Source organism: Mercenaria mercenaria, chromosome 1, assembly GCF_021730395.1.
Source record: "Mercenaria mercenaria strain notata chromosome 1, MADL_Memer_1, whole genome shotgun sequence".
NCBI lineage: Eukaryota > Metazoa > Mollusca > Bivalvia > Venerida > Veneridae > Mercenaria > Mercenaria mercenaria.
In genome coordinates, this window is record NC_069361.1 from 80,820,445 (window position 1) to 80,892,533 (window position 72,089).

At 34.8% G+C, this 72,089-nt stretch overlaps 2 protein-coding genes across 2 annotated transcripts; one reads left to right on the forward strand and one right to left on the reverse strand.

Moving 5' to 3' along the window:
• Window positions 1-1,830: 1,830 nt before the first annotated feature.
• On the reverse strand, window positions 1,831-40,286 carry LOC128559781 (ATP-binding cassette sub-family C member 10-like). The gene is made up of 20 exons (XM_053552312.1): window positions 40,173-40,286; window positions 35,231-36,710; window positions 34,772-34,897; window positions 31,995-32,105; window positions 31,564-31,680; window positions 30,776-30,938; window positions 29,938-30,275; window positions 29,032-29,283; window positions 28,518-28,616; window positions 27,842-28,031; window positions 22,751-22,984; window positions 18,155-18,296; window positions 17,281-17,455; window positions 16,413-16,628; window positions 16,069-16,196; window positions 14,843-15,012; window positions 11,917-12,077; window positions 10,924-11,177; window positions 9,294-9,537; window positions 1,831-2,737 (listed from the first exon to the last, which is right to left on the reverse strand). The coding sequence occupies exons 2-20, from the start codon at window positions 36,695-36,697 to the stop codon at window positions 2,489-2,491; spliced, it is 4,836 nt and encodes a 1,611-aa protein (XP_053408287.1). The 5' UTR covers window positions 36,698-36,710; window positions 40,173-40,286; the 3' UTR covers window positions 1,831-2,488.
• A 15,698-nt stretch (window positions 40,287-55,984) lies between these two features.
• LOC123532521 (26S proteasome regulatory subunit 6B) lies at window positions 55,985-64,421 on the forward strand. Its single transcript, XM_045313981.2, has 9 exons — window positions 55,985-56,131; window positions 57,826-57,927; window positions 59,062-59,248; window positions 60,476-60,622; window positions 61,277-61,480; window positions 61,854-62,021; window positions 62,441-62,517; window positions 62,825-63,049; window positions 64,076-64,421. The coding sequence occupies exons 1-9, from the start codon at window positions 56,099-56,101 to the stop codon at window positions 64,187-64,189; spliced, it is 1,257 nt and encodes a 418-aa protein (XP_045169916.1). The 5' UTR covers window positions 55,985-56,098; the 3' UTR covers window positions 64,190-64,421.
• Window positions 64,422-72,089: the final 7,668 nt, after the last annotated feature.

Here is a 72,089-nt window from a genome sequence, read left to right on the forward strand (position 1 = left end):
CCGCCCTTAATCATATTCTGATTTCAATTCATTAAAAAAAGATATGGTCTTTCCTGAAGTCCTAATGTGGGTTTAAACTCTATAAATGCACAAGATACAACATTCAATAAGGTTGGAATGTATGTACGGGTGTAAACTAATTTCGGACTTTAACTGAATTAATACTCCTTGTGCCTTTATACGGGTATAAACCAAACTTTGCACTTCTAGCAACTGAATCCACCAATCTCACTAGCGATTCTTTGGTGATTTGCCAGAAGTCACAATGTGGTTTATAATCATATAAACGCACAAGGACTAATATTCATGTTTTTAAATTTATATTTCAACAGTAGTTATTTACATTTCTACAGTAGTTTACTCTAAAGCACGAGTTTGTTTTCGTTAAATACAATAATGTCATATAATATATAAATCTTCGACTATCTGTCTTCACAATAAGAAGATAGAAATGCCAAAAAGAACCGCCAACGTCCAGTTATAATTCGCCTTCCGATTAAAACACACTTAGAAAAAAAAACATTAAATCCAAGGAACATAGTAATGTCTATTCAGTTTTGACCTTTACTGTGGTAAAAAGGAGTTTTAGCTATTACTGAATATTCATTTGAAATGTTGATTGCCAACTCTCAAAGATATTTTTGAACGATCATGTTCAACTTGTTTATATAGCCGTTTGTAAATATTCCTCAATAACCAATGCCAAACACAACTACATGTAGTTTCAGTGAATATGCGGAAAAACATTGCCTTTAATAATTATGTTTTTTTTATCAGTTTTGAAAATGAAAGGTTGTCCACTTTTTTAAAAGACCACTCTCTGATCATTAAGGTGACGTATTTATATGAGACGTGCCATGGGAAAACCAACATAGTGGCTTTGCGACCAGCATGGATCCAGACCAGCCTGCGCATCCGCGCAGTCTGGTCAGGATCCATGCTGTTCGCTAACAGTTTCTCCAATTCCAATAGGCTTTAAAAGCGAACAGCATGGAGCCTGACCAGACTGCGCGGATGCGCAGGCTGGTCTGGATCCATGCTGGTCGCAAAGCCACTATGTTGGTTTTCCCATGGCACGACTCATATCAAAATTTATTACCAGTACATGTGCTCATTAAATAAATCCTCAATAAACATGTGAAAATGAGAATCCGTTCTGACTAACAACAACATCTAGATGGCTCTCATTAGTGTTTTCATTGAAACAATAGGAATTCTTACGGAAAATGACAGTAGTCTAGATTAACACTGTTTTAGCCTTTCTGAGAAAATCTAATTGAAAGGTAGAAAGAACAGCACATTTTAATTAGGTAAAGAATCATCTTCCATGTTTTAATTAGGTAAAGTCATCCTCCACCCGTCAAATTTTATTAGTTTTCACGATCTGTCAAATTCGTATTATCTCTCAATTCTTCATATTTTTGGCCCCAGATCACAACTTGAATTCTGTAGAAATGTGACCTCCGGAATGTTAAAAACGTTACGTTTTATCTGAGCTTTAAGTTATGATCTTAGCGAAGATTTCATGAAAACTGACATCCTTATCAAGTTTCATGGGAATCAGGTAGGAAATGTGACATCTGGAATGTTATTGTTTTTCTAAACCCAATGACCCTAGTTTCTTTACACTAGATGATCAAGTATCGAATATTTTATTGAGGCAAAGCTCATGTTATTTTCATATTGGAAGTTTCTTGTAAAATGCAATAATGTACACATACACCTCTTTGTACTGAAATATGAACATCTCAAAATGAAACTTCAGGTTTTCCAGAACACACACATCTATACATACACTTGTATTTCTTTTACATATAAAAGAAAAGAATGCTTCTGCAAGAGTCATTTTATTGCACAACCCAAGCTATTATCACAGAGAAAAAAGGTTAAAAAATAAGAAATATATTAAACAATAAAAGTAATTAACAAAACATATACATGACTTCAACAAGAAGGCTAATACAAAACATTGTGTTTGAATGAAGACAAAAAATAATAACAACAAAGAAATCTGGAGCAACCTAATGGCTTTGTGCCTTATAAATGCAAATGGACAAAATTACAGAAAACATAATCTGACTTAATACAGAGAATTACCATTACTGATACAGCGGCGATTTTAAAAACACAAGAGATAATAAAATTTCAAGGACTATCAATGTTTTACAACTATCGACTCTTTTACAACTATTGACTCTTTCAAACTATTGACAATATTTTCTTTAAAAAGCATTATTGGCGCAAAGTAGCACTTGTCACACACACAAAAAAAACATTTATTCCTAAAAATAAATGTTTTCAACACTTAAGATTATGGGTTAAGCCTTTCCTTCAACAAACATCACTTTAAGACATTGTACTCGACGTGTGCAGTATGCAACGAATAGAAAATTCTGCTTACATCACTGGACAGAATAGCCTAGCATTTGGTTATACGTATTCAATCCTTTTTTTCTGTTTTTTTTTTATTATTATAAGGGCATTATGATCAAATACTCTGTCCGTGAACTAATTTATAGAATAGCGAGTCGTGACTCTGCAGCAAACGTCCAGGTGCGGCGAATTCTGCCACCTTCCCCTCACTCATCACAAGGACTCTATCGCTGTCCATTATCGTGTTTATTCTGTGTGCTATTGTAAGAACTGTACTATCAACAAACTCTGAATGAATCGTCTGCTGTATGAGCATATCTGTTTCCATGTCCACACTCGCTGTCGCTTCATCTATACACAATATCTGCCGATAGAAATCAATAATTCACTTTCAAAACTGGTGGAATGAAGTCATGATGACATGTTAGGGCAAAACTGGCACAATCACTAAAAGGTGATTCATACTCCCACTCAAAGGTTACAGTGGTAATAAATGATAGTCGTTATATCATTTTAAATATTGCTCACAGTATCTTTTATGTTCAGTCTGGTAGAAACAAATTTTGGCTCTTGGCTCTTCAGTTTATTTCATTTTTATTTACCACTGGGTTAAGTTAAAATGAATTCCCGCTAGTGGATTTAAATTTCAAAATATGTGAAAAAGCAAGTACACTAAACTTTTTTAAGCAATATCTTTCATAACGGTAAATTCTTCAAGCTCGTTTTTAAACTTCCTCATACATCTGATTTCTTATCAATGATATGTCTTTGTTGGACACAAATAAGGCATCCCTTTGTATTTATGTGACTTTCTAAACATCGGTAGAGGCCACAAAATGAATGAACTATTCCATTCTGTTCCAACTTTTAATGCATTTCTAATAAGATATTTATCTAAATGTGTAAGAAATTTCATAAATGTACTGATAGATAATGCTAACAATACAAGGACAAATATTTTGTACATATGAATCGTCAATACTTTAGTTCTAGTTATTGAAGTTTTACATAGGGTAAATTTACATTAAATTTCCTTCCATGAAGTCAAAATTATTGCCTGTTAAAACTGAAGAAAATGAGCTGTAACTAAATGAGATTAAAACGTCTGAACACCGCTTTGTCAAAAGAAAGAAGTCACACTTTGGGTATGGTTGCCCCCACCTTCATTTGCCCCAAGTAAAGTAAAACTGTTGAAGTTTAGACAAAAACTAGTGATGGATGGGTTAATGGGTGCTACAATCTCCTCGATTTTGTCTACCTCAGGAAACATTGTGCCATGAACATCTTCACTTCATGGAGATCATGTGTGCGAGGTTTCTAAACAGAAATACCATTTAGGGGATTTGGTCATGGATGCCCCCACAACTCTGCCCATCCCCAGGAAAAATGTCATGCACGTCTACACTTCATAGAGGCCATATATATAAAGTTTCCTTATACTCCATTTAAAACTGCGGAAGTAGTTTTCTCCTCAAGATTTATTGCAATGGATCTGCTGGCCACCTACCATAAGATGACTCCTACATATCGCCTTAGGCTTCGTATTCGGGAGTATAATAAGACCAACAAGAGATGTTACAGAAGTAACGCTCGGATATCAAAAGCCATGCCACGAAATAATTAAATGCATGAATACCGAGTCGAAAAATAGGCATACATTTGTGAGAAAGCTCGATGGCTTTATTATATGATATACTGAGTGGGGCTAAAGCCAACACAGGTAAAAAATAGAGTTGCCTTGCACGTGACTGGAAGTCTGCAATCTTATAGTCATCAAGCATAGGAAGCCTCTGGATAAAGGTCGATGTTTAACTGTGAAAACTGGAAATTGTGTACTGACAACAAATTGTTATTTGGGTAATAGATATCACAATTGCCTATCAATTTTATAGTGAATGGACCATCACATTTTATGAGCACATTAGCACAACATGATAAGTAGCAGTTAAATGTACTATGAAACCAAAATCTCATTCACAGTTTCTGTACACAATAAACAACATCAATATCATGACTTGTCTGATACAAGAGACTGTTAGGAAGCGGACCTCTAACACTTGACAACATTTTGTATCAGGACAATAAAGTGATAACGATAAACTGAAAGGATCCATATGTCCGGTAAATCAGGTGAGAGTTTTCGAAAACACAGAAAATTCCATTTAGCATTTAACCTAACTACTGATTCCCAATTGTGTGCCAGTATTAACCTGTTCACATCATATAACCGACAACATGGATGAACCTGAATTAATACAGATGCATTCTCGTCTGCTAAACTAGAGCTGCTTTTGAGAAAAGCGCATGTCTCCCACAACTGCCCAATCATCTAAATAGTAAGTCAGTCTTTATATACTGTTTACTCACTACAAATATACCTTTGAAGAGTAAAAAGGCTGATTTTGAGTAATTCAAGGGCCATAATTCTGAAGTGCCTCGTACGATTTGGCTAGTTAATGAACTTGGCCGAGGAGTTATGGTCAAAAACATATGGTTCAAGTTTGGTGAAGATCGGATGAGAACTGTTCGACTTAAAGCGCGGACAAGAATAAAAAGGCCGATTTTCGGTAATTCAAGGGCCATAATTCTTAAGTGCCTTGGCCGATTTGGCTAGTTATCAAAGTTGGTCGAGGATTTATGGTCAAACACATTTTGTTCCAGTTTGGTGAAGATCGGATGAGAAATGTTCGACTTCGAGTGTGGACATGATTTGTGACAGACACACAGACGGACACACACAGACAGGAGTAAATCCAATATATCTCCCTCACCACTGTGTAGTGGTAGACATAATAACTAATATGCCTTGTCCCAGGATTAACCTTGCAGTCTCTTCATTGTAAAAATGTGCACAGCTTATTGACAGGCCGGCTCGTGCATAACCTACTGTGCTATTCGGTTGAGCTAATACAAATGTTTTCATGTAAAAAAAAACAAGAAAGATAAAACAACATAGTTTCCTCATCATTTTTTATCAATTCAGGTTTAAACTAACTATTCAAATGGAAGATTTTTAGTCCTGACACAAGACCTTTTTTTTCATTTTTATATATAAAAGCACAAGTTTGATCTTTTCCGAGCACAATTGTTTTTTCGTCATACTGATATGTCTTACTCTGCAATGTGTGTATTTCAACATTATCTCAATAACAGATTAAATGAATTACAGTTATAAACCTGGTTATTCCAAGACATTTTTTCAATATGACAATATAAAGACCAAACTACAAAACCTGACTTCCCACTAAACGATATCATAGGCTATCACAAAAATTTACATACATTTTTTCATCTTCCATCAATGTCGCCTCTTTCAACAGTGATACTTGTTTGTGTCTATACACAGAGAAACCATGAATAATTGCTTTCATTTCGTTTTTTTACCTAGCAAATTATATTGTCAGTAGGTATAGCGTATGTTTTGATGACGCAGTAGAAGTCAGACAGTTGTGAATGTAAACATTTTTGTAAACATATCAACTAGATCTAATAGGAAGTTGACTTTAACCACTTGTTTGATCCACCTTTACCAAAACAAGCGTTGCCCTTGATTTCTTATTAAGTATTACACATTTCCAAAGAACTACAAGGGTGGTAATAGGAGCCTTTTTAAGTTTTAAAACATCTTGATTAGTTTTTAAATTTATTGTAAAAAATGACTTTGATAGGAGCATTTTCCATTGTAAATTTCAGCCATTTCTGAAACCATTTTTAAATCCAATTTTGACTTTATTTGTGAAGGATTATTTAAAAAAACACATCATACCTTATTTAACATAAAAGCATCATTTCTATGCAAAAATTTTGAAGAACTGCCATAAGAAACTTTTTTCAAGGAAAGCAGGTTAAAAAATATGTTTTTGCAACATATACTAATTTGGTGGCAGTTTTTTGTTTGTTTCATTTTTCTTTTGTTTTTTGTTTTTGCTTGAAATACTTCAAAGCTCTCAAAATCTATTGTTTTAATAAAAATTACTTTTTTTGTTTGGGTTTAACACCGATTTCAACAGTATTTCAACAGTGTCCCGATTTCTGTACCAGTAAAAACCTGTTCTCCTCAAGTAACTGCAAACTTCGCCGCATGAATCAGAGGTGGAGGACAAATGATTTCAGACACCATGCTTTTTCAGGTATAATTATTTATGGAGAAATTGTATGCAGTTCATAATATGATCATTCAACACTGCAAACCTTTATTTTTCAAAAACGAGATACAAGTCCTCTGCCTTTCTACAGGTCACTGGGAAAACCATGCTGGCCAAAAAGCCAGTTCTATCATAAATTCTCGTCCGAGAGACCTTGATCTTTGCGGTACCTTTAACAATAACATGTGGTACCTTTAGCAATAAGATGTCTTCCTAAACCTTATGCAAAAGTTGACAATTACAGGGACAGCTGTTAAAAAGCTATCCATCTGACTATATTATGAGAGCATGGTGGACATCGGAACCAATGCTGGGGAGAATACAAAGGCCCTCCTTATTCTCTTTGTGTAGTCAAGTTAAAATCTGAGTCAAATTCCAATTTCAAACATGTCACAGTGATACAATTTTAGGTGTTTAAATGGCAATTTTAAACATTTTGAAGATGGAGGAAGACCTGAGTTGCCCACTGGGAGATGCCTGCAAAGAAGCACCACAAGCCTGCTATATGTTTCTTTACATGAAATAGTTGTACTCCCTAACAAGGTCTGCAACCCACAGTAGTAAGAAGCAAGGGATTCCAAATCAGTCTTGACCATACTACTAAATCTTTAAAGAATTTTCGTACAAAACAGCAAACATTTAGTCTGGAAAATATCATATTATAACAGATTTTGAAGATTAATTCCAATTAAAGCAATCAAAACCTAAAAAATACTGTTACAAACTTTTGTCTTCCTTTAGTGCAATATTACATGTACTAGGTTATTAAAACAAAAATTTAATTATTTGGGTTTTACGGCGCAGCAACACAGTATAGGTTATATGGCGCCAAACAGGACTACAAATTTTGGTTCCACATCTCATTTACATCGAAATAAAAACATGAGGTATGGAATCAAAATTTGAATACCTGCTGGAATCACAGAGATACTGCAAAACCAAGTGTTAAGACCCTATTAGTCGCCTCTTACGATCATGCAAGGGTAAGGCAGTGGTTCCATTCTTTTCATACACAGCTCGTCCTAGAACCACATGGGGCTATTAAAACAAGGCAGTCTAAAAGACAGCTATATCCCGCGCTGCTTTTATGGACAGTGAATGGGTTGATAATATTGGGTAGAAGCACTGACGTTGTTAAGTATATTTTATATTACAGCCAAGTCATATTAAAATCCTTCAAGGGGTTAAGGAGATACACAGCGGACAAAAAATGGAAGACTCAAACCTTTGGCCTTGAGTTATGACCTTATCCTTGAGCCAACATGGCTGACTCATGAGTTCTGCACATCGTCTAAGTGAGGTGATCATTTGACCAGAGTTTCATGAAAATTCTTCAAGGGGTCTAGGAGACACAGAGCGGACACAAAATGGATGACTCAAACCTTTGACATTGAGTTGTGACCTTGACATTGAGTCTACATAGCTGACTCATGAGTTCTGCACACTGCCTTGATGAGGTGATCATTTGACATAAGTTTCATGAAAATCTTTCAAGGGGTTTAGGAGATACAGAGCAGACACAAAATGGAAGGCTCAAACCTTTGACCTTGAGTTGCGACCTTGACCTTGAGCTGACATAGCTGACTCATGAGTTCTGCACATTGTCTTGATCAGGTGGTCATTTGACTCAAGTTTCATGAAAATCCTGCAAGGGTTTAAGTTAAATGGAGCGGACACAATTGTTACGGACGGAAGGAAGGATGGACTGACAGAGACCATTCCTATAACCCCACCACTCGTGGAAGGGGATTAATAAACTTGGGACAGGACCTTATAATTATGCTACAGACCAAGTTTGATGAAGATCCATCAAGTAGTTCATGAGAAGAAATCATTTAAAGGTATTTCTAATTATAGTTCTAACAGTCCTTAAAAGGGCCAAGTGCCCCCATTTGAATAAAATTGGGAGAAGACCTTATAATGATGCTACAGACCAAGTTTGAAGAAGATCAATCGAGCAGTTAATGAGAAGAAAATTCTTTAAAGGTTTTTCTTTTTTTCTATTATTTTTCTTTCTATTATTTCTATTTCTATTTTCTAAAAGGGGCCAAAGTGAACCATTTGAACACACCTGATAGAGGTCCTTGCCAGGATGCTAGCGACCAAGTTTGGTGTAATTCTGACCAGTAGTTTCAGAGGAAAAGATGTTTAAGTAAAAATCCACCTATACTAACACCTCACCCTGAACAAATCACCTTGAAATATATGGTTCTTTTTATTCAGGGGCAAACATCTCAGAAACAAGCACACAGACCTGTATATGTATTTGATTTCAACATATAATAGTAAATATGTTGATTTACAACATTTGGAAGTTGTATTAAAAATCATAATGTAGAGTGAAAAAATATTCGCCAAAATGTGATCAAAAACTGTGATTTTTCCAATAGACTCCCATTATGAAAACTTGGGTAAGGTCTAAATTTTTCAAATCAGTCTTGCAAGAAATCAAGCACACAACCCTATCTTTGTTATTTTACCAAACTGACAAGTATATTCTGAAGTTTGGAAAAAACAGTTTGATGAAAATCTACATTGCACAAAAAAATTGATTCAAACATGCAGAACTATTTTTGTCATGAATAGCATGATTATGGGCTTTTCAATGCACAATGTTTTAGATCAATTTTAATGAGACATATTATCAAAATATTAATACCGTAAGTTTATAATACAGGCCAATTAAAAATACTGCAAATTTTCATTTTTACGAAAACTGTTTAACCAGATAGAATTAGGGTATAAAAATTTAGTACAAAAGGACAATATCATTACCTTTGCTCTTGTTAACAAAGCTCTGGCCAGGCACACTAACTGCCTCTGTCCAACTGAGAAATGACGACCTCTCTCTGCAACATCACCATGGAGACCTTCGAGTCTCTGTACAACATCTTTCAAGTGGCACTTCTCAAGTACCGACCATAATTCACTGTCTGTGTAAGCATGTGTTGGGTCAAGATTTTCTCTAACTGTACCACTAAACAGGAATGGATCTTGTGGAATGATTGCTATTCTGGACCTGTGTAAGTAATAGATGTTTTATTTATATTTCTTAAACATCTAAATCTGTTCAACTGTTAAAACCAAAAACTGATTTAAAAGTATGTACATTTTGTTTTGTTGGTCAGGCACTTGGACATGAGCACTGACATTCCATAAGTCTCCTGGAAGGCAGCCCCACACAAAAGAATTCTATACTCCAAGCAGTGTCAAACCAAATGTGGTTATCTGTTATTTGTTAGGTATAGAGTCACACAGGCACAATTTAGGTCACATGGTGATGTTTCTTTCCTCACATGACAAATTCTGCAACACAAGGGAGGCTCTGTACCTACATTGGTAAGAAGCCAGTGATTCCAAGTCAGCTATATTAACTACTTGGCCACAGAGGCCCCCTCAAACTGCTTTGAAGCTCAACACAAGTCTCTATAAACATTACTACACAGCCATGTCCTTAAAGTGACAAGTAAGTACATTTGGAAATTCAAAAGTAAAGGCATGTCATAATATAACAGATGAGAGCACTGTCACAGGAAAGCTTTTACAAAGATTTAAAGACTTTTTTCTGTTGCTACAGCAACCATATATTTACAAAGACTACTTTTTTTCAACACAGTATTGTAAAATGTGTAACAAGAGCTGTCTCCATAGGATGACACATGCCCCCGATGGCACTTTGAATGAATAGTTATGGCCGATGTTAGAGTTTAGGACCTTTGACCTACGGACCTGGGTCTTGCGCGCGACACGTCGTCTTACTGTGGTACACATTCATGCCCAATAATTTTAAAATCCATGCATGAATGACAAAGATATGGACCGGACATGCCCATCAATGCAATATCATGAAATATGACCTTTAACGACTAAGTGTGACCTTGACCTTTGAGCTACGGACCTGGGTCTTGCACGCAACACATCGTCTTACTGTGGTACACATTCATGCCAAGTTATTTGAAAATCCATCCATGGATGACAAAGATATGGACCGGACACGAATGCACATCATGAAAAATGACCTTTAACGTCTAAGTGTGACCTTGACCTTTGAGCTACAGACCTGGGTCTTGCGCGCGACACGTCATCTTACTGTGGTACACATTCATGCCAAGTTATTTGAAAATCCATTCATCGATGACAAAGATATGGACCGGACACGAAAATTGCGGACAGACCGACAGACTGACCGACCGACAGACGGTTCAAAAACTATATGCCTCCCTTTGGGGGCATAAAAATGGCCTAAAAACTAAATGGTATACATTCCAACTAAATTGTGCATGTTTATTAAATAAACGAACTACATATATTCTATTTGACTGCAGAGTAAATTAATTTTGTAAATCGGATTAACTAACCCTTGAGGATCATGGAAATTATACTGCTACAAAATAGCTAACCTTACCTTATATCTTTCAAGTCCAAGTGGATTAAATCTATCCCATCTACAAAAATATTTCCTTTATAGATTTCAACCATTCTGAACAGAGCCAGAAATAAACTGGATTTCCCTGAACCAGTTCGCCCAACGATTCCCACTTTCTCTGCCGGCTCCACCTCAAATGAGACTTTGTTGAGAGCATCAGTGAGATTACTTCTGTACTTTAATCTCACATGACGAAAAACAATTGATCCCTGCAGAGGCCAATATGGTGGTGGCTAAAAAGAGAAGGAGTTGTTTAGATAACTAGATAAATGAAGATGATACATTCATTATACAAACGTAGCAGCAGTTCTACAACATTACAGATTTATATATTGTTAGCTCTAGTCTTGAATGGTTTATAGTAATAAAAAGTGACTTATAAAAAAAAAAAAAAAGAGAAAAAAAAACTCATTATACAAATAGTAAGTCTGATTATCTGAATTTAAAAGAGGAAGATTTACATAAAATCTGGTTAAATATAATTGGGTTAATGCGCTTAAGTCTGCACAAATGTAGTGCATAAAGAGAACCGCTAGTGCAATTATAAAAGTGAAACAAAACTAAAATACAAAATTGGACTTTGTGCAGTACATATTACTGCCTTCATGCCGAGTTAAAACCAGCAAGTGACTTTGTGAAAACACTGTAAATGATGGACTGAAAATAAGGAGAGACAGGACAAAATATTAATACCAAATCATGCACGACTCTTCCTAGTACATAAAACTCAAAATAACATAACTACTGTAAAAGCAGAAATTTTCGTGTGGGTTTGATTTTCGCTATATTCACGAGGCCCTACATCTCACGAACAATAAATCCTCGCATAAATATTCACCTTTAGTATAATTCAAATTCAAGTAGTGACCATTTTTACAATTTTGCGAATATTAAACCTAGCGAATATACTCAAAATTTCGAATTCGTGAAATTTTGACCCAGCAAAAATTTGTGCTTTTACAGTATTCTTACCAGTAGAGAACCATCTAGTCTTTCATTAGGTACATCATCTATATATTGTTGTGCTCTCTCTACACTGACCATCTGTTTCTCTGTCTCAGCAAAGGAGGTCACCACACCACTCAGCAGGTTGGTTACAGACAAGGCATAGGAAATTGCTAGGCCAACCAGACCTGGTGATAGATAAGATCGTACAAAAGCACAGATGTCTAATCTGTGAAAATTACATATCTTCAAGGTAAATAAAAACTATTTCCCCCCACTGTTTTACAATGTACAACAGAAATAGAGAACATAAACAGCCAATACAGATTAAGGAGGGAGGGCTGGTGGGGGTATGGCACTTTGAACTAACTCCCAAATTTAGGGAGAATCTGTGTATGCGACAAAGTAGCTCAGTCAGAAAAGCATCGAAACAGTATTCTGAGGCACAAGATTCAAGCCCTGGTCTGACTGCACATTTTTTCACCCTGTAACATTACAGTGAATTTAACTGATATATAACTTCAATCAAAATATAGGTTTATATTCAACACTTTTAAAAAACTAGAAAATGCTTTTGTAAAAAAGCGCATGTTTCCCCAAATGCAAAATCCTATAGGCAAGAAGTCAATAGGGGTCAGGAGCGAAAGTCAAAGAGACACTGATGGTTGGCTGCAATAGGGATCATCTACTTGGCATGTCCAGTCATCCCGCTAAATTTCAACACTCTGGGCCTAGTGGTTCTCAAGTCACTGTTCAGGCTCCTGTGACCATGACCTTTGATCAAGTGACCTCAAAATAAATAGGGGTCATCTACTCTGAATGTCCAATCATCCTATTAAGTTTCAACATTGTAGGTCAAGTGGTTCTCAAGTTATTTCCAAAAAATGATTTTACATAAACAGGCCACTGTGACCTTGACCTTTAATTGACTGACTCCAAAATCAATAGGGGTCATCTACTCTGCATGTTCAATCATCCTATTAAGTTTCAACATCCTGGGTCAAATGGTTCTCCAGTTATTGATCGGAACTGGTTATCAATGTTCAGGCCCCTGTGACCTTGACCTTTGACGGAGTGACCCCAAAAACAATAGGGGTCATTTACTCTGTATGAACAATCATCCTATGAAGTTTCAACATTCTGGGTTGAGAGGTTCTCAAGTTATTGATTGGAAATGGTTTTCCATGTTCAGGCCCCTGTGGCCTTGACCTTTAATAGAGTGACCCCAAAATCGTTAGAGGTCATCTACTCTGCATGACCAATCATCCTATTAAGTTTCAACATTCTGGGTCAAGTGGTTCTCAAGTTACTGACCGGAAATGGTTTTCAATGTTCAGTCCCCTGTGACCTTGATCTTTAATGGAGTGACCCCAAAATCGATAGGGGTCATCTACTTTGCATGTACAATCATCCTATGAAGTTTCAACATTCTGGGTGAAGTGGTTCTCCAGTTATTGATCCGAAATGGTTTTCCATGTTCAGGCCCCTGTGACCTTGACCTTTGATGGAGTGACCCCAAAATCAATAGGGTCATCTACTCTTCATGATCAATCATCCTATGAAGTTTCAACATTCTGGGTCAAGTGGTTCTCTAGTTATTGATCGGAAATGGTTTTCAATGTTCAGGCCCCTGTGCCCTTGACCTTTGACGGAGTGACCCCAAAATCATTTGGGGTCATCTACTCTTCATGACCAATCATCCTATGAAGTTTCAACATTCTGGGTTGAGAGGTTCTCAAGTTATTGATTGGAAATGGTTTTCCATGTTCAGGCCCCTGTGGCCTTGACCTTTAATAGAGTGACCACAAAATCGTTAGAGGTCATCTACTCTGCATGACCAATCATCCTAGTAAGTTTCAACATTCTGGGTCAAGTGGTTCTCAAGTTACTGACCGGAAATGGTTTTCAATGTTCAGGCCCCTGTGGCCTTGACCTTTAATGGAGTGACCCCAAAAGCGATATGGGTCATCTTCTTTGCATGTACAATCATCCTATGAAGTTTCAACATTCTGGGTCAAGTGGTTCTCCAGTTATTGATCGGAAATGGTTTTCCATGTTCAAGCCCCTGTGACCTTGACGTTTGATGGAGTGACCCCAAAATCATTTGGGGTCATCTACCCTTCATGACCAATCATCCTATGAAGTTTCAACATTCTGGGTCAAGTGGTTCTCTAGTTATTGATCGGAAATGGTTTTCAATGTTCAGGCCCCTGTGACCTTGACCTTTGACGGAGTGACCCCAAGATCAATAGGGGTCATCTACTCTTCATGACCAATCATCCTATGAAGTTTCAACATTCTGGGTCAAGTGGTTCTCTAGTTATTGATCGGAAATGGTTTTCAATGTTCAGGCCCCTGTGACCTTGACCTTTGACGGAGTGACCTCAAAATCAATAGGGGTCATCTACTCTTCATGACCAATCATCCTATGAAGTTTCAACATTCTGGGTCAAGTGGTTCTCTAGTTATTGATCGGAAATGGTTTTCATTGTTCAGGCCCCTGTGACCTTGACCTTTGACAGAGTGACCCCAAAAACAATAGGGGTCGTCTACTACAGCAGCCCTACAACCCTATAAAGTTTGAAGGTTCTAGGTCAAATGGTTCTCCAGTTATTGCTCGGAAATGAAGTGTGACGTACGGACGGACGGACGGAAGGACGGACGGACAGGGCAAAAACAATATGTCTCCTGGGGGAGACATAATAACTTCTAAAATTCTGACCTAGCACTTGCATGGCCTTACTTGATTCAAGCCAACTATCATCTGATTTAAAATCAAGTCAAGTGTAGGAAGAATTCTTCTACCATGCCCGTAAATGTGGTGACCAAGTTTTGGTGAACACTGGATAAAAACTGCTCAAGGTTAAAGACGCTGCCTGCATGCCTTCCACCACAGATAATCCCATAATACATCCTGTGTAGCAGATATATAAAATGTACCAAGTTTTCATACCTGGATTAACCGACTGGAAATGATGTTCTAGAACTGCAATAAAAGCTATCCCTGTAACCATGGCAACACCTAACATCTGAAGATGGAATGACAACCAGCTAGCAACAGCCTGGGCAGAAAACTGGGCTCTCTGGTTTATATCCAGCTTATCGAGGTTTTCTTTTTGAAACCTGCAAAAGAATCAAATTCTTTCCTGCTTCTGTTCGATAAAATTCTGAAATAAACTGTAAAGCTCCAAATGTATCTTGTCCTCACAAATGTTATCTAAATATGTTGAATCTCTGGCACAAATTGCTGGTACTTTTTAGTTTGTTTACATTACAGGTGAAAGGGTTCAGCCAATCAGCGGAATTTAATGATAAATCATTGCCAACCAATAAGATCAGTCAGTGAAAAGCATGACCATGTCCATTTATATACTGACATCAATAGTCATAACCTCTATTCCGTCTAAACAGCTGATCGCATGTACTGACATGCTGCTGTTTGATTGAGGCCCGATAGGGGTAGCCGAATTCAGAGCTCTATGTATAGATCTATGACATCAAATTAAAAACAATACTTCATTTGACAAGGTAAATTTCTAAATATCCAGTTAGAGAGGTAAAGTTTAAATCACTGTCATTTTTATTGTCTTTATTCATTGTTAGCAAGTATTTTTCTTAGATGATGCTTCAATTTTCAAGACTACCATGAACCACTGACGGATAAAAATTGTGAAGTTTAGATGATGAATTCTTGTCTAAGGCACCATAATACTAAAGCTTACAATCAGCACTATTAACACTCTTTCAAACAAAACTTTGAACTGGCATAACATGTGAAAGAGCTTTAAGCTTGGCACAAAAATAAACAATGATCACAAGTTAAACTTTGATGTGATCCTGCATAAAAATGAGGGAAACGTTCGACACTCAAGATTTTAGGACCAAAAAAATTAAAATAAACTTTAAAAGACATTTAAAAAAATATTTATTTCCAGACATAAAAGTGGCCTACCTGTCTTGTTCTTAAACTTTGATGTGATCCTGCATAAAAATGCAGGAAACGTTTAACACTTAAGATTTTAGGACCAATAAATTTTAAATAAACTTTAACCATTAGCCTGCTGGCGGCAAGTGATTCTGCCTTTGCGACCAGTGCAGACCAAGATCAGCCTGCAAGTCTGTTCAGGTTGATCATGGTCTGCACTGTTCGCTGTATTTCCAGACATAAAAGTGGCCTACCTGTCTTGTTCTCTCATAGCTCTGATAGTTGTCATGCCAGAAATAGTCTCTGAAAAGTGAGCATATATAGGAGATAGCGTCACACTTGAGATTCTTTTAATTTCCCGGGATGTATGTCTGTAGTAATTCTGAAATTATATAAACAGTCAGTCAGTAAAAATGATATATACGTAACAAAATCATTACAATTTCAAACTCATGTCACAAAAAACACCTTTGAAATGATAGCAAACAGTTTAAGCACCTTTTAATCTATTTTATACATATTGTATAGGCATTACCCAGTATTCTGAATTGTTCAAAATAAGCATAGAAATTTATAAAAAAAAAAGTTGCATTATTACCTGTATCTTATAATACAACAATCCTAAAGGTAGTAGAAGGACAGCAAACCAGGGTAAACCATAGCAAGTTATCACAATGGTCCCAAGAATGCCATAGATTTGAGCAAGAAATATGTTCATGATAAACGGCAGTGAGTCGTCAATAGAGAACACATCTGATGAAAATCTGTTCACAATGCGACCAATTGGTGTTACGTCAAAGAATGATACCGGAGCCTGGAAAAAAATGCATTAATTAAGAACTGTCCTCTAACAAAGCTTCCTCTCTAAACCTGAAAATGATTTCAAACAAACTACATTTATTTACTTATATATATATGTTTAATTTTATCAGGAATAAACAGTAGATCTATTAGGGAAGTCAGAAAACTCCAAAAAATGTGTGTTTATATATGACATTCTACAATACAGAAAGTTTGTATATGGCATTCTACTATACAGAAACCGAATATTTCTACACAGGAACTATTTTTAGGTGTAAATATGATCCATTATATTAAGATCTCAACCTCGGTCTTATTTTTGCTTCAAAGCATTGTTGTTTCTTTAAATTTTTATTAGATAAAATTAAATGTTTTTGTTGGTGTCCAAACATACAATGACATGCATATTCCCTTAATAAAATAGAGTCTCATATTATTTGCTTGATGGCTTGGTTCTTCGCCTCAAATATACCATTTATTTCCTGAGCCATCCCAAACATATTCATAAAAGTGGCTATAAATTTTTTTTAAAAAGCCTATTTGCTCGTGTTCAGTTCTAACTTTACATCTGCACTGGATGTGGCTCAAAAAAGACTCTGAAATAGATTTTTATAGTACATAAAGTACATAATGTTCTCAAAATTATTTACCTCAAAATTATTTACCTTTAGTATATTGCTCAGTAATTTCCTATGTATTGTCTGGGCTGCACATATTCCACCATAGGCAAACAGGAAAGCCCGGAACAATGTGAAGATAGAGTTTGCACCAGCCAGACACCCGTATATTGTCAAGTAGTACATTATGTTATCCCTAGCAGTTGTCATATTGTGAACACTGCTGTTGGAGGAATATAACTTAAAATATGAGGTAAAAATATAAAACAATGCTGTCAGTTATTACTGGAATTTCGTTAGGTATCAAGACTGCTATACATGAATTATCATGTGGGGAAGTTATCAGTCTCTAGGGGAACTTTGTTTGGTAACTGGACAGCTATTTTATCATGTTTGGAAGTTTTGTTGCTAGTAGAATTTTGTTAACTGGAACCATAGAGTGAAACCAACAATCACTGTACGTACTGGATATTCATTATTTGAGCCGCACCATGAGAAAACCAACATAGTGTGTTTGCGACCAGCCTGCGCATCCGCGCAGTCTGGTTAGGATCCATGCTGTTCGCTTTCAAAGCCTATTGCAATTAGAGAAACCATTAGCGAACACTATGGATCCTGACCAGACTGCGCGGATGTGCAGGCTGGTCTGGATCCATGCTGGTCGCAAATGCTCTATGTTGGTTTTCTCATGGTGCGGCTCATTTTTCTTTTTCACAGTTATTTCAAATGAAGAAATGGTCGTTTCACTGACTACTTCTATATAACAGTAACTTATCATCTGTTCTTTGCGAAAGATTAAAATAGTTATTTATCTTATTTACAGCTATTCATAGTATTACCTTACTGGTTTCCTTCAACATAAATTCATGGTTATAAAATGAATACAACTTGAAATTAACAGCAAGTAGTGGCAAAAAGTTACCTTGATATGTAAGAATGTTGGTTTTCAAAATGGTCTTCATACATTAGGAATGCACTCTTGGAATGGTTAGATACAAGTTGGCCAGGTTTCTCGGAGTGTGATACCCAGTACGATAACCACCAGTCATTGATGTTTCTCGACGCTGCAATAAAAGTCATTGTAAATTCTGTGAGAAAATATCTTTTTAAGATGTTCAGATGCAATTGAAAAAAATAAGCTGAACATAGACTGTTTTATATGACCAAAATGACATACACTAAATCTTACAAACTACAGTCAACATTGTATTAAGAGACCACCCGAGGGACTGCTAAAAAGTGGTCTCTTAATGGAATGGTCTCTTAATGAATTTCAGTTAGGTGAAGAGAAGTTATTTTTACTGTTAATGTAACTGTATTTATTATGAACATACATATATGTATATATATATTTCAAAATGTATACATGTACATTGTGTATTGTCTCTATTCTATACCATCGCCATCATCCTCATCAATCATCATCAGCATCAAAACGTTCTCACTAATTACACAGGTGAAGTAATGCCTGGCAGGACTTTGGTACCTGGTTGCTTAATAGATACTTTTGTCGAATATTTTATCTGTCGGGACTACATTAATGGCAGGCCCTTCCCCAGCCGCATAAGGCGCCGCGCTTCCGCGGTACTTAAAACACGAAATATAGCTTCCCGCAGCGCTTAAATATCCTGCGTGGTGCTTCAATCATTAGCGCAGCGTCTTAAATCAGTAAGCGATTTCATCCCCGTGAGATACCTCAGGTAAAAGTTTATGAATACACAGTGTTGCTAGCTGTTTACCGTGTACTGATAAGGGTTTAAATACGACACGTATTGATGAAAGTCTGTGTTTTCACAAGTTTGGGAACAGGAGTGATTGGAATATAGTTTATAATTAAAATTAGTCTATGCAAAGAAATGGGATAACAGTTGGTGGCGGCATGCATGGGTAAGTTAATTGTTATCGAGTAATAATTAGCAGAGAAAGGCAACTGTATTAAAATGACCAGTGATTCTTTGACTGTTTGAAGTTTGAAATCATTGTTCCCGATGAACTGAAGCAAACTTTTTCGAGGATGTTTAATTACTATTGTTTAAGGTGCTATTAATTTCTAAATATTAAACTTTATCTAGATCTACTATGATATTTTTGTTTCACTTTGCTTTTGTATCTCTCAAAGTAAACATGAAAAGACCAAATGATACAAGTTTCGGCCGAAGTTTCAGTGGAATAACAAAATTTAGGGCAGGTTACCTAACCATCGTTCCTGGGAAAGACCAGTTCCAAATAAACTGCCTACTTTCTCACGTAAAGAACCGGGTAGTCGGTAAAAGGGATGAATGAATTCTTCTCTGCTGTATTTCAAGGAAGTCAATAGTCTAATTTCTATGCTAAATAAACATTGATTTATTTAGAATCTCTATTTACTGAATGTATATTTACAGCATCATGTATGGTCCAAAGAATTTTAGAAGAAGAAAAAACAAGAAACTTATCAACAATAAAAAAGTTATGATTCATTTTGTCAAGTCATTGAAACATGTCATTGTAACTTATGTTTCATTTCAGGCTCTTTCATCACACTTCTCCCTTGAAGAAGACTGGGCGGTTATTGAATGGGCACAGGCAAATTTTAAAAGCCACCCTTACCACAGATGAACACTTTGAGCACAATGGAGTGGATTATTAGTAATCTGTCCAAGTCTCACCCAAACCTGTGCAAAGTCGCTACAGTGGGACTGCTTCTACCAACCTCCGCAGCTGGTGTGTATACATGTAATGATGTTCTTTCTGAAACTTGCTGCTTGCAGTAAAATACATAGTTAAACTTGAAATACAGAATCTGCTTCTGTGTGTAAAAAAGCTGCAATGGTGTTGTTAACACCCACAAATATTTAACAGAAATACTGTTGCAATTCATTGTGCAGAAGAACACAAGATAAATCATTAAATGTCAAATCTTAGGAACTTTTACAATATAAACCCATCCTTGGTTATCCTTGCTCTGGGAAAATAACAAATACTTTTTTTTTGTACTTTCAGTTTGTGAGAGAGGTTTCAGCAGTTGAATGTGTAAAGACCACCCACCATTCACCAGTGAGCATGAAAGTGCTTAATGCCTTACTCATGGTGTCCATGCAGGGACAACTAGAGCTATCACTAAAGGTGATGAATGTACCCCCCGCATGCACTGACACAGTACACTGCAATTTGACGCACACAAGATTGCATAATTATGTGGACTGTATGTATATAGACTGTATGTATACAGTATAGTAACAAAAACCAAAGTCCCATAACTATGCAGAATATTTATCTAAAAGAATGTAACATGCACCATGCACAACTAGGGTTGGTACTGATCACTTGTGTGAAGTTTCATTAAATTGTGTGTAAGGGTTTGGTAGATTAGGCATGCACAAGATTGCATATGCAGACTGTATCAGTCAGGGGTGTAACTGTTTCAAGTTATCGCAGTTTATAACCAATTTGAGTTATTGGTTAAACTTTTGTAACTTGTTTCAGTTATCATAAAATATTACAAAGCCCTCCTGTGCCAATTCCTCATTTTGAATGAGACTACTGCAATTATTTCCTGAATCCTTGAATTTTTATCTTTCCAGCTTTGCAGTGAAATATTTTACGCAAGGCTGATAAAGTTTTACGCAAAAGCTTTAAAGCTATAAAACTCTTATTATCTCATTATTATCCCATTATGCTTATCAGGTCATGCTCAGACTAAAAGAGAATTTGATTAACCTCAGTTTGCTACTAATTTCACTTTAAAGGTCACTTTGTGAGAACAGCAAAAAGACTTTTTTTGAATAACTTACCTGAGTTAACTATATTTTATTACTAATACAGGTTATAAAATGCTTGAAAAAGTAACTGAAATAGGTTACATAACTTAAAACAGTTACACCCCTGACTGTGTATGTACATAGTATGTTAACAAGAAACAAAGTCCCATAACTCTGCAATTTTTGTCGCTGAAAGAACCTAACAAGCCCCATGCACAACTACTGTTGTTACTGATCACTTGTGTGAAGTTTCATTAAATTGTGTCAAGGGGATGAGGAGAGATGGTGCGCACAAGATTGTGTCTATGTATATAGTATAGTAACAAAAAAACAAAGTCCCATAACTCTGCAATTTTTTTTTCTGAAAGAACCTAACATGCCCCATGCACAACTACTGTTGTTACTGATCACTTGTGTGAAGTTTCATTAAATTGTGTCAAGGGGATGAGGAGAGATGGTGCGCACAAGATTGTGTCTATGTATATAGTATAGTAACAAAAAAACAAAGTCCCATAACTCTGCAAATTTTTTTTCTAAAAGAACCTAACATGCCCCATGCACAACTACTGCTGGTACTGATCACTTGTGTGAAGTTTCTTTAAATTGTGTCAAGGGGATGAGGAGAGATGGTGCGCACAAGATTGTGTCTATGTATATAGTATAGTAACAAAAAAACAAAGTCCCATAACTCTGCAAAAAATTTTTCTAAAAGAACCTAACATGCCCCATGCACAACTACTGTTGGTACTGATCACTTGTGTGAAGTTTCATTAAATTCTGTCAAGGGGATAAGGAGAGATGGTGCGCACAAGATTGCGTCTACGGACAGACGGACAGACGGCCAGACAGACAGACAACCTGGAACCAGTATACCCCCCCTTACAACTTTGTTGTCGGGGGGTACAAAAAATGAATGACTTTAATTTCTGTCAGACAGTGGTGCAGTAAAGGAATGGCACAGTGCCAAAGACAGACACTTATATGAAAAAAAAAATGCCTTTGTGTTGTTAGTGTTAGTACAGAAGAAATGGAAGGACATATGTGTTGTTCGAAAATACTTATAAAAGAAGTGGACATCTGTGTAGTGTATATGATATATTAATGGTTATATGATTATGTGAAAATGCAGAAGTATGAAATAAATGTTGTTGTGTTTTTTGCATATGGTATACTTAAAAAAGCACCATTTGGGTTCGATTTTTAAAAAAAAAATCGAACACGGGAGGGGAAACCCCTCCCGCACCCACCCCTTTTTCCGCCACGCAAACTTTACCCCAGCGCCTTAAAAAATTTCTGGGGAAGGGCCTGAATGGAATGAATTTATGTACTGAAAATGTTCGCCAGGGATTTTGACCGGTCGTTTAATTAAAAAATCGCTTAATAGAGGTGGTCGCAAGTATAATGTCGACTGTATTTTTTAAAAACCTTGCCAGCTTTGAACAAGATGCTAATGCTGACCTATTCATATGAATTCAATATATACTGTGATACTAATTTGAAGGAATGCTATTTAAAATTTGTGGTTTTGATCAGAAAGGTAATTTTGTAGGGATGTAGATTTCTGGAATTCATCTTTAAGACACAAAATGAAAATGAACTGCATTTATTTGCTGGGATTTTATTTTGTGGACTGATACCACCACCAAATCCAGAAAAAACAAATTCTTCAGGAATATAAATGATTGCACAGTATTAGAAAAACTGTTGAATGCATTTTTTATTATGCACCATAGCTACTTAAATCAATTATGTTAGCTTTGAAATACATGTAACAATACCTTGCATGAAAAAGAGAGCCGTGAGAACACTGGGAGCCAGACAGCCACCAACAGCCTTCCAGTAAGACTTATAGATTCCTAGCTTTACTACACCAGTCTCTTTTTCCTCCTCCTCAACAAGGGTACCAGCATCAGTTGCCAACGGTGATTCCTGGTCTTGTGACTTACAATCCTGTTCCTCTATAGTGCCAAGAGAAGTAAGTTCTACTGTATCTAGAATTTCTGAAGGCAATCCTGAAAGATAATAAACCAGCTTCATTTTTTTCTATTTCTTCATGGCTCTTAAGTTAAGTTTTACTGATGAAGGAAAATTTGTTTTAACACAGTTATGCAGCTCTGATTCATTTTCAACCATGTAGAATTTTATTAAACTCTTATTTTTAAAACTCAAAATATACTAAGAAAATTCAGCAAATAAAAAAGAAAAGGTTGTGTTGACTTCTTGGTAGACAGATATGAAAAGTTTAGACTTCAAGCAAGTTTTGGAAAACCACAAGTTTGATGACATTTTCTAAAACAGAAAATTTTCTACAATGTAGATTTTAATGAAACTTTCCCCAGTCATGAATAATTATGTTGTTTCCAGTATAATCATATAAAATGTATAGGTCTGTTACTATATTTCTGAGATATTTGCATGATAATTTTTCAGGTAAACTGGACATTTTCATGTGTTAAGATCTTTATTATTGTATTTTATTTCAGGAATTTTGTAAAGTTGCTGTTTTATCAATTTACACACAGACTACCATTAATTTTGTAACTTAAAGATGATTTCTGTTTCTGTATGCAGAGTCCAGGATTTATTCAATGTTTTCTAAATAAATTACGCTACGTCATTACTTCAGGTTTAAGAAACATGCAGAAATACCCCCATATATCTACATTTTTTGTACTTCAAATAAACCACACAAACTATGAATGCCTATGCCAAAACTTCCAACCTAAACTGATACAAGATTAAATACCATACTTTTATCAATTAAATTTAATAAAGCTCTAGAGCTGACCTACTTTTTTAATACTGGATGGAAATAAAATGTCCAGTGACCTCAGTATCTTCATAGTGTTACTGCAATAATATCATGAATTCAGGACACGAAATTGCAAAAAGCTTGAAAAACAGTTTTGCATGTTTTGTTGTGTTTTAGGCCACACCAAATTGATTAGTAGTTCTTCGTAAAATTTTCAAAAAAAATAGGAGCGAGCGAGCGAGCAAAATTTATTTTTTTTTTTTCTCAATTTTGATTTTTTCAGAGGCGGGTTGCTTTTACATGGAGCGAGTGGGTATTTTTTTTTTTTTTGCAGTTATGATTATACATGAAGTTAACATTTCTTTAAGAATAACACAGAACTTTAACATTTACAGTGTGACTAAGACAGTAGATAGCTTTTCTGTATGTTTTGAAGACTACATGAATGGTTTTGCAAATAAATTCTTGCTAAAACTCACTGAATCACTTTGTTTTTATTTTGTATTTATAATTACTGAGGGACGAGTGTCTTATTTTTAATTTTGATTGTTCTACATTAATCTGAAGGCGTGCCCATTTAACGGCAGAGGATGAGGAATATTTAAGACAAAACAGGCACCCAAGTGGAATAACATATCTTCTGAAACCCAGTTAGATGGCTTCGACACATGAGCAACTTTGTGCCCCTAGTGAAACTCCAAACGGTAGAGGTGAGGGGAAAGTAATAAATCACTTGACCAATGAGACCAAACGGAGTTGGGCACACAAATGCTCCGACATTGCTCGAATCCATTGGAATAATTTCTTAACAGATAAGCTTAGCTTAAGTTTTTGTGGTAGAGGTTCATTTCAGTCAAAAATGATAACAGACGGACAAAAAATGATCCCAATATGGCCACTCTTTAAAAGTGTTATTTGTTGTGCTTTGATTGACCAAGAAATTTTGAGTTGGGAAGGTCTGTTTTTCAGATTTTTTCTTTCAATCAATTCACAGCCAATTAATATACAAACAGGGAAAATTGGGGTTACAATACGACAGAAAATATTTTTTATATCTACACAACTTATTTGAAAAGCTAAACATTTTTTAAAAATGAATATATGCATTTTGATAGAATATCTGACTGCCGTACTAAAGAAGTTACGTTCAAAACGATTTGGGCCCGAGACAATTAATGTGATGGATCAGTCAGGATAGTTCTGGCTACCATAACTTAACTGACACTGTTTTTATTTTCTGATGGTCGCGTCCATTAAGTTATGGCGAAACCCCATTTGGTTAACTAACCAGTATTAAACCGCAACATCTCGCACACTTCTCTCGTGAGAAACGGATGACGTCATGCAACAGTTCAGAGCATGTGGTTATTTTTGAAAATCAAGTTCAAAATTTCACTTATAAATCATTTATTTTAATCATAAACATAACCAATTTCGATAAAAATTCATTAAAACATATCCTAGAAAGTTTAAGTTCTCAGAAAAGGTCAATAAATAAAAATTCTATACCGAATATTGGTTTTCAAATGAAGAGTACCCTGATCAGGTGACAACTGCAATGGCAGACACAATATTGCAGACAGGGGTACCAATTTGAAACTTGTGTGTATAACTTGTGTTCAAATTATGTTGCATGGATTATTTTATACCAGATCAAAAGAAAAATTAATTAGAAACATTTTGAAATAAAAGGTGAGTTCATTGCATTTCTTTTGATGAAATTATAGCGTGACAGACTTCTGGCACGATTCCTGGTTAGGTTTCAGTACGGGATTCGTTTCAGCGCAGAGATCCATAACAGCATATAAACATCTCTGAGCTGAATACTTTTAGCTACAGTCAGGATCTGTGAACAAACTTTTTTTTCAAGAAAGCACTGGCTTTGGCTCTAGATCTAAAATATTTAACTAAACACACTGATAACAAATGGTTTGAAAACTTTATCTGAACAATATTTCTATGTTTAATCCAAATATTTTCAATTTGAATCCCCGTGGCCGTGCACGTCTACAAGTCGGGCTTTGTTCTTTTCACTGTATAATTTGAACAATCGTAGAACGTGCATACTTCATCACCTACCGGCACATCGAAGGTCATGTGTGGCACTAGCACAGACACTCCAGGTTTAAAACAAATGATGAACAACACCATAATTCCTGACTTTTTGAGTTTGTGTCATCAGCTACAGGCTGAACACCACTAAATCCAGCTGTTCTTTATTTCATATAAAATCCACTCACTTCATAACGGTGTTTCAACATTTTCTAGCATATCAGATTTTCAGAGACTTATATTCCCATAAAGAACTAGATCGCTACTTTAGAAAAACAAAAAGAAAAGGGGGTGTTAACTTTTATATAAGAAAACTACAGTTCGTTAAATACAACCCGCTGAATTTACTACTTTTCGCTTCTTTCAATTTCTCTTTTCGTGACATTAAATTCTTACGCCGCCATTTTTATCTAGCATGCGATAGGAACATGCCGATTTCATTACAATGCAAAGTGATACATACTGAAACGCGGTAGGGTAAAAGTAAGCACGTTGCTGCCGAGAAAATGCACTAGGAAAGGAAAAAAGATTAGTACTATTTATATTTGGACTACTTGTGACTAGACCTGCGGAGGCTTACATTCTATTTGGTAGTGATCAGCCTATAAGAGAAAATTTTTGTCTGATTTTTCCATGAATTTGCATTCATTCTCAAGGTACACCTATTTCACAATGATTCTGCTTTGTTTTGGTGCAAAATATTGAGAAAATATAGAGAAATGACAATTCATTACAGGTCACCCCCATCTCCAAAAATATGCAAAATTTAGCCCTGTGCAAGCAATATTTCAATTAATTTTACCTTATTCGTGGAATTTAAATTTACCATCCATTTAATCGTTACGATGTTTGTCATTTTCATTCAGAAACATGCTAATTTCAATATTATTTAGACACCTGAAGAGCTAAAATGCGAGAAAAGACATTTACTAGGTCCTAAAACGAACCAAAATAGTGCCACCTGGTCGAAAATTCGATCTAAATGCCAAAACACAAGAAATTTTAGCGTTTTCAGCCATTTGTTACCGTTTTACATCATAAAGAATAGATTAATGGCATTTCCATTCATTTTCGAGGGCTTTCAGAAAATAACATGTATTGCCCCTTATAGGCTGAACACCACTAAATCCAGCTGTTCTTTATTTCATATAAAATCCACTCACTTCATAACGGTGTTTCAACATTTTCTAGCATATCAGATTTTCAGAGACTTATATTCCCATAAAGAACTAGATCGCTACTTTAGAAAAACAAAAAGAAAAGGGGGTGTTAACTTTTATATAAGAAAACTACAGTTCATTAAATACAACCCGCTGAATTTACTACTTTTCGCTTCTTTCAATTTCTCTTTTCGTGACATTAAATTCTTACGCCGCCATTTTTATCTAGCATGCGATAGGAACATGCCGATTTCATTACAATGCAAAGTGATACATACTGAAACGCGGTAGGGTAAAAGTAAGCACGTTGCTGCCGAGAAAATGCATTAGGAAAGGAAAAAAGATAAGTACTATTTATATTTGGACTACTTGTGACTAGACCTGCGGAGGCTTACATTCTATTTGGTAGTGATCAGCCTACATGTATTACGAACGCATGGGTTCCGATCAATATCACTTTGACGCATTAAAACAGCGATAAAACCTGTTTACCGTTATCATTCCGGACCGCGTAATCAGAAAAAAAAAAAATTTTTTCGGCGATTTTTATGTACGTGCGGGCGGGTGAATTTTTTTTCTTTTTCTCGGGAATGAAATCATTGATGCGGTAGTTCCGACGAACGACAAATCAATTTGGTATAGCCTTAAGTCACATAGACACAACTGTAATGTAACAGAGCAACTTTCCAGCCTAAGGTTGTGAGAGTATTTCAGGCAGGGGTAGGCACCTGGGTAAAACCACCAACCTTTCATAAGCCAACTGGACAGCTTCGACACATGAAAGATTTCTACAACCAAAGTCACATTTCAAACCAGACGTGAGATGCAAGTTATTGAAAGACATGGACCTTAACCAATATGCCAAGGAGGCAGTAATTCTGCCGAGTCAAAAAAAGAGAGAATACCTGTTTTAACAATCTTTCCGTCTTTCATCAGTATAATCTGGTCAGCATTTACAAGATACTTTGTATGATGTGTACAAAGAATGCGCGTCTTTCCCCACAACAATCCCATGATGCATTTCTGGTACAAATGTTGCGCCACATGAGCATCAACTGCTGATAATGGATCATCCAGAAGAAAAACATCTTTGTTCTAAAACGGAATATAATCATTAAAAGTCTCTAACTTGAATTATTATCTTTTTTGAGAAGACAAGTTCGATGAAAAGTTCTCAACAATTCTCACCGATATTGGATTTGTACAATTTTAAGGGCAGATCTGCATATTCTTACTTCTGTGTTTTATTTTAAAAAGTTTATTCTTGAAAAAAAAATTGTTCAATATCTGTACTAAACTTTTCCTTTTTATGGCAAAACACAAGCAAACAAACCAACAATCCTGCTTTCACTAACCTTTTCTTTTTCTTTAAGACAACAATTTCTCCCTAGTGCAAAAGATATAGTTTTCAATTTCAAATTCAATTAAAGTAATCTTTTACAAATCTTACTACACATATGAAAGAGAATCGATCTGATACTTTGATCTGAAATATAACTTTTCAAAACTTTTGACGACAGTCTAGATGCAGAAAATATAGCAAACATTCAAAACAGAAACTTGCTAAAACCAGAGTAGTACCTGATACACTGCTCTTGCTAAGGCAACTCTAGCTTTTTGTCCTCCACTCAGTGTCACTCCATTCTCTCCAACCTCTGTAAGGTCACCGGCTGGCAATGTCTATATTAATGGAAAACTATATTCTATTAACATGTAAAATACAAATTTTAAGTACTGGTAAACATAATCTGAAATTTGATTTTACTCCATTGAAAATATAGACTAAAACCATCCACAGAAAATTGATTGCTGTACACTAGTTGTTCCATCAAAATCAGCCATCCCTACCTAAGCTTTTTTTCACCTCAACAAGTGACAAGAATTGATTTTTTACATCAGGATCAAATATCATACTACCTTTTCAATGACTATCACTTTAGTCTATTAATTAATAAATAAAGTAAAACTAAATATTTGTAAAATGTAAATTATTACTGCGTGTTATGCAATAATAATATTACAATGTTTGTTATTATATGAAATATATAAAGAAATTATGTTTCATTGGGGGACAACTAGCTAAAAGACTAAATACCTTTAGATCTTCCATCAAGGCACAAGCATCTATTACTCTTTCATATTTCCTACTGTTAAACTGTCTTCCAAACAGGATATTGTCTTTTATAGTAGCATGCTGTATCCATGGTTCCTGTGTTGCCACGGCAAAACCAAGTTCAAGGTCATTAACTCTTATATGACCTCTGACCCGATGCATCTCACCTAATATGCAACTGAGTAAAGAGCTTTTCCCAGAACCAACTTTACCAATGACTCCAACAAACTGGCCCTAGAATAAAGTACTAAAACAATTCAACGTACTTCTATTTCTGCACAATGAGCGGTTATAGGTCGGGCGTAATAATTTCATGTATTACCGCCAAAGTGTATAAATAGTGTTAAAACACGCTTTTGCTATGAATTATTTCAATTCTAATATGCCCTTAATTTAAAACAGTAGATTAAATATAGTAGCACTCTTTCGTTGAAACAAAAAACTTTGACATCACTGCACGTTAACGTGATGTCATTCTAGCGTAAGTTAAAGTGTGCTTTAACAGAGACAGGCATATGCAAATCATTCTTTATTTGTAACTTCTCTTAAATACATGTATGATCACAATTTACACACATGTAGTTTATTTCTAATCTTAACTGCAACTTTGCATTCAACAGACATGGTTCCGGTTCATGGCCATAGCATTACAAATGGAACATAAACTTAACCAAACTTATGACAGAATGGATGTCAAGCAACATGTCAAGCAACATGTCAAGCTTTTCAAGGTCTGAATTCCATTACCTAGTGCATACTTTTGAAAGTAAACTAAACTAATTCAACATAATATACTTTAGAGTGAATTTCACACAACTTCTTACATAAAATATTTAATCTTTAACTGGGCCCGACAAGTGAAGATGCAAAAAGATACAGTATACATACTTTTGTAACATGCATACAGATATCAACCAGACTGAGGGTGGTTCCTTGTACTTTTGATACTGCAACATTGTCTTGCTCTTCACTGGATACTCTATCCCCACTCTCATTTACACTTGGCCTCTGATTCTTATGTTCACCATGTGTATCATTTACGAGTGGTTCCTGGCTTGGTGCTCTTTTTCTGCTAAGGGTACCAGTGCCATCTGATTTCTGGCTTGATGATCTTGTCCTGCCAGGTTCCTGGCTCAATTTCCTCTTCTTTGGCTGGGAAATGGTATCTGTATCCTTCCAGGAAAACTCAGCATCTCTGATATGTAATGCAGAGTCACTAGGTAACACTGAAACAGGCATGAAAGTCTGAGTAATGATGGCATTTCATTTTTATCACAATGTTTGGTGTTGCTGAACTCAATACATGTAATTAAATACCGTTTCAATAAAAATTCAAAGTTGTATGTAAAGATGTCTCAGCTTTTTGCAAAATACAAGTACTTCTCAATAGCAATTGTAGACATCACAAAGGCTAATCAAATTGCCAAATGGAAACTGGTGCAACCAAGAAGAATATCACGTAAAGAAGTATGTAAAGTTTAGAAATAAGTACAGCTTCCAGCCCAAGCAGGCCTTTTTGGCTGTGAAGTCAGACAAAAACAGAACAGTCTAATGCACTTCAAGCCCCACAAGTAATGAAGCCACCAGGCACTTTTTAGGGAACTACTTATTTCAAGTTCTCACGATTTCTACAAACAAGTCAACACATTCCAGACTGTAACATATTATTATAAAACTTAAACCCTTGTAAAATGTTAAAATAAATAATATAACATTTTTTGGATACCTGCATTAGAAGAGTAATACTGCTCCAAGTCAAAATCTTTCAGTGCAATAAAAGCTTGTACCCTCTTCAATGAGACCCATGACTCCACTAAACCATTTAACACCCAGGGGAAAGCATTCAATGGACTTATCAACATCAGGAACAAGGACAGGCTGGTGAACACCTGTGTATAAAATCACGACTTAAATTTGTACTTGATAAATACTACATTTTACAGTCGCAGTTAATTACAATTAACTTGATGAAACTGACTGGTGATCTAGCAGAAAAACTTTCTACTGCTCGGACTAGTAATTATGGATTTGAGACCTGCTTGACAGCACCAGACAAAGGTCACCAGTATGTTTTTCCAACATGATTACCGAATACAGATTAGAATAAGCTTTCATAATGGAGTTAAAATAGTTAAAATAAAGTAAAGGTAACTTATTTTATTCATTTGTATCGTAATCAATGCTGGTCATCAATGCAGACACATAAATCATGTCATTCATTCATCTAGGACTAAAGCCCTGTGATGAACAAAACAAGCAACCATCCTGCAACCATCCTAACGATCAACAAAATAATGTTTTCCTATTGTTTCATCAAACATTCCTGTATTAAAAGTATACCAGATTATATAATATCTCCAGTATTTTTCATCATAAAAAAACGTGAAATGTCTACAGTACATGCCTATATCAACATGATCAATCTCCTTGTCTGGTCTCAACATGAAGAGAAGGTTAAATACTTGTATTTCCTTTAAAAAAAAAATATATATATATATATATATACAAATTCACCTTTGCTGCTGTCAGCTGGTTGCCCATCAATGAATATGTAGTAAATGTGAGAATAGAGATCAAGACAGGAGTTGTAGCCCAAAAATACACACACATGGCATCAAGGTACTTCCGTCCCTGAAATGAGAAATTTCTATTCTCGAAAAAGATAAAAAGAAATTGCTTTGTGAAGCTAGATGTGCGTTTGAAAACTTCCAGAAGTATAATTTAAGGACATGGACCTTCCAACAAAAGTTTCCCAATTAAGGAATACTACATTCTGAAAAACGAACATACAAAATTTGGTGTCAAACATTAACGTTTAACCTCCGTGTGATAAATAGCATTACCTCGAACAAAAAAACGTGAGCACTGAGTGATCCTACAAAACCTACTATCACAAAAAGGTCTTTTCGCATTTCATTGCTGGAAACACTGTAACATACACTCACCTTTAAACTTTTTAATTCAGCATCTCTCAGGGTATTAATCTTTGACTCAAAGTGATCTTCCCAGGCATAAAACTTGACAACTCTCATACCAAACAACACCTCATTCATAACCTGAAAATTAAACAGAATTTGAAACAAATGCCAACTTTCAAACATTAGGTTAGTTGTAACATTTCATCTTAAGCAAATGTCATATTAAAAAAGAGCTGTCTGTAAGACATTGTGCTCGACTTCTCTCAGTGCTTGACTATAAATCAGAGCTTTGCCAGTAAAATCTTTAAAAAAATTTAACCAAATAATTCTAAGTTAAAAAGGGGCATAACTCTGTCAAAATTCAAATCAGAGTTATGGGGATTGTTTCTCCTGGCGTAGACTTTGATAGTAAATAACTATTTTAAGTTTCAAGTCAAAAGCTTTGACAATAACAGAGATATTTGACTTTATCAAAAACTCTAACCAAACAAGAGCTGTCCGTAAGACAGCCAAGCTCGACTATTCGAAATATTGTCCCAGAAGCAGGAAAATATTACCCAAAAAGGTTAAATATCAAAAGATTTTTAAGTTCAAAAGGGGGAATAATGACCAAAATGCATATCAGTTATGGGACTTGCTGCATTCAACTAGTTTTATAACCCCGAAGGCACATGTGTAGTTTCAATTCAATATCTGCATTAGTTTTGGAGATAGAAACTTGCATGTAAAACTTTAACCAAAATTTTCAAAGTCTAAAAGGGGGCATAATTTGCCCAAAATACATGCCAGAGTTAAGGGACTTGATCCAGTGAGGTAAGTAATTGATCTAGAAAAAGAAAAAATAAGTTTCAAATCTATATGCCTTTTAGAAATAGCTGTATGTACTTGCACACAAAACTTTAACCAGAATTTGCTAAGTCCAAAAGCGGAAATAATTTGGCCAAAATGAAGGTCAGAGTTATGGGACTTGCTGCTATCAACTAGTTTTATAACCCCGAAGACACATGTGAAGTTTCAAATCAATATCTGCATTAGTTTTGGAGATAATAACTTGCATGTAAAACTTTAACCAAAATTTTCTAAGTCTAAAAGGGGGCATAATTTGCTCAAAAAACATGTCAGAGTTATGGGACTTGACCCAGTGAGGTTGGTAATTGATCTAGAAAAAGAAAAAATAAGTTTCAAATCTATATGCCTTTTAGAAATAGCTGTATGTACTTGCATGCAAAACTTTAACCAGAATTTTCTAAGTCCAAAAGGGGGCATAATTTGCCCAAAATGAAGGTCAGAGTTATGGGACTTGCTGCTATCAACTAGATTTATAACCCCGAAGACACATGTGAAGTTTCAAATCAATATCTGCATTAGTTTTGGAGATAGTAACTTGCATGTAAAACTTTAACCAAAATTTTCTGAGTCTAAAAGGGGCCATAATTTGCTCAAAATACATGTCAGAGTCATGGGTCTTGACCCAGTGAGGTTGGTAATTGATCTAGAAAAAGAAAAAATAAGTTTCAAATCTATATGCCTTTTAGAAATAGCTGTATGTACTTGCACGCAAAACTTTAACCAGAATTTTCTAAGTCCAAAAGGGGGCATAATTTGGCCAAAATGAAAGTCAGAGTTATGGGACTTGCTGCTATCAACTAGTTTTATAACCCCGAAGACACATGTGAAGTTTCAAAACAATATCTGCATTAGTTTTGGAGATAGAAAATGCAAGTTACTAAGTCCAAAAGGGGGCATAATTTGCTCAAAATACATGTCAGAGTTATGGGACTTGACCCAGAGAGGTTGGTAATTGACCTAGAAAAAGAAAAAATAAGTTTCAAAGCTATATGCCTTTAATTGATGGCTGTATGTACTTGCATGCAAAAACTTAACCAAGGTGTGACGCCGACGCCGACGCCAGGGTGAGTAGAATAGCTAGACTATTCTTCGAATAGTCAAGCTAAAAATTCCAAGTTAAGAAGAGGCATAACTCTGTCAAAATTCAATCAGAGTTATGGGGATTGATTCTCCTGGTGTAGACTTTGAAAGTAAATAACCATTTTAAGTTTCAATTCAATAGCTTTGATAGTAACAGAGATATTTGACTTTATCAAAAACTTTAACAAAAAAATTCTAAGTTAAAAAGGGGCATAACTCTGTCAAAATTCAAATCTGAGTTACGGGGATTGTATCTCCTGGTGTAGACTTTGACAGTAAATAACTACTTTAAGTTTCAAGTCAATAGCTTTGATAGTAATAGGGATATCTGACTTTATCAAAAACTTTAACCAACGGCGATGCCGACGCAGACACTGGAGCGAGTTCAATAGCTCTACTTTTTCTTCAAAAAGTCGGCTAAAAAAAGGTTATTTCAAAGTTTTCTTGCATACTTTCAATAAGTGATATTTGATAGATTTCAGCCTTTATTTCAATCATAAAACATCTCTGCTATATAACAGACAAGTCAAACTTAATGAAATTCAAATAGCACAAAACTTCAACATAAGTTATCAAACAGATGCTATTCTTATCAACATGTAGGTAAATACAGTAACATTCACGGGAACCACAGAAAAATGAACTACATGCAATATCTAAATCAAATGTTTCCTAATCAACTGGCAATGTGAGCTACAAAAAGTATTTTAGTAGGTAAACTCTTTCAACTTCAGTACGAGATAAGAAATCTCACTGAATATGAAATATTAATATGAATATGAAAATGTAAATGGGTAAACTATATGACCCACTTACATAACTTATTACCGCTTATTCGTTCAGTAAAATCTGAAGATAAATAATTATGAAGTTACCTTAACCCTGTTGTCTTTCTGTTCCATCATGGCTGTACTAAGCTGACCTATCTTCTTTGCCAGCCATCTGTTTATTGGAATCAAGATCAAAGCAAATCCTAAACCAGCTAAAAATGCAAGCCCAACCTGTAATATACATAAAAACCATTGAAAGATTTATTCTTAATAGCAATTTAAAGATGTTACCTTTCATGAATGCACAATGTAATGTACTTGCCAATTTATTAGATATTATAATAGCCTTCTTGATAAATTTTTCTCATCAAGTGATCTTATTTATTATTTAACGCTTTTTTCAAATTTACAGTATTCTTGTAAACAAGAGTGACATTTCTTTCACCAATGTTCCTTTCTAACATTATTTACTACATTTTTTTACAAACAAAAGTGATGGCTTGAAGCGTTGGCTTGTTAAAAAGGAGAAATAAAATAGATTGAATCAGTTTTTCAAATATTTACCTGCTGGTGAAGAAGGTACAATGAGACACCAATCTGGAATGGTAGACTCCACACAGCATGAAAACTGGGACAAAAGTTCACAATCCTGTCAGTATCTGTGCTCATAAAGTTTATAATCTGTCCACTGGTAAATTTTCCTACACTAACATTACTCACTGATAATGATTTTCTATATATAGTTGTAATAATGGCTGTTCTGATCTTCAGTCCTACAACATTACAGTTGTAATCAAATTGTGTTGAACAAAAAGCTCCCAGTAAAGTTGATAGAAATAAACCAGTAGCAAATAAATAACCATTTTCTTCCTTCTCCGACTTCGTTTCAATATAAGAAACTAACAAATTTAACAAAATTGGTCCTGCAAATCCAAAGCAATCCGCAAGAAGTTTTAAAACACCCAGTAAATAATATTCAGCACCGAAAGCTTTGTTCAGTGCTTTCAGAAGGCTTATGGGTTCTGATTCCGTATCATCCAAAAACATATGTCTCGTATCTGTATTTGAGAACTGAACATCAGGAATGCTATTTATACTAGAACTTACACTTGACCGAGAAGAATAACTTTCCCTCCTTTGAAATCTGTTATCAAGTTTTCCAGTCAATATATGCGTAAACTTCACGTAAAGATTCAATGTACTCAATCGCACAGGTAATAGAAACAGATCATTAGCGCTTTTAATAGATTTCTTGGCTCCTTTCACAAGAAGTTGTCGTACCCAGTGGAAAGTTAACCGTGAGACACAATTTACGTCATATTCTGCTGTGATGGCAGTCTCTGGTCGCTGGGATATGCTTCTGTATGTACTTCTTGCACCTTCAAGTAAGGAACTACTTTCATCCACATTCTCATTAATAGCTCTGTAATAAACGTCATCATCTACGAGTGTAACACGCTCTCCTCCAGGCAGGAGCGTAAATACGTACGAAACTTGCAAAAATGCAGAAACATAAACTGAGAATTCTTCTACACTATTATGACTTGGTGAACTGTTCAACCTTTGCACTATATTTGTATGAAGTTGGGCAGCTAATGATATAAGAGACAACAGATAAATCAAAACCATAGGAGTGGCTCCACGCCATGAGCTCCAGAATAAATATTTCAGTCTATAGAGGTAAATGCTATGTACTAACCAAGAACAGGATAATATGCATGATGTTACAATGTCAGCATAGCTCACTTTTTTTTGGTTTAAAATTCTTGTCAATACAACCTGCACCACAGCCAGTACACACAATAATAATGTACACAAAAAGCGATATTTCACATACCATGGTAAAGGCAAAAAAGCTCCGCGTGAATTATGTTTAGCTGCTGCAATGTAATACGCACTAAATATTGCTAGAATAACGTAGCTTGGACATATCACAACTATTTGTTCAAAGCAGTGACCAAAGTCCCCATTTTTCCAAGTGGTAAAATTCTCTCCATGGCCGCAGAACGTATGCCAAAACAAGGCTGACATGACTGATCCTTTTCTGAAAAAAAAAAATGTTTTATATAAAACATTTCTGATATGCCGCCCCTGCAAAAACAATTCCAATGTTTTTCTCATTCCAAAGAATTCCTTAGATTTCTTAAGATAATGCAAAGTTTTCCTAGTAAGATTTTTTAATTTAAATTGCAGCAAAGAATTCATTGAAAATCTTAAGATTTGTTTGGATTATACTTTTGGAATACTATGGAAAACTTTGAAAAAATAATCCAAACAAATCCAATGTTTTCCAAAGCAGCAAACTATGGATTACTTTGGACTTATATTTTGCTTCCTCAAATCAGATTTCAATGTCTTTGAAAATCGTTGGACTTTTGTGTTCTGAGTTTCTAGCATTTGGAAAATATTGGAATAACTTGGACTTTAGTTTTAGCTTATAAATTCTTTCAAAAAGGGAAAGTCCACACTTTTGCAATTATTTCACAAGCAAGTTTTAATTCCAACTGTAATTACTTTTCTTAGTTTAATGGTCATATAGGTATCCAAATTAACTGAAATGAAACAAGCAATCTAACAAATTAAAATTTAAGTCAATGTTTTCATTTTGTGTATTAACAAGATGTAAATTAGAATTCTATCATTTTATTAATTGATGTAACAAGATATATCAGTGAAAATAATAAAATTACGTCCCATTGTATAAGCTATTTATTTCTTGGTTATTGAACACCTCAAACAATAGCATCAGATAATAGGCATTAAAAGTCATGTCATGAGTCCAACAAATTGTTAATGAAATTATGCTTATAATGTTACATCATCATAACTGAATAAATCTATTCCTTTGATGATTGGCAATGATTAATTATCTAGCTGAGAAATACCTGTGTGTGGTCTGAAACTTAAATTTTTCAAATTTGGGACATGGTTTTAACAATCATCCATTTCTGCATAAATATTGAATGAAATAAAATTCTATCTAGAAAAGTTATTGCAATGAAAATAATTAAACTTTATTATAAAACTATTTTTTTTCTGCAGTTTTGCATTTCATCAACCGCATGCCAAATTTCAAGAATGTACTGTAATAATAATTTCTAAAATTGTCATCTCAAAACTGCGTTATTTTACAGGTGCACAGGGGACACATATTTGAAAATCATTGTTGCATTCCTTTATTATTAGTTTTCTGTTTATTAAAAGACTATTGGTGATCAACTTAAGACAAATCCTTTCAAACAAATAGTGTATTCCACAAAATAACTACAAAACTGAAAATTTTCGCAACAAAACATGAAAATTCAGCAGCATGTGATGTTTTAAATGAAAAATAAGTGACTTTAAACATAACTAATACATTGAAATCACTTAGTTTACATGCAATGCTTATTCAAAGTATAAAAATGACAAAATGTCATGCATGGTAAAATGGAATGGTAAAATACATGCATACTTTATAATGTTACTGAGAAAATGCACAGGGGACAAACTGCACCCAAAAATATATTTATAGAATATGTTCATATTTAAGTAAAATTCTTTCAACTACACAATATTCACTAGTGAACATTAACATATGTAGGCAAACTTGACAGCTTAAGAAGCAATAAAGTTGATATTTCCACTTTTTAACTTGAAAATTGGCAACTACGGCAAAAATGCAAACAATGAATTTTAAATTGTCCAGGGTTTCTTTTATAATGCTAAATTATCAGAACAGAACAGAACAGAACAGTAATTTATTGATATAACTTGAACATGTACAGTTCATCGTTATAAGAACTAAAATATACTAAACATGCATAGCAATGCGAGAGTGAACAAAACAAAAGAATTATCATTCAGTTAAGATTCAATCAATATTATTTGCAGTGTGACCTGCCCTGAGAATCAAAGATATAAATGCAGAATTTTCTAAATAATATTCCCTCAAGGATAATCTTTGTAGCGATTGTGAGATACTATATAAAGGATATAATATGCACATTCATTGAATGTTAAAAGCACGCGAAACAATATATACTGTCTGTCACTTCGTACCGATGTACTTCTTGTATAATTATAAAATAAAAGTATGCATGACTCTGGTTAACCTTACCTCAAGAGAATGCAAGGATTACTTTAAACGCGCAATAATGGTTGACTCGAACAGTCTTAAATCACTATGAACCTTGCCGAAAAGAAACACAAGATTCATCTTAAGACTTGAACATACTGAAATTCGTTTACTAAAAAATAGCGGCTTATCGTAATACCTGTATACAACTCTATTTAAGAATATTCAAAAGTATATAGTATCCAGCGCAACGTTTCTTGTATAGATATATTGATAAAAATATTAAAATTATCATGCGCAAATCCTCACCGGCTGGTCACACATTAAATAGCAATAACATAAAGTATGCATCCTAGTATTACCAATAAAATACAAAGTTAAGATGTATTATTCAACAATTCCAATCTGTGTCTAAAAGCATATTTACAATAAATGGCTAACTTATATAATTCTTTTTCATTTGTGGAATTTAATAGTTGTATAAATTTATACATGCTTGGTCGTTCGTAGTAAAATCTAGATGTATATTTACGCCTTAAGGTATTATAGGTTTCACAAATCAATACAAAGAGATATTCATCTTCAATGTCATTTTTTGTGCATAAAATACATTTTCTATTTATTCTTGTGATGTTTTGATGTCTTCCTGTTTCAATGTTTAAGTTGTGTGACAATAATCTAACTTTAGCTATCATGTTTCTAAGTTTATGGCATTTTATCTTTTCTAGATATACTGATATTTCAAAGCTGTTAGTGGTTTTTAATTCTTTAAACAATATCATTGAACTTCTTAATGCAATATCATTTCTCCAGTTACCAATATATATATATCTATAAGTCTGTTTCTAAATAAAGGAATAAACATATTAACATTTACAGATTCTGGGAATAACCATACATCAGGAAAGCCGGAGTTTTGTAACAACTGTTTTACTTGTGCGGCCCAGTTATTACAATTAACGTTTCTGTCTATTTCTTGTCTCATTGTCATAATCATTGATTTTAAAATACCATTGTTGTTTTTCACGGAGTGCAATTTCAAGAAATATTTCAATATTCTAACATTTCTAACTATATATAAAGGGAATCTTCCTAATTCACCGTACAAAGCGGAATTACATGTCGACATCTTTACTCCTAATAATCTTTTCAAAAATTTTCAATGTACTTTTTCTATATTTTCAGCCCTATAAAAACCCCAGACCTTACATGAATAGTGTAATATAGATGCTACATATGTATCAAACAGATTTAACATTAACTTTACAGGTACTTCTAAATCTTTGATTATAGAAAATAAAGATCCCATAGCTTTCAAAGCTTTTCCAACTAGTGTTTGTGTTGCAGTAATAAATGATCCACCATTCGATAGAACTAATCCAAGATAATTAAATGATGTGACTATTTCTAATTGGACACCATTATAATAGAATTGATAATTTTGATTACCAAGTCTTCCTTTTTTGAATATCATGATTTTTGTTTTTTCGACATTGACTTTAAGTTTCCATTTTTCACAGTATGAATGTATTACTAAGCTATCTAAAGATTTCTGCAATCCATTTGCTGAATCTGAAAAAATAACTGCATCGTCAGCAAATAACAGTAAATATATAGAAAGCTGATCTAATGTTAAAGAACTATCATTTTCTTGAAGGTGTATTTCAATATCATTAATAAAAAGTGAAAATAAAATCGGCGACATTATCTCCCCTTGCAATAATCCAATATCACATTCATAAAAATCGGACAAGGTATTTAAATGTTTAACACATAATTTGACATCATCATAATAAAAACCTAATTACTCTGAAAAGGCGACCATCTATCCCTGACTTTATCAATTTTAACCATAGGCCATTTCTATATATAGTATCAAAACATTTCATAAGATCAACATAACAACAATATAAACTATTTCCTGAACTAATGTGTTTATCAATAAAAGATTTTAATAAAAATATTGCATCTATTGTACTGTGATTTGTTTTGAAACCAAACTGTGCATCTGTCAGGATATCATTTTCGACTGACCACTTTTTTAATCTTTAATTTATAACAACTGTGGCTATGCTAAATTATCAAGTAATGCCTAAATTTTGTGTACACAGTTTGCTTAGAATATAGAACTGCCACCATATATTACAGCAATGCTAAGTTAATTGATGAATGTGAAAAAAGGGTGCACAGGGGACATCACTTTTGGCTTTTTGAATGTTAAACAGTCCTTTATATGTGAAGTTGAAAGCTGCTTTTGTATCCACTGTAACTCCCTTTCAAAGAAAATAAAGTAAAAAGGCACTTTATTTAAAGAATAAAAGAAATCTGACGCTTAACTACTGAAAATGTGCACAGGGGACATTTTTGGGTGTATAGACATTCATCAAGATTCTGAGGAAGTTGATTCATAGCACACTCCCGTGTTCTATAAATAGAACATACAGCAGTCTACCATAATGCAATGCGCAAATTGCGGACAAGGGAGCGTTTTCTATATATGACGAATCATCAACTATCTCAGTAAACTTCGAAGGGAATTAAAAAAAGTTACATGCCGCCTGCATAAAATTGTCACACCTGTTAACAGAATAATTAAAAGAGATGAAACAATAACTAATTAAAGAAATATATTAGAACTGAAAGGAATATACAAAATATACATATCATTTTAACAGGACGATTCAAAAGACTAAGCAAATAAAGAGCACTGTGTAAAAGCATGTTGCATGCACACTACCCAATAGGGCTGTCATTGATTGGGTCTTAGGCATATCGACGATACCGATATATCAGAAGACAAATATCAATGATACATCGATTATTAAGTTAGATTAACAACTTATTTGTTCATATGCATACTATATACCTTCCTGTAAATGCTATTTTTAGTTTTATTGCCTACTTTTCATATTACTGTTTGATTGTGTTGTATTTGTATTTATGAAAATAAAAGAAACAAATAAAAATTAATAAAATCTTTCATTTTTATTTTGCCTTCACTTCTCTTTTGCATTTATCTAAATTTACAACTTTGTAAGCTTAATTGTTTTTGAGGGTCTGAGTGTTTATCTGGATAGTTTTTTCTCTCTGAAAAATATCGATTTTTGAAAATGGGAATCGATAATCGATCGACAAAAAAATATCGTTGATACACTGATATCGCTTCTATCAATGACAGCCCTACTACCCCATATTCTGCAATAATACTATTAAAATCTTGCATCAGAAGAATGGTTTACAGTCTTAATAACAAATTACAATATTTTCGAATGCGACACACCGAAGAGCACTTGTGGTCAAAACTTTTAATGCTAAATCATTTTGATTCATGACGCTCAAAGAATGTATCAGCACATTTAAAATCATAACTACAATAAGTACATGTATTTCATTTTGAACAATTTAAAACAAAATTATTCACACAACACAAGACGCAAACTTGATGATGATCCCCGATGTCAGCTGTGGTCGGTGTCCGTCAAATATTTTAAAAATACATATAATTTTATATGCATGGTTTGGTAGAAAATAATGGTGTTGCATTAGATTAGCAACATGTTTCATCAGATAACATCTAAATATAACTACCAAAAGTCAGATATCTACATGTCACACTAAGTGGTCATTTGTAATAAAACACAACAGATGTATATCACAGAGGTGTTAATTGTTTTAATGAATAAATGAATATGTGGCCGAAAATAACAATGTATATGACAGTTTACTTTAAAATATACATGTTGTTCTTCATATTTCGAAATCTCGATAAATTTAAATTATGCGATTGTAAGATTTCTTTTACATTCACGAGTGGATCTTAAATTTATAAACACTTACAGAAGAAATCTTTACAAAACTATAATGCTAATATATGACGGTAACTAAGAAGAATAATTTAGAATTTTTTTCTGTTCTGTGAATACATTTTGTTTTAAGTAACGCTTTCTATCTGGTTTTAATACATTTTCCGGTGTTATTCTATTTTTTTCTAAATGTTCTTTTTTAAAACTGGATGTGTCACAAAATGAACAGAATACTATCAGGGGTTCCACTAGACCCGAAAACCCAGGAGTCCCAGGACCCTTGGGCCCAAATTTTGAAGGGTCCTTTTCCAAAATACAGGAGTCCTGTCCCAACACGTCAATATAATTTACTATTTTTTTTTATTCAGTAATACGTAGATCTTTACCTAAGAAAACAATAAACCCAAGATCATGTTACAGCATAATAAAAATGTCAGTCTCAGGTCATATAGTCTCATATTGTAAACTAATATTTATCAAAATTCATGTTATTTTAATTAGGTTTTTCTTCAATATTTCATTTCATTTTTAATAACAGAACAGTGCTATAACACTCTAGAACAAGAGCACCGCCTTGCGGGTGCTGACGCTCATCTGATTTTTTTTCAAAATTTTGTGTAATAGAAATATTGTCCTACCCATGATTTTCTAAGTCTAAAAAGGGCCATCATTCTTGCAAAAAGCAGGATAGAGTTATGTTTCTTGATGTACAGTGTCCACTTATGATGGTGAAAAACTGTTGCAAGTTTTAAAGCAATAGCTTTGATAGTTTATGAGAAAAGTTGACTTAAACATAATACTCAACCAAGAAAATGATTTTCTAAGTCCAAAAGGGGCAATAATTATTGCAAAAAGCAGGATGGAGTTATGTTGCTTGCTGTACAGGGTCAGCTTATGATGGTGAACAAGTGTTGCAAGTTTCAAAGCAATAGCTTTGATAGTTTAAGAGAAAAAGTTGACCTAAACATAAAACTTAACCAAGAAATCTGATATTTTCTAAGTCCAAAAGGGGCCATAAATCTTGCAAAAAGCAGGACGGAGTTATGTTTCTTGCTATACAGGGTCAACTTATGATGGTGAACAAGTGTTGCAAGTTTTAAAGCAATAGCTTTGATAGTTTAGGATAAAAGCTGACCTAAACATAAAACTTAACCAAGAAAACTGATTTTCTAAGTCCAAAAGGAGCAATAAATCTTGCAAAAAGCAAGATGGACTTATGTTTCTTGATGTACAGGGTCAGCTTATGATGGTGAACAAGTATTCCAAGTTTCAAAGCAATAGCTTTGATAGTTTAGGAGAAAAGTTGACCTAAACATAAAACTTAATCAAGAAATCTGATATTTTCTAAGTACAAAAGGGGCCATAAATCTTGCAAAAAGCAAGATGGAGTTATGTTTCTTGCTATAAAGGGTCAGCTTATGATGGTGAACAAGTATTCCAAGTTTCAAAGCAATAGCTTTGATAGTTTAGGAGAAAAGCTGACCTAAACATAAAACTTAACCAGGCAACGCCGACGCCGACGCCGACAACCGCTCAAGTGATGACAATAACTCATCATTTTTTTTCAAAAAATCAGATGAGCTAAAAATGTATCCAAAATGTACTATCCGAATACTGTTACACTTTCAGAATGTCATCGGAAAGTAGTTTTTGCTCAGTTTATTTGGCAAACTAAGCTAAATCAGCGATAGTTCCTCAAATAATGATGCTACTTATCATAAAAAACTGCATTGAAAGTCGGGTTTTATTTAGGAATTTTGGAAATATGCATAAGACATCGGGACCCGTGAACGGACATTCTAAACTTATTTTTGCTTTCGAAATTCATCAAAATTTGTGAAGTTTCTTGTTGAAATTACGATATGATCACTAAACAATGGTCTAATTTAAAGTTGGCATGAAATAATCTTGCAGGGCACTTTTCACATGCTCGGTAATCAGCTGCTTACGATAATTTAATAATTGGCGCCTTTTTTGACAGTATACAGGATTCGCTTTATCAATTAATTTCAACACTTCATTGATTTCTTGTTACCTATGTGCACTCGTATGTGCACTCGCCGTGACGTAACTTGCTGATAAAAAATCAGCGAGGCATGTCTACAGGAGAAAGGGCGGGATTTAGCAGAGATCAAAGGCAGGAGAGCATGACCGCGAGCGTTTATTTTGAATACACGTGTCTATCGTGGAAATAGTTTTACTGAAGGAAATTAATGATAAGAGAAAGGATTATCAAAGGAAAATGCCCCCGGGTCCCGAAGGACACACAGGCAAGTATTCTGCCGGGTCCTTTGAGCGTCTTTTGAAAATCTCCCGGGTCCGGACCCGGGGTCCCGGGTCAAATGGAACCCCTGTACTATAATAACATCATCCATTCATCCATATATATACTGATGAAAAAGCGATATGTTATTTCTAACATGGAAATAAATGAGGAGCTTTTCGGCTAGTCACATTTGTTTGCGATGTGCAGGCTAAAAACCTGAACAAAAATAACGAATAAATGCAAAATGTACGGTTTACTTATGCTATTGTACAATGAATGCACTGATTGTTTGTCCGCAAATTGAGTCCTGTGCTATTCTTAGATAGCAGACCTTATCGGTGACGTCACAGCTCCTTACATACGGGAGTGTGCTATTAAACAAAAAAATCATATCGTGTCTTCAAAGCCTTAAGGATTAAGATCTTAGAAAAACATTAGGACTTAAGAAAAGTAATGTTTCCCAACTATTTGATTTACAAATGTATTGGGTATATAATATAGTTTCACTTATGATGTACCATTCAATGCGTGTGTACGGTCTGTGTGGGAGAATTAATGCTGACCGTGCTTTGTTACGTAAAGCCTTTAGATGATTCAGATTTTGATTACGCTAGTCAAAAGTCATTGCAGGAGTTTCTGTGATTTCTTATACGTTTTTATATGCTTAAAAATGATCGCACATGCGTATATGCATTATTTCAAAGCGTAATTTATGCTAATACGCATCTTATCTGGAACCCTGTCGAACATGTTGACAATTAAACGCGAAGTGTCAAAGTCATGACTGCGGCACTAATTGGCTGAACACAATCGACTATGGTGTATCGGATAATCTGATTCGCTTTCAGACTTCTCGGGAAAATCTCGCAAGTACATGAAGTAGGCGGACCTTAAATTGTGCTACCGGCGTGTGTTTGTGTATTCAACACTCGTTATGACACTGTGCAAATTGTCAACAGTCCGGGTAGCAGTAATTAGCAAGTGCGGAAATCAAAGAAAATGGGGTGACTTGCATTTCGCTTTGTGGTTAGATCTGAGCGAAGTTTGAAGTTCCAAAGTGCCTATTTCGCTCAAGTCGCCCACTCGCGTGAGCCCTGATATGCGCAAGCAGTAAAACCAATAACTTTGCATGACTGTGTACTGTTATTTATCCTCCCTTAGTTTGTTCCTTCAAAGTTTTGAGGGTAAGATTGCATGTCACATATATAAAACAATCTTACCGTCAAATTATTTGAATAGCAGAAATGAAGAAAGATTACGACTGCTTGTTACAATAAGCGTTTCAATGACTTGGATAAAAACACATAAATAACAGCATCTTAGTAGAATTTCAAATCAGAGTTAAATATGGCAGTAGAAATAATCAAAACATAAAACTGTGTTTGTCTAAAAAATAACTGTCTTAAGCAGTAACCATGAATGATAGATTCATAAGCAAACAAAATAACTTATTGACAACCTGCTTCCTTAAACCAAGCGTCTAATTGATAGTGCTTATCATTCAAATTATTTCAAATTACAGTTTGTGATAATTGGCTAAGGTCATACACCACTATTGAATCGGTAGCAAACCGGTTATCCCAGCAGCCTGTTCCTACTGGGGCTCGAACCCGGACCTCGTGATTCATAGGCGAACACCATAACCACGTCGCTATAGGGTTAATCCAACAGCAAGGCTGTAGGAAGTGGCCTCTAAACCTACTATCACCACACAAAGGCCTCCTCTGCTATTTTCTATGTTAAAACAACTGTGTCTCAAGGCAATAAAAAGACACAAAAAATAAATGTGGACGCATTGTTCGAGAGGGCTGAGATACTTCAGACAGAGGCGAAGGTGCCAGCATCGATTCCTGGCTTGTCCCGTTGCAGTGTGTCATTTGAGCCAGCTGTTAATAGGTACCAGCAATTAATATAAATTGCTCTGTGTAAAGTACATTTGGTTTTAACTGAGCTTATGTTTTAAGAGCTCATGTTTATTGTTTGACAAAGCGACGGCAAATTAAATTTACCTTTACTTTGTTTGGGTTGACCATAAAGCAATGAAACAATGGTCATATGACCAAGACGCGTGATAAAAACGCATATATTCATTTTACCCAACAGCTTCAACATAAACTTGGAAGTAAATAACGTAGCTTAAATCATCCGCAGACATTTCTCTTTATAATCAAGAATCAATCAAGCTTATATCTTGCATGAAAATTGCCTATAATAGGTGGGGAACATGACACTATATACTGATATGGACTACATTAGAGTTGACCATGAAGACATATCAGGTAAATAACTACCTTCATACCTATAAGTGCAGCACGAGCTTATTTACTTTCTTCTCAGAGCTCCATGGTACCATTCTCATTCATCAGATGTTCGACATGGTACCCGGGATGAACCGGGGAACCATGGTAGACCTCTGGTATTCGAGAATGCATGGTACGTGCAGGTCGTGGAGAGGCACATATAGCGATAACTTAGTCAGCACCCTAACTAGGTCGACGTTTGGCCTAGTTAATGTCACATTACAAAAGCCAGTGAGAGTGGCCTTATAAGGGGACATCTGTCAAATGAGCTGCATCATGTCGATGTATTATCTGGTCGGATTCTCATCCAGCGTTCATGTGCCGGAACCTTGCCACGACCCGAGGGCTTGGTGGGCTGGAATATTTCATCGTCGATGCCGGATCAACATCTTTAAGGACTTTTTGAAAGATTTGGCCTCGGCTGGTTCATCGACGGAGAAGAATAATTATCAACACTCGATAGGGACACACACAGGGAAGATGAAAGTCTATATGGACGTCCGGTGGGAGGCCTTCTACAGACTACATCGACGGGATGCAGACCAGAAGACCAGACGTTTTACCACCACATAAATGAAGGATTTCAAGAATGGTGATGCACTCCACATAAGTTAGAAAACGAAACTAAATGCAGAAACTACATAAAATAAGGATATTCAGCTAAGAGGACTCATCCAAAGTTGGTCAACATTTAATGTACCGTGACATGGGGCAATAACTACGTAGATGCATAATGGAGCAACATAACTACGCAGATTATGAAAATCAAGAAATGCTCGCCCGTATCAGGAATAATGTATTACTATTTATGTCCCTGCCCGTATGGTTTACCGGTGGTGAGGGTAAATAAACTCAACAACACACACTTATATCCGTTACAGTCCAGCTTAAATGTATAAAGCAGAGACTAAACCAGGGTAAAACGTTATGACATTCTAAAATTATTGTCCTGTAAACTAAAAAGTCGAATACAGCTGTTGAAAAAGATGAAATAGCAAGCAATCTGACATCGTATTTTATATACAAAGAAACTATTAGCCCTGGAATCCACTGTGACGATTTCTGGTCATTTCGTCCTCCTTCTTGAACAATTCTGTCAACTCGTGCCCATTTTGGTCATTCCGTCCCCCATGCATATTTTATTTAATTTCGTCCACGATCTTTTTACTTTGAAATCATTTATTTACTCACTTTATTTTAGAAATCGTCGCCTGATTCTTATAGTGCTCTATCTCCATTTTTTGAAAAAATGAGATTTTTACATGATTTTGTTTGTCTCGCCGAGCTCTATCGTTCTGAAGCAAGAAAACGTAACATTTGACGTCATAGAGAAAGATCCTGCGTAATACTTTGCTCCATGTCCTCTGTTTGAATGTAACAGTAACGATTAAAGTACTCTATCTCCAGGACTTAAAGCACTGTAATGTTTAAAATTATTCTGACCAATCATACACATAAACTAACATCATGTGATCATCATTAGACTTTGTAAAGGAGTGCTCTATCTCCATTTAACTTAATCCAGAATTGCTCTAACTCCATTTTAACCAATAGAATGCACAGTTACATGCATGTGATCACAACAAAATATGGCGGATAGGCATAGTTGTAGCATGTTTGAAATATACTTAGAATGCCTATCTACACGACATGCATAGGCTAGCCATAAGTGAGATTGCTTATACAGGTTATTTTATCATTTTATTACTTATACAAACACATAGCATTGTCAATTAAGCTGTAGGCAAGAAAATACATGCAGGATTTGCAACAGACCTTATTGATGTGTATTTCGGATTAGAAACTATTTTCGTCATTCTGAAGCTGAATCTTAGAAATACCACTGAATATAACAACGGTATTTGCAAACATGTTTCCGAGAAGCAAATTTGTGATAGTAAGTTATTGTCTATTAAGAGCAGCAGAAATAAAACCAAAAACAGAACATATTTTACTTTACAGTAAGGCGCTAACTTATTTTCTTGTTGATCACTTTTTTAGCTATGCAAATTTTGCTGAATGCAGTATTGGTAAGACAACAAGAACTGGCAGTACAATATCCCTACTTCCAGACGCAAAAATCCTATTAAACTTGCAACCCTTGACAACAGAGAAAATTGAAAATTAAATAGTTAAAAAAACAATGACAAATATCAAACAAGGAATGCAATGCTGACATTCAACTCACTAAATGAAAGTACGTACATGAAGAAACTGTAAGGAATATAAAAAACGATTGCGTTTGTGAGAGAGAATAGATGTATGTTTCTTAGAATTTTAAGTAGTCAATTATTACAAATGGTTGGTGTGAATCAAAATCAATGCCACAAAACTATTAAAGTATCACATGATGTAACTGTACCAAATATGAAACATGTGTGCTGTGACTGCAAATGTTCAGTTGCAAAATAAATGCTATGAATTCTTGTTATGATATCAGTATTAAGTTGAAATGTATGCCACAAGATTTGAGAACAACATGCAGAAACTAAATGGAATACAATGTATATACAATAAGATTAAAGTATGAAATGTATGACCGAGACATATTATTTGCGATGTAATATCTTTGAGCCTTAATTTAATTGTCAGAATTATGTGAAAAGTTAACAAGAGGCCTAAATGGGCCTAAGTCCTTCAACTGAAGAAAACCTTAGCCGTCTGACTTTGCTTCTAACTAGGTTTGGTGAAAATCCTTTAACCTGTTCATTATTTTTATTATCATTTTGCTGTCATGCACCAAAGCACATAGCCATCGAAAGAAATCATCTAAAGTTATTTCTTTTTCAACTCTAGTGGCCCCTAAAAGGGCCAAAGTGTCCCTGTTTGAATAGATTTGATATAAGACATAACGTGGTAAAAGACCTTATAAGACAAGGTTTTATGAAGACCAATTCAGGAGTTAGAGATGAATTTAGTAAAAGGTATCTCTATTTTGCAACTCTAGCAGCCCCTAAAAGAGGCCACACTAATTGAATAAATTAGTTAAAGGACCTAATAAAAGTTTGATGAAGATCCATCAAGCGGTTGAGAAGTAGTCATTTAAAGGCATTTGTAGCTTTAGGTCTAGTGGCCCTTAGAGGGCCATGCGCTTCCCCACCCCAACCCACAATTAAAAAAAATGGAGGGGGCAATATAATGATGCTAAGGACCGAGAATGATGACAATCAATTGAGTGGTTCATTAGAAGTAGTCATTAAAGGTATTTTTGATTTTATCCCTATAATGAGCAAACAGTCTCCGTTTGAATAAAATTGAGAGACAGCCCTCTAATGATGCCACCGGCCATCTCTGATGAAGATCCATCCAGCGATTCATGACCAGAAAGTATTTCTATTTGTAGCTCTAGTTGCCCTAAGAGGGGCAAAGTGCCCTTAATCAAACAAATTTGAGAAAGGACCTTATACTGGTCTCTTGACCAAGTTGGGAATATCCATCAAATGGCCCATGAGTAGTCGTTTAAAGGTATTTCTGTTTTGAACTCTAACAGACCAAGTGCCCCTAACAGAACAATTTTGGTGAAGATTCTTATAATGATGCTACAAATCAAGTTTGAAGAAGATCCATTGAGTGGTTCGTGAGATAAAATCATTTAAGGGAATTTCTAATTTTAGCTATGGTAACCCCTCTAAGGGGCCAATCGTTCACATCTGAATCAGTTTGGGAGAGGATGTTATAATGATGCTACAGACTATGTTTGATAAAGATCTATCAAGCGGTTCATGAGAAGTTCCTTAAATGTTTTTCCTATTTTTTCTTTGCTCTAGCTGACAGTAGCTGCACATAAAGGGGCTAAAATTAACCATTTGATCAAACTTGATAGAGATCTATCCCAAAATTCTACTGACCAAGTTTTGGTATAAATGTAACCAGTATTTTCAGAGGAGAAAAAAAATTAAGTACAATATTGACGCAGGAAGACGGACGATGGACGCCGTACAATCAACCTATACTAATAGCTAAAAAGAGACATGAATATAACATTGATTGTGTTGTGTAAACGAGAACTGGTATGACTGACAAGTACAGTTACATGCAAAAATTGAACATAATATAAAAACTGTCGTTTTGTGAAAGAATACAGTTATTACTGAGAATATTTAGTTGCAAAGACAATGTCATTAGGTATTGTTATAATGCTTAGTATTATGTCAACGTTAATGCCAACTGATAACAAAACACGGAAAATCTTACTCAGCGTAATGAAAAGCTAGTTGTATTTGGCAAATAGAATAGTTACGACTAAAAAAGATTTTAGATCTTTGTTCATTGCTGACAATAATTATTGCGGTTACTGAGTAATTAAACTTCAAAATCTTCCTGTTGTTGTTTAACACAATACTACGATATGGTTTACGAATACCCATCTGCAAATAAGTAGGACCAATGTGCCTGGTTTAATAGCCAATTATGTCTATAACGTAGTTAACCCTGAACAATACGGACAGCATGGTAAAAACCCATTGGCAAATCAGTCCAAATCTTTGACTTTGAACACCTGCCCCTCACCACTGTTTGAAAAAGTCGCTTTTTCATGTGAGGAAGCCACCCCGTTGACACGAAGAAAGTCATATACCCAGGTATCCGCGCGTGCCCAAAAATAATGCAACTAGAGTCCTCCTCCTCAAAGAAAATCTTGAAAGTTGCAATATGGCCTATGATATTGTGTCAGTTTGATGATACTAAAACTAAATCCAATCCTCCTTTAATTTCAAAATGAGTACAGTGACTGTCATAACTGTTTAAGAGCTCTCGCACTATTTTCAATATACAATTGTAATAAATACCATCTTGCTCTATGTCCAATTTTGTAAATTCACAGTGCTCTATCTCCCGATAGAGCAATACACCTTTAACATTTTTTTCTATTTTTGTCAAATTTGCTCTATCTCCAAACTGAAAAATGTATAAATGCAGAAAAGTAAAAACGAAATGTATTTAAAAGCATTTACAGTCTGAAAGAACTAAGCGCAAGGAACAAGTAGATCATCATTTTCGCCCAGAAATAAAGAAACTAGACGAGAGTTAAACTTTGGAAGCGATTTTCGCCACGTTTAAAAAATGGTAGATAGAGCATCGTTCCACTCACGCGACGAAATAGTGATATTGGAATCGCTTCTATTAACTAAATACAATTAAATCTTTAAAAAATGAGTGTTATATGGGGAAAGGCGGGACAATGTAAAATAAAAAGGATGAATAACTTGTAAATTAAAACTGTAGAAAAATAGATGATGCGGTAATTAAATAATATTACCAATCAATAATAAGAATGAAAAAAAATTTATAACACAGCATAATAACGGATAAGCAACAGAAACATAAAATGAAGAGCAAGTAAAGCGGTAAACACGTTAACATTTCTGCGGCTGTTGAAATCATTTTCAAAGTTTTGTACTAAGTTACAGCAATGTTATTATTTTGAGTACTTAAAAGAAAGAAGGTTGTAAATGGCCGTTTTCAGTTTTAATAAAACCAAGCACAGGCAGTACTAATTTTAACAATATTGAGCTAAATTCGTAAGCATTTTATAAAGAGTTAAACCTGTATTAAAAGAACGATCTAGTCTTGAAAATTTAAAGGTGATCTTGATTCAAAAGAATATTCAAGCACTGGAAGAGCAAACTGTGGTGGTGGTCCGGTAACCGGAATCAATATGAATACTGAGAACAGTATTTACAAAGAGCTAGAAGACAATATTTTATATTTAAAAATGGGAGATGATCTCGTATTTTTCTCGTTTTAAATACATGGCAAGTCACAGGAACAGAAGTATTTATAATTCTTTCATCCCAGGAAAAATACGATCGCAAATTCGACAAATAATTAATAGCACTTTGTACGCCGTGATCGGAGGCTTTTATCAAATAAGTTGCTCAAAGTTAGAGGTATTAATGACAGAAATTTTTATATCACCAAAAACTTATTACAACAGGGTTACCGTTATCATAAGCTATGGAAAGATTCCACTTAATTTTACTACAGATCGTACAGACTGTTAAAGAAATATAATACTAACCTTAAAACACTTTTAAAACATGGTCTTACACACCCGGAATACTATGGAGATCTAGTTTATAAAATTCGGAAAATTAAACATAGTCCTTATTTTAATCAGATATTTGTAAAATGTGTTAAAAAGTTTATCATAAGAGGATACAATGCGAAAATCGTGAAGCACAGTGCACGTTTGGTGATTGACCCCTCTACAGTTAATCGGTACGCTTTCCTATTTGATGGTACGATAAATAATAATGTGTAAGACTCCTTGATGCTTTTCTCCTAAATCCTACAAAAACGGATGGAGGGAGTGGAATTTTGTTTTGCAGCCTTTTTAGTCGTGCCCTTAAAAGTAAGGCTATTGGTGCTCTGACTTCAGACAAGTTGTTGAGTACATTGGTGTAATTATACTTTAGATTTACCATAATTTTATGTTTTACTTAATATGATCTGGTATTTGTTCACTAATGTTAGAGCGGGGAGTAATTTTATTTACATTGTGTTGCCTAACTTGTTGAAAATAGGGTAAGTGCGAGTTCGACATGCCCTAAACGCGTTTAAACCCCCAGTTTCCTTTATATAGGTTACTGACCGTTCGAAGGGGTGCCCCTATTTTCAACTTGTTTTCTGTCCGTCTTGTATTTTGTGTTGCGTATGTTGTCTTGTTTGTTGTTAGCGTTTCTTTCCTCTTTCTCCTCACTCCCCCTATCGCCTCCTTCCATCCTTTCCCTTGCATTTGCGCTCCCTTGCTTTTGCATCTCCTCTCCTTTTACTATGATCTTTCATTCTTATCCTTTCCTGTTTTGCTTTCATCACAGTATGACATATGTACCAAGATATGTACACTATTTTGGAAATAAATATGTTTAAATTTTACTATGAGTAAGTTATCGTACCCGCCTTAATTTTGGCTGTTGGAATCCTTAGGCAGTGCCCGATTGTTGTTTTTGCCCTGCTTATGTGTGTGCGTGTGTGTGTTTGTGCGTCTGTGTGTCTTGGGCGGTGCCCTACAGTGTTGTAATATCTTACTTGGTTGTTTGTTTATCTATGTAAGTTATTTGTGTGTGTGTGTGTGTGTGTGTGTGTGTGTGTGTGTGTGCGTGCGCGTGTGTGTCTTTTGTACTTTAGTGTCTGCGCTGTTGTGGTTTACGTTGTAGGGTAACTGTGATTAAGGTACGTAGCATTCCCTTTTGAATATTCATCCTTGTTCCACTTTCCCATTCAATCCCCCCTTTCTACCCCCTATCCACACCCCCCCCCCCCCCCCCCCCCCTTCTATATTATTTTGCATGACATTAAAATGAAGTGGTTGGATTTTTGAAGCAAACCGTCTATAATATTTTTCCGTTACAGCTAACTTCTTTTTGTTGTGGGCCTACTTTGCAAACGCTTGGCTCTGTGGCTGTGTTTGTGGTGCTCTGTGCTTCCGTGAAATCTATCCTTACCTTTTATCTTTTGTTTTTCTTGGGACTGATGAATTAAAATAATAAACGTAACTTTTTCTTTAGTATTTAAGACATGGATTGTGCTCATGAATTGTTGAATTCGTTTTACTGCTTGAGTAAATAAATAACGGTAACCGGACCACTAGACCCGGAGTCTAGAAGTCCGGTAATCAATATACATGTACTATTATGCACTGTAATACCAGTGTATAAGGTAATTGCTGGTGAAAGTTATGATTAGTTGTAATAAAGTTGCCTTTATTACGTTATGAAATTTCCAGTAGTCACCGTTATTTATTTACTCAAACAGTAAAACGAATTCAATAAATTCATGAGCAAAATCCATGTCTTATATACTGAAGAAAACATTATATTTATTCATCAGTCCCGAGCAAAACAAGCAAAACAATAAAAGCTTCCGATTACGGCGTACAAATTGCTATTAATTATTTTTCGAATTTGCGACCGTACTTTTTCCCGGGATTAAAGATTATAAATACTTCTGTTTCCTGTGACTTACCCGTTTTTAAAGATAAAATATAGTCTGCTCTTTCTAAATACAAATCTCAGTATTCTTATTGATTACCAGACCTCTATAGCCACCTCTGTACGGGTTATCTAGAGGTCCGGTTACCGGACCTCTAACCACTGCCTTTATTGTAGCAGAATTTTGTTCACAAAAGTATATATTTTTGTATATTAAATGTATGTGTTTGTGTGTTATATGTGTGTACGTGACAGACCTGGAAATGATTACAGAGGAATATATACTTGACTATAGTTTTCAATTACATTAGTCTTCAAATGTTACATTACAACCACTCATTCTGAAAATCTTATATTCGATTATATTACAATTATTATGTCCTTGTAAACATTGTGTCCTTATCTTATGGTTCTAATCTACGTAAGAATATATCCATTTCATTCCCATACATACCGAAAAAGTTTAGTTTTGAAACGGTTATCTATTCAAATTGATACTTTTTACGAAATAGTCAAAGCGGTAGCTAAAACAATTCAGCTCCAGAGATGTTATATGCTGTTTTGGATCTCTGAATGAGACCATCAGAATATAATTATAGCGTCACTTAAATTATGGTAGCCAGAACTACCAAAGTGGAAACTCTACCATTCGTCAAACACGACAAAAAAGAAACGAAAATATTTCAGGCTCAGTTTGACTGAGTCTGCTCATGGAAGGTAATTTCTTTTTCTTTAGTAATTATATAGTTCTTAATGGGACTATAACTCTCTGTAAATCCAGTATTCTACAGTTTCAGTTTCAGTTTATTTCAATGGCATCTGCATGGCACAAAACAATTTCTACAAAACAGTCTTAAGACAGTTCAAACATATTTTAAAAAACTATGTAATTCTATCTGAGCGTGACTAGACATGTGTAAATATGTGAAAATGTAAAGTTATATTATGTAGGTGGAAGGTGGTAGGCTTATATTACTTTACCAAATGTCGAACACCCAGATTTAGTGGTGTTCAACCTAAACAAGGTTTTCTCACGACGTTTTTCTGTCATACAAACAGGAAATAGACCGGCGTCATGGAAGAAATTGGAATTACTTTACCTGAAAAAGTAAATACTTTTCCAGTCAGCAGGGCTATCTCTTTATTTGATTGCGATTTACTTTAATTTATTGTCTTCTTACAAACTATTGTCATCTCCTGAGTCTCACATTTGAAGTCTAAACGTTGGTTAAGACTTTTACATATTTTGTTGCTTTGTCATTTGCAAGCATTTTGTGGGTGGGGTAACAATAATATGAATTAAGGCACCGCCTAGCATGGGGATTTATCTTTTATATATCTACTTACGAAGAAATATTCAACACTCAAAAGAAAGTGAAACTTTGCTCTAAACAGTGAAGTTTACATTTAATGTCATCATACCTCTTACAGCGAATATCATACTTTGCAAAATTTACGGGAAGCTGTGGCTGTGACGTCATTCACCGCGTTCTCACACTGGCTTTAGGATTTTTTGTTTGTTTGTTTGCACTCCACGCAGAAACTTGACGGCCTTTAGACTTCCTTACTGTTTTAAAAGTGTTTTTCAGTTGCATGTACAGTTTTCATTACGAAAAAGAAGTAAAAGAATCATGTTGGCGCGGTTTACGAATTTCTGTGACTGATTCGGGGTGCTCGGATGTTCATGCAGACAACCAGTCTGCGGTGTGTACATAAACCGGAACTGGAAAAACACTAAAAAATTGCCTCAGTATATGCAGACAACAAAGACGAATAACTATATACGGACATTACCGTCTCGGGGATTTTCATCCCCTTATAAATTATTTAAAATGAAAAACATTAATTGTGTCAGGTATCACATTTGGGCGTGATTTGGCAATATTTTCACGTTATTTTGGCAAAAATCGCATAAAATTGGCACAAATGAGATCAAAAATCACATCTGTGCGGCAGTGGATCTTTTGCCGAAATAATTTGCAACTTTTCACTGCAATGCGGACTTGCCTTTACTTGCTTATCGTATAACGTTTATTGGGCACTTGAATTTCGCTTTTATCTCCATAAAGCGTCCACGTGGCAAAATTAACCCATTTTTGCGAAGTGTGAAAATGCCACTGCAGAAGAAATTGAAGCCTTTGGAAATTGGAAGGCCAAACTTTGCTTCCATTCACGTGGACAGGAAGCGATGAGAATAACAACAAGATGGAGAAACCCCTGGAAAAGTTCTTTTTATAATGAGATTTTACATTGGGGGACAACTCAACATTGACAACTTGATGAGGGTGGGGTCATTAATGAGTTTGACTTCAAGGCTGCTCTGGACAAATGGAAGTGTATGAAATCCAGAAAGATTTAAATATAACTTAACTTCCACTTGGACAGAGCAGCTTTGAAGTAAAAGCTCAAAGTTTACTGCTTACTGAAAGGAAAAATGCATGTGGACCCTGCACTCAAGCTACAACTTTCATCAGGTACAGAATTTTGAGTTATGTTAAAAGTGTCTCTGAAAGGAACTGTTTTGTTTATTTACAAAGATAAATTTCTCTTACAAATAAACAGATGTTTTCTTTTCAGTGTAATACAGGCTGCCCGCCAATGTAAATTCTCATTATAAAAAGAAATAATCCCATTCATTTTGTCAAAATCCCATTGATTTAAGTCAGATGGGATTTAATCTTATAAAGGTATAAATTTGCTAAAAGTGATCCCTGTTGTGTTCCTATTTTCTGACATGACAGGTGCTTATTCTGCATTTTTTATTATGAAGGTTTTATATATGTTCTTTAATGTTTCTTACAGGAAGATTCTGGACTGACAGAATCAAGGCCTGGCACTGCTCAGACTGTTGCACATGTAGATCCTCTAGCAATAGATATTGAAGATCTTTATGTGAAATATAAGGTATGTTACCATAGTCTGTTACCTTACTACATCAACAATTTCATTTGATGTATGGATTTGAAGACAGTCCGGAAAAAAATCTGCTAATAATACCCGAAAGAGGAGTTAAAACGGAATTCGAAGATAGATAGATAGGTTGTTAAAATTCTTTGTTTGGATTGGGTGAACATCAGACAACTGCCTTTCACTGAGGTTCAAGTTAATTCCCATGGTCAGAGAGTTCTTTGGCCACTGTTACATTATGCATGGGCAGTAAGTAGTAATTTGAAATCTAGAAAGCAGTCTGTTCATTAAAGTGCAACTGACATTGTTATTGTTTCATCATTTGTGGCATTTTACTGATACTAATAGACTTCCATTGCTGTCTTAACTAATGGCCATCATTGTGCAGTACTCTTCGCTTCTGATACACATGAACTTGACCCTATCAAAAAGCAGTTGTATTGTGTGGATCGAACATCAATAAACTAAACTGATTTTCTGGACAGTGTCTTTAATATAGTGCTGCTGTTGTGATGGTTCTGGCACATTTACTTACTTCTCTGTTCCAAAACAGTAAATGTTGATTAATTACTTGTATGTTTTCTTCATTTTTATGCTTCTTCAATTTCTTTTACTTGGTTCTCTCTTCAGGCCTTGTACTTTTGACAGTGAAATTGTGTTCCAGATCTTCTTTATGAGTAGAAGTGTCACAATTTTGAGACAACTTCTCATTAATATTGGACATATATATACATGTATGCATTAAGCTTGTACCGCCCACAGTGAAGCTGATTTAATGAAGCGAAAGGCTGCCTGTCTGTCTGTGTCCAGAGTGCTATCTCTTGTACCAGCATTATCAAAATGTTCACTAGTCAATGTTCCCATTGATTCACATACATAGAAAGTGAAACATGCCCAAAGCACAGAAAAAATAAACAGATTTTAAAACAAAATATATTTTGTACTAAGAGTAAGTTCTACATGGACTGCTTTAATTTTTTGGTACATTGTCAAAATGTACTATATGATATGTTTTATCACCACTGTTGTTTGTTCAAGCGATTTGTTGTGTTAGGATTTTAATGGTAGTCTTGTAGTTAACTTTTAAGAAATAAATATATAATATAAAACACTATATTTATGCCACTGTAGAAACTCCAGAGGCAGCTAGAATTTTTAGAAGTTCAAGAAGAATACATCAAAGATGAGCAGAAAAACTTGAAGAAGGAATACCTGCATGCACAGGAGGAAGTCAAAAGAATTCAGAGTGTCCCACTTGTGATTGGGCAGTTTTTAGAAGCTGTTGATCAAAACACTGGCATAGTTGGATCAACAACTGGTAAGCTGATTTTAAAAGTACAGATCTTGTTCATAAAAAATTAAATGACAAAACAATGTACTTCTGTAGTACATTTTGTGAAAACTCAGGTGTAACATTATCTTTAAACCCTTTGTTTCAAATTGTTGAATCTTGCCTTACTTTTGACCATGAACATTGAGGGGTTTTTTTAAGCAGTTGGTCCCAGTCGTAATGGCAAATAATAATAATTTTACAGATTTTAAACGAAAAATTCCCAAAGATTAAAAAATATTTTTTGCCAGAGTTCCCTCAGCTCTCTCTTTTTCCCTAATGATAGCTGGGTTTTTTGTTAGTGTGTTTTGCAATAGTTTTTTCTATTTTGTAAACTTTCTTGTAAATTAAGTTAATAAAACATTTACTGTTATTTTTAAAATGCTATTCCCGATCTCAAAATATCGTCAGAAAAAAAATCTTTATATACATGTAGATTCTGTACTATGTTAGGTTTTCAGTTTTTCCTAAGATAGTATACTGAGACATTTTCCAAAGTCTAAAGATGCTTTTTGCATTCCTTGAATGATGAAAAAAAGGCCTGATAATCCAGTCAAGAATGTAGATCTGTGGAATTTTAAAAAAATTGAAACTCAAGGCAGTAAGCATAGTAAAACAATTTTAAGTATTTACTGAACCAATTTCTTCTTAAATTCAAACAAAAATTGCAAATATTTCACTTTATAATACTTTCCATTTAGGATATTTTAAGACACACATTTTTCGAAGTTAAGCCTTAGCCCCCTTCCCAAATCTGTGGGAAAACACTGATGATACTAGTAAAATCCTTATGTATAAGTAAGATTTGATTGGAACATTATGCAAGTAAATAAAACATCAAATATTTGTGACATGGCTATACCATGTATGGATGATCATACTTGGCCTTTAGTGACTGTATGTACATTATTTCATTTATACCCATAATTCCACTTTTGAGTTCAAAGGTGTTTAATCTTTAGCCTGCTGGTGAAAGTAATTCTGTCTCTGCATCCAGTGCAGCCTGCATGGTCATGTAAATTATCAGTGACACCCCTTTGAATAGTAAATGGAATTGCTCAAATTGAATGATGGACCAATCCATTATAGAAATTTAGCAGGGTAAAGGTTATATTATAATGATTTCATCTTAGATTTTGACAGGCAATAGTTTATCTGTTACACATGACATTTAAGATGCAAATAAATACTGAATTCATTTACTTATTTCAACAGGTTCAAACTACTATGTGCGAATTTTGTCAACTATAGACAGGGAATTGTTGAAACCATCTGCTAGTGTTGCTCTCCACAAGCACAGCAATGCCTTGGTTGATGTCTTGCCTCCTGAAGCTGACAGTAGCATTACAATGCTTGGAGCAGGTGAATTAACACTTTTCTCAGATGTTTGAATGCCTTTTGAATGGTTACATTGTCTGTTAAAAATAAAAAGAATTAAGATGCTAGCTTTACTGGTTTATTGTGTTAAAGTGGTAAAACTGTGGCTGATATGGTTTGGAGATATTAGCAAACAATAAATTAGTTTGCTGTAGATATTCCAACCTGATTAAGTCCTGTTGATGTAGGACTGTGAAAGACTTTCACTCAGTCCCAGTCCCATCACACCTGCAGAGTATTGAGCAGGACCTGTGCCCTGCATGATCATTGATTAAATTGATTTAAAAATAGTTGTGGCAGCAGTCATTTGTCATCTTTGAGAGTTTATTCTTATATATGCTTGAAAATTGAATATGAACTGGTTAGTTTAAACTCCTGGAAATTGGTAATGTGTTGCTGTTTTGAACTGATATTAATTTAATATGGTTAAAAAGTTCCAAATGTATGTACATTTGTTTTCTTTACAACTATGGACATGGTAATAGGTTAATGATTATAAACAATGTATTTCTGGTTACATAAATTTTGGTGAATTAACCATAAGTTAAAACAAAAGGGAAATCAAGAGTATGCTAGCATACAGCTCAGCTGTTTTCAACCAGTAGATTGATATTCTCTAACATACTAGTTTGATTGTAGATGAGAAGCCTGATGTAATGTATGCAGATATTGGTGGTATGGACATACAGAAACAGGAGGTACGAGAAGCTGTAGAACTTCCTCTTACTCACTTTGATCTCTACAAACAAATCGGCATTGATCCACCTAGAGGTGTGCTCATGTTTGGTCCACCTGGTTGTGGTAAAACTATGTTGGCAAAGGCTGTAGCACATCACACTACAGGTAACCTATTTTATTACATAAGGTCCTTTATATGAATTTATACACAAATGCTTGAAAGTGGTTGTTGTGTTAAAAATAGAGAAGAAAACCTGGTCATTTAAGATGTAAAAAGCATTGTCAATTTAAAAAAAATGGTTTCCTGTATGTGTAACAGTAAGTTTTCTTTTGATACAAGACAGAATTTGTTTCATAAAGTATTACTGTAGATGTTTATTTTAACCAAGTTAACCAATGATTTTAGTGACATGCTACTGATAATATGTTTATATTCAACAATATTTGATTTGAAAATTTCTGCATACTTTCTGAGAAAAAAAAGTCCTATAATTAAATGTTTGCTTTCCTTGTATTAATACATTATTTTTATTTTCAGCTGCATTTATAAGAGTTGTTGGTTCAGAGTTTGTACAAAAATACCTAGGAGAAGGTCCACGTATGGTTAGAGATGTGTTCAGGCTTGCCAAAGAAAATGCACCAGCTATTATATTTATTGATGAAATTGATGCTATAGCAACCAAAAGATTTGACGCACAAACTGGAGGTATAAATTTACAAACTATTAAAATAAGTTGTGAATAAAAAATGTAAAGTGTGTGGAGTCGAAGTACATTTCCTACAAAATATGTCCAGATAGTTTTCGTGTAAAATGACAAGAAAAGGGAAGTATTGCACAATTATTGTACTTCCTTCAGAGGCAAGGCTATGTTGTGTTAAAAAATGCTATTATTTCTGACTAATAACACTTCAGGGTATAATTTTTCACTTAAGTGTTACATTGGTAGTCTTCTGTAAAGAAACCAAGTTTTTAAAGCTGAGTTAAAGTATAGAAAAAGTGTCTAAAATCTGCTCTTTTAAAGCATGAAAGATAAGTAAATGTAAACACTTCAAAGCACATAGAGATTGTATTTTAAAATATAACTTAAATCATTTAAATGTGTACATTTTATTTAATTCTAACAGCTGACAGAGAAGTTCAGAGAATTTTACTGGAGCTGCTTAATCAGATGGATGGTTTTGATCAGACAGTTAATGTTAAGGCAAGTTTATATTAATATGAAAGTCAGTTTATAGCCAGAAATTTATTTCGAATGGAAGTGTCCAGTAATAGCAAATGTTCAATTCAAACCATTATCTATTTTGCTTAGTCATAATACAGTGTTTGAAGTCAGTTTGAGTTTAAAACTCACCTTCTTTTAAGCGTGATTGTACTAATTTTCGCCATGATGCTTTTCTGGTTTTGCTCTTCCATATTGTCTTTTATAACTACAATATTCGTATCACATACTATACACTGTTTCATTTTTCAGAACGACTTTGTTGATCAGCTTCTTTTCAAAATTTCAGGTTATCATGGCTACAAACAGACATGACACATTAGATCCTGCCTTGTTACGTCCAGGCCGTTTGGATCGTAAGATAGAATTTCCCATTCCAGACCGTCGTCAAAAGCGTCTCATCTTCTCAACTATCACAGGCAAAATGAACCTCAGTGAAGAAGTAGATCTTGAAGATTATGTGGCTAGACCTGACAAGATCAGTGGTGCTGATATCAATGCCATTTGCCAGGAGGTAATATTTGTTCTTTAAGAAGTAATATATTTCAGACTTTGATTTGGTTGTTGAATAAAATAATTGTTTGAAGTTTGGAAAGGAGTTATACCATGAGGATGAAATCCAAGTGATATAATAATAGCAATCCTACAAATGACAATGAATTTGTTCAGGAGAAAATCATTGTTTTAGATAGATTGTTTTATTTCTAACATAATGTCAAGGATTACTTGGTAACATCCATCAAATATTTGCCTATTTTGTGTCACAACCATTTTCAGTGTGCTATATTTGACGCTGTGTTATATTAACTGTACAAACAGTGATTTTGTTGCATAATAACATCACAGTTTCAGACTTCTTTGATTATTAAGGAAACAAAGCGGGTACTGTTAGAATGTTCCTTATAACTTTTTAGATAGTTGTATGGTATGAAATGACATGCGTCATTATGAATACGGTCAATTAGCTGTTGAAAATTTACTTAGTTTAAACATATTTAACATGTTTAAACGATATTATACATGTTCTATATAACAGCGTAAGATATCATAATCATGGTTTAGAAGTAAGTCAAATGACTTTCATAAATGTCCCTCCAGCAGAACTTACTTCTGTGTTAGTCGAACATTTGTAAGTAAGATTTCCTGCATGTAGACATTTTGTGACAAGAATTCTTGTTTTCATATTATTGTATTTTAATGTAAAGTAATTGTCAGATCTGATAAACCTCTTTGCAGTAGTATTGAATTCCAGATGGCCAAGAGTATGATCAACATATGTTAACATCATGTCATGGGAGACATACTTCTTTGAAAATTTTCTTATAAATGAAAATGATTTTTGGTGTCTTTTTGGATTTAATTAAGTACATCTGACGCATATTCACTTAATGCAAAATGATGCAGAAAAGCTTGCTTTTGCAGGATGTGTCTCTCCACATCTTTGAAGTATGCTTTTAGTTGAACTTCAAACACTAGAAATGGCATGTATTGTATATGTTTCTGTATTAAGGTATTATAGATACTTTCGTTCATATTTCAGGCGGGCATGCAGGCTGTGAGAGAGAACAGATATGTTGTTCTAGCCAAGGACTTTGAGAAGGGATACAAAAATAACATCAAGAAGGACGAAACAGAGCATGAATTCTATAAATAAAATAACCTTGAACTCTGTCATAGATTGGACCAAGTTTCTGAAAATATTTTGAGTTAACTGTGCTATAATATTGTGATTACCTGTTAAGATGTTTGAAACATGGTAAATGTCCAGATATACCTAACATTGAGAGAATTGCCATGTCAGAGTCTAAATCTGGTGTAAGCCCTAATTTTATGGCGCTTTACTTGTTCATGCAAAATAAAAGACATAAATAAAGTTCAGTACATTAGTAAGTGTTGTTCTTACCCATCTTTTCAACAACAGAAAATTGATCTCGTGTCGGCAGTTATGCTTGTATTTGTATCTACCTAAAAATGTGTGTGTATAACAGGGTTATATGTTATAATTCAGCGTGATGTATCACCTTAACCGTGTATCTAGTGACACAGACTTGTATGTTAGGTGTGGTTTCAAGTGACTTATTCATCAGCTGTCGTGCTTAATTATTTGCCAAATATTATAGAAGCCATCTGAGGGTTATACTCGGCACATTGGGGGGATGGGGTTGCAGTTTCAAATTTGCTTGGCCAAATGGTTGGCTTCTTTTTGACCTGAGTGCTCGGGGTGAGCTATTGTGATCGCTCACCGTTGTCCTGCGTCCAGCCACACGTTCCTTTAAACAATATCTCCTCACAAACCACCAGGCCAATTTTGATGAAACTTCACAGGGATGTTCCTTGGATGGTCCTCTTTAAAAATTATTCAAAGAATTGAATTCCATACAGAACTCTGGTTGCCATGGCAACCGAAGGAAAAACTTAAAAAATCTTCTTGTCCAAAACCACAGGTCCTAGGCTTTGATATTTGGTATGTAGCATCATCTAGTGGTCCTCTACCAAGATTGTTCAAATTATCCCCCTAGGATCAAATATGGCCCCGCCCTGGGGGTCACATGGTTTATAAAGACTTGTATAGAGAAAACTTTGAAAATCTTCTTGTCCAAAATAATAGGGCCTAGGGCTTTGTTATTTGGTATGTAGCATCATCTAGAGGTCCTCTACCAAGGATGTTCAAATTATTCCCCTAGGGTCAAATATGGCCCCGCCCTTGCGGGTCACATGGTTTACATAGACTTATATAGGGAAAACTATGAAAATCTTCTTGTCCAAAACAATAGGGCCTAGGGCTTTGATATTTGGTTGTAGCATCATCTAGTGGCTCTCTACCAAGTTCGTTCAAATTATCTCCCTAGGGTTAATATGGCTCCGCCCTGGGGGTCACATGGTTTATTTAAACATATATAGGGAAAACTTTGAAAATCTTTTTGTACAAAACCACATAGCCTAGGGCTATTATACTTTGTTTGTAGCATCATATAGTAGTCCTTTACCAAGATTGTTCAAAATATCCCCCTGGGGTTAAAACTGGCTCCGCCTGGGTCAAATGGTTAAATAGACTTGTATAGGGAAAAACCTTAAAAAATTCTTGTCTTAACTATAAGGCTCAGAGCTTAGTATTTAGTATTTGGCATGCTCTAGTGGTTCTCAAACAAGATTGTTCAAATCATGACCCTGGGGTCAATATATGCCACACCCAGGGGGTCCCTTGTTTTACATTGACTTATAAAGGAAAAATATTTAAAAATCTTCTTTTCCAGAACCATTAGGTCTAGACCTTAGGTACTTGGTATTTAGTATTGTCTAGAGGTCAGCTATCAAATTTGTTCATATCATGACCCAGGGGACTACTGACCTACTTTTTCGTTTTTGAACTTACAGCATAGAGATTTGAACCACATGTATAATTTTTGATACAGATTTCAATACTCATCTTGAATAGTCTTAATCTTGACCTACTGACCTACTTTGTTGTTTTTGATGCTACAGCATTGAAATTAGGACTGTGTATAATTTTTGATACAAATTTCAATACTCCTCTTCAATATTATAAACCCTGACCTACTGACCTACTTTATTGTTTTTGAAGCTGCAGCAAAGATATTTGGTCCACTTGTATAATTTAACAGATTTCAGTTGTTATCTTGAATAATCTTTACCATGACCTACTCACCTAGTTTTTTTTTTTTTTTTTTTTTTGAAGCTTTAGCAAAGAATTTTTTCTAGCAAGCAGGTAAACTCAGGTAAGCAATAAGGGCCATCATGGTCTCTTGTTTATCCTTGTTTGTTTGGGGAGAGTGATTTGAAGTAAGCAACCTGGACTACTCTGGAATAGAGATTATGGTTCTGCGCCAACACTTGTAAGACTCCTTTTCCAAAAGAAGGATTTTCCTTGAATTCTCTTTAAATTAATGATAGGACAATGAACTTGATATTTAACTTCATTTTGAAGAATTCCAAAGGTGGTAATAGGAACTTAAATTATGTTTTAGATTAATTTAAATTTATTGTTAAAACGATTTAGGTAAGATTCATTCAATCGTAACTTTTGGGGGTAAGATTTGGAAAAAATGAAATTTTGTCTCTTTGTCTCTAGGTCTACATGAAAATCAGAAAATCTTAGTTAACATAAAAACATCAAACACGTATTTTATCAGATTCTGAAAAATATTTTTTCAAAATTTTCACAGACAGAAGATTTCAAACGAAAACATTTTATCCAAAAAATTAAAATTATTCAAGATATCAGCCACCATCCCTTGAGACCTGTAGAAAGATGTGTAACTGATATTTGGATTTTTCAACATTAAGAAAATATAAATAAAAAAGAAAATTGTGAAAATGCTGTACAGGAGTCGATGAATTTAACAGTATTTCATGAATAGACCCAGTTGGTGTAGTTATACCCCCACAAACGAAGTTTGGGGGAGTATATAGGAGAGAGCTTGTCCGTTGTCGGACCGTTGGATTTCATGGTTTCCAGACAACAACTCATGAAAGGCTTTACAGATTTAAATAGAGTTTGGTACACAGGTGTAAGATCATAAAATACAGGTTAAGTTCGACTTTGCCTACAAACCACCATTGCATTCTATGCTTCCAAAGGATCTTTTTACAGATTTTACTATTTATGTACTTCTAAGAGATTGCTTTTCAGTAAAGAACTTTGATATAAGCAAATGTAATTGAATACAATTAATTGCATTTCTAAAACTGATGTAATTTAATTGAACATTTCACAATGTAACTGTAACTTAATTATTTACATTCTAAAGTTATTGACCCTAGGTCTGAATAGAGATATCTTCGCAGTTATCATTTTGATTGAGTGTGTGATCTCAATGAAGATTAAGTTACACCAATTAAGTACATGTACAAATAAATATTTCATAGGGGGTATTGTAAATGTTCTTTCTATATAGAGCCTGAAATTAAAGTTTTAGAGGAATTGCGCGAGGAAACCTGTCGCGTTTTTGGCAAAAATGACGTGTTAGCTGTTGTGAACAGTATCTTTCCTAATAAAATTGTTGTTGAAGATTTTGAAGAACAACACGGGTTATCTGCTTTCCCTGGCACCGACGTTCCTGATGCTTTTGGACAGTTGTCGTTCCACTACATCTTTTTACCTACTCAAACCTCGCAGAATTATTGTTCTTGAAAAGGGATGGAATATTTGGTTTATGATCAGGAGTCCTAAAGTTAATTTTCACTGGGATTATAAATTCTAATAGTGTTGGTTAAAGCCTAATGGCACTGTTCTCAATTTTACTGTATTCTTAGCTAATGCACCTATTATCATTATGTTACTCGATCTATGTGTCCATGTCCCCATCTACCCCCTCTTTCCCATCACACCAGATCCACCCCATTTAAAGTAATTGTTTTTGTTATTACTCTTTGTATGATTTCATATTTTGCTTAGCATTACACATGCACGCCCCGTTTGCCCTCCTTCACTCCTCCCTCTGAAAAAAAAACAAACTTTTCACAAAAATGTGCTCCGTCGTTCTTCCAGTGTACCACACCCTATCCCAACTTCACCCAAAAGTAAAAAAGTATAATTTCTCTGTAGCATCCACTGTTTTCTGTTTTATTTAGCTTCTTCAAACTGGCCTGCGCTTCTCTTACTTGACAAACAGATGCTACTTTGCTTTGTACGTGTCGATACCAGTGTAAAGGGCACTTGATGCTTTTACTTGAAAGCGCTTGCGTCGAATATAATTGTGTGTCTTAATGTGTCGGTTGATCTTGTAACATTAACGTGCACAAAGCAATGTCCCCGTGTCAGACCTACCTTTGGATTTAACTTTGACAAGCTCGGGCAAAACTTTTAATTAGCATGAACGTTTGCCCTATTAAGACGGTATGTCACCCGCAAGAATCTGGTGGTCAAAGTCACACTTTGGTCAAGTGTTCAAACTTTTTTTTACATCGCGTAGCAATATTTTACAATTGGCAGGAATTTTGTTTCATTGAGACGGCATGCCGCACGCCAGCCCTTGGCACCTATTTAAGGTATTCGATCTACAAATAAGCAAGTTATATATAACAGTGCAATAAATATGTCAAATATTGTTGCCTGCTAAGCTCATATTATTTTGGTTTCACTTGAAAGTGTATTGTCTACTGAAAAAGAAAATATGAATTACATGACAAAAATATGTTACAGAATTTTCGTTTTTTTTACTTTAGTTGTCAGTGATATTTCAACAGAAATCCAGTTATTACAGTGTAAGATTGACCGTTTCGCAGTCAAAAATATGACTGTAGTGATTCGTGCATATTATTTATGGTAATCTAGCTTAATTACTAATTCTTGTTTAGCAGACACACCTCTTACAAATTATACCAAAAAAAGAAAAAAAAACATGGGGTCACAGGCATCAAAATGTTATCTATTTGTGGATCGAGTACCTTAAATTGTTACATCAAGGCTTTAACTTAGTGCAAGACTATGAATAGAAAGGAAGGTGTGTGTTCGGCGATGAGGTTTTTGACAGAAGACTGTGCCATTCGTCATCCGCCTGTGAGTTACTAGTGTTCGTCTTGCGCTCAATTCAGCAAAATATCCTACTTTGAAGATACTCACAGCCTGAAATTTTCCAGCATACAGTTTTTCTAGAGAAGACGATTGCTCAAGTGATTGTTTTATTTGTTTAACGTAATAGTTTTCGACTGTAACGGTTATGCAAAGACGGCCAGTTACTTTAAAAGTGTTCATGGTTCCTGCAACAATTCTGACTTGTCCTCCGCATGTATTTGAAAACTTCTCCACGTAAGTGACATGCGGAGGATGAATTTCACCAAACACAACTGTTTCCTGACAAATCATTAAAGCGAACACACGCCGCGCAGGGTATGGAACTCGCCACATGTTTATTCGAAGTATTTTGGTCAACTTACCGAGCTAACTGGGCGGACTGGCTGTTTAATCAACTGAGGTTGCATTGCCTTTATACGTTTCTAAAGACCTGTTCAAGAAGGATATTAGCAATAACAGTTTGGAAAGGTTCAGTATGCACACCATTAATTATGTTGTTACTCCAGCATGCCAAAAGCTCGGACGGCCCTTCTATATTATACATGACTAACACACCCGAAACTTTCATCAACGTTTTCACGTCATTTCTTCACACGAATATGTACTGTATACTTGGCCCTACGGTAAATCAGATACCGAGCCTCAGTATCGGTATACATTGCAATACTATCCTGAGCCCGAGCAAAACGTGATAACCTCGCCGCTTCGCGCTTAGGTTAGTATAACGATGCATACCTCTGCTATTACAAACCATAGAAATATTTGGTGAACGAACAACATCTTTACCAACAATCTACCTTTAAAGCCCTGCTCCGCGGCTATTCAAATTCTATTGTGTGTATGCAACCCCTGATTACAATAGGTAACAGTTAACGGCCACGCGGCACACTTAGCACTCAAACTTTGACCACAGGTATTTTATATAGAATTGTATATAAAATAGACTCTATTTTGACAGGCGTCACTGTTTATAGTTAGGATTTTCATGTATTTTTCAGTGACAATTGAAGGTCAAAAGGTAGGACTGGTGCAGGTCTTTAACGTGCTCTGTCCCGTACGATTAGATTCTCAAAAAGTTGACCTTCTTATATATAAGTGAATGCCATTTTTAAAGAAATAAAAGTAAACAATTGCTTAAAACTACGTTCAACATAGTTATGTGAAATTTCAGCAATGGGACATTATTGAAAATGCATCAAAACGAAGATATGTGATGGTGAGTTTTTAAAGGTACTAAACCGTCCTGAAGTGTGGCCCTCGTAGGCAATCCGGAATTCAATATTGACATTCGTTTTATAGTGTGATATGCATGGGTATTTTTTTATGTTTTTTAAGTTTCATGTAAAACAACTCTTTCGTTTTATGATTTAATGTTGCTTTTTTTCAAAATGTGGACCTAACCGTTAATAGCAAATTCTGTATGTGAAGATCCTTATCTCGATGTTTAAGCTTGAGGTGCTTAAACAGGATCTGGTCTGGAACTTGTGTTTTTCATATAGATCAATGGAATGCAGGTGAGGGATGTAGGACCATCAGATTCCTTTTGTTCTTTAATTTAATCCAAACACTGGCACACTTATAGCTCGGCTTCTGACCAAATAAAAATACAATAAAAATAATCCAATAAATGATTTGTATAAGGATAATATTTGGCGCAACCGATAATACCGTAGTCTCAACAGTGCGATTTCACGTAATTAATTCCTCTTAAATGCGGTTTAATCCATGATCCGCCAGAAAAAAAACGCAATCTGATTTGAATGACAAGCGCTTATTTATAATCCAAATTCGGTCAAATGTGCATTGACCATTTCTTTCGAGGCTTTTGTTCTAACATGAACCGATTATTTTCCTGTTAAAGAAAGAAAACTGAAACTGTGAATTCACTGTTAGTAGGTCACAATCATAACGTCATAGCGGCGCGGTGGAAATTTGGTGGATGTCGTCAAGAATGTACATTTTAAATGTTTTCTGCTTAATTGTAATTTATGCCTTTTTTCATGTTAATTAATATTCTTTTACAAGAAAACCGTGAGATTGGTCTGTCATACGACTGTGAGTTAGAAGAACCAAATCAGACTCGCTTTTTACTCTTCATTTTTTTAGCCGCCAAGGTTAAAAAATTTCATTCCATTCTTTTTGTTTTGGCATTAGAAACGTTTTTGAATTTGGAGGATATCTAATTACATGTTTTTAACTTTTATGACCTTTATAACATTCCAACATAGTAAAATTTTGAATCAAAATAGATAGAAATTATGAGCAGGTTGCTTTTATCCTGACTAAGATACTAGTATCAAGGAAAAATCCAGTCAACAATGCAATTTAAAAAAAAGAAAGAAGAAAAAACAACAACAACAACGAACATAAAGCAGTACATAAATATAGTCTCTGCAAATATTTGTCAATTTTATGATTCTTTTTTTCACGTCAGTATCTAATCCCTAGAATTACTAGAAACGGTGCCGGTTTTATTAATTAACAAAAACAAAACAACAACAACAAAAAATACCACTAAGGTTTTTAAACAAAACGAATTAACATATCTATTTTATGTTTTATTGTAAAATTTTACGAATAATGACTCAGTGTATAGTACACAAAAATGTATATAAATATATAGAATAAAACAACTGGAAAAGCACGTCATTTTAGACTATTTTCCAAAATTAAAACACGTGAAATATTAGCACCCTGTAGTATATGAATATAGTGTCCCGCAACCACATGATAATTCATACAATATTATCCCGTTTGAACTTGAAACCGCATACATTTCTCTTTCAAGATAAAAGTCTCCCTGGAGTAATTTGACATATCACGTCCATTAGAGGAGAAAAATCCATCTTTGAGATAAACATGTACCATTCAAATTGTAACCTATTCACATTGGAGATCATCTCATCTTGGGGTAACTCCACCCTTTGATGACAGTGAGGTAGAAGGTCGCCTAGGAAGCGGTGTAGAGATGTAAGCGTCACGTTTGAAAGTTCCGAGTGACGTCGAAGGGCGTTTCATG

Excerpts from the sequence above, each read along its gene's own strand:
- LOC128559781 (XM_053552312.1), bottom strand. The coding sequence starts at position 36,697 with ATGTCAGCCTTGTTTTGGCATACGTTCTGCGGCCATGGAGAGAATTTT. Across the intron at positions 16,629-17,280 it reads TACTGAGCAATATACTAAAG|GCTCCGGTATCATTCTTTGA; the intron begins GTAAATAATTTT and ends ATTTTTTTCCAG. Across the intron at positions 11,178-11,916 it reads GACTAGATGGTTCTCTACTG|CCACCACCATATTGGCCTCT; the intron begins GTAAGAATACTG and ends TTCTCTTTTTAG.
- LOC123532521 (XM_045313981.2), top strand. The coding sequence starts at position 56,099 with ATGGAAGAAATTGGAATTACTTTACCTGAAAAA. Across the intron at positions 56,132-57,825 it reads GAATTACTTTACCTGAAAAA|GAAGATTCTGGACTGACAGA; the intron begins GTAAATACTTTT and ends TGTTTCTTACAG. Across the intron at positions 57,928-59,061 it reads ATCTTTATGTGAAATATAAG|AAACTCCAGAGGCAGCTAGA; the intron begins GTATGTTACCAT and ends ATGCCACTGTAG.